Here is a 72,089-nt window from a genome sequence, read left to right as displayed (position 1 = left end):
GTGCAACTGATTTTTTCTCTTCTTTCAGCTACGCTTCGCTTGACTTTTTCTTTTCGCTTTTTCCGTTGTTTGACTTGTTGTTGATGTTTTCCACTTTTCTTCTTTTTTTCTGCGTATGGGGTTGATTTACTCTCTTTTAGCTCTTAACTTTAGCTTATGATTAAAATTTATTATTTGTAATTCACAGCACTTGATTATCACTTTCTTTTATTAACTTGTAATTTTTTAAATATTACTTTTTTACTCGCGTTAAATAATCTACTCTTCCATTTGTATTTTGTGGGTGTTGATGTTGCGGTTGTTGCTCCGAACGATTTTCAACTTTGTGTATTTGTCGGGCAAAATTTGAAAATCCTAACCATTACTTTACGAAGAGGATTGCGTTTCACTTGTTTCAGTTCTTTGCATAGAGCATAACTTGTATTTTTTTTTCTTCCGCTATGTAGCTCACACCGACTTTGACGACCATCGATTTTCTTCTCGCGGTTAGCCGTTTGCTGCTGTCGTTTTTCTGCTTATGATGGCGATTTTTCGAACTCAGCTGCGATTTTGTTTCCGGCACTTGTATCACACGAGAACGTTCGATGCTGCGGGTTTGCTTCTTCTTCTTCTTGATTTCACAGACAAAAACTTTGTAACTTTTGGTGACAATTTGTTAAGAGTCTACTAGTGGCATTAATTACTAAATAATGATAAAATTTACAAAATAACTCAACGTTGTGTGTACTTTGCTCATTTAAAGACGGCGACTCTCTTGTTCCTATTCGCGACTCTCTTGTTGATTTTCTGCTTTTTTTCTGACTCAATCTGCCAAGTTCAGATAAAACTCTGATTTCTCTCTGCGCTTTTTGCTTCTCTTCATGTACGATATTACTTGATCAATTGAAAGAACCTAACTAACCCGGCCGGCAGCCGTCCCTCTATTTATAACCACTCGCACCAGGCCGGGTTCGGCTTTCGGCTCCGTCGCTTCGGTACCTGCCTTCTAGCAGCACTTGAACCCAAAACTGAGTACGTGACTTTACAACAGTCCGCTTCGGCTCACCCGAAGTGCACGATTTCCTTCGGCTCCGTCGCCATTCAATCTCACTGCTCGCAACGTAGACCGCTTTCCTTGTTCTCTCATTCGGCTCTCCACTTCGGCACCGGTATTATGCCGGTTGCCGGTGCGTTCGGCTACCATCGATGCACACACACCCTTCGCAGTCGTTTCCAAACCCCATCCATCTCGCTTCCTCTCCGTTCGTTCGCCCTCTTCGCCCGCTCGTTCACAGCTGTGAACAAAGAAACCTCCTGAAACACACCATGAATACATAACAAAGAGGTTGTTTTTTTAGTTCGCTCGTCCCTCTCGTCCGCGCCTCATCGTTGCCTCATCCCACCCTTCGTCGCGCTCGCTCTCCTGTGTTGGTAATCGCAATCCCATCTCGGAGCGTATACATAGAGGGATCGAATTTACATACCCTCCAGCTGCGAGCCGGCTCTTGCTTTTGCTGGTATTGGTGCGCTCAACTCCAGTAGCAGAAGCTGCACCGCACTCGGCCAGGCCCTCGCTACAGAACCAATTTGGACCGTGCGGGACAAAGGCGAGGGTGGCGAAGGAGCAAATTACCCTTTCCCATGTCACACACAGCCCATCTGCAGCGTTCGCTTATGTGCTGCTATATTGGAAGCACTCACACAGGCACACCCGTTTCGAGGTTCGGAAACATTCGGGTTCCGTTCGGGGGTTCGGCCGCCAGCCGATGCACTCTCGTGATGGGTAGTAATCACATCTTCTTCTCGCTCGTGCTTCAGTGTCGATTCGTGCTTCTTTGTGTGAAAAACTGGTTGTGCAGCGCGTCGTCGGTTCCCTTTTTCCCGTTTCGCTTTTTTTCATCTGCTTTTCTTCTTCGGTTGTTTTTTCGCTTTCTTTGCCTTTTTCTTGCGCTGCATTCGGGGGTGCTCGCGGTGCGGTCGGTTCGGTGGCGGCGGAAGCGAGTGTGTGCGTATCGTGCGGGAGGGGTCGATCGTGCGGGGTTCGGGTTCGGGTTCCAGGGGGGGGGGGGGTCGCCGGGGGAGTGAGTGGAGAAAATATCAATATTATTTTTCTTCCCGTGTTCTTGCTTTTATTTTCCGGGGGAAAAGGGCTTTTTTGTGATCGTCGTCACGGTTTGGGGAGGCCACCGCGTTCGCCGGAAAACGATCTGTGCCACCCACCCACTTCACCCTGCTTCGTCGGTTCCCATTGCCGAGTGGCTTTCGGGTTCGAAATGTTCAGATTTTTGAAAATGGTTAAAATTTTAGAAACGAAAGAACTTTTAGAAACGGTCACTGAAAATTGTGAAATATGTTGGGACAGGCACAAAGTGAATTTATGGTGAAATAGCAAAGTGATCAAAGTGAGATACGTTTATTTCAAGAAGTCTTATTTTTAAATTCAATGTAGGGACAACTAAGGTAACTAGTATCTTTTGAAAAAAAAATGAAACCATTCAGAAATTTTACGGTCATAACAATCCAAGTCAAGACGAGAACAGATTTCAAATATTTTTTTTTTTTCAAGTCAAACGTTTTTCCACGTTTGAACAAGCTTCGGCTATCACTTGAAAATTCTGGGCGCAGGCTGATGAAATTCTTCTGGCAGTTGTCGACAGAATTGTTTAGCAAGAAAATCGTTCGTCTAATATTGAGAAATTATTTATCAGGCAAATAATGACTAACGTAGCAACGATGAGGCTCTAATCGTTGTTTCAAATCTGATGAAATTAGTTTGCTGATTTGCGAACTGTCGCTTTTGGAATCACCTAGTGTTAAAATTTTATTGTGTAGATTATTCCACTAAAAGACAAATGCCTTGGCCCATGCTCCAAATAGATAGTCTAACAAATCCATCATAACTCTTCGATTCTGAAAGTTTTTTATTAAGAGTTATATGGGGATTCTATATGACTACATTTCTCTTAGTTGAGAAATAGGGCTTGTTTAAAAATCGTTTTTCGAAAAAAAATGGTCAGTTTGTGTTTGTGTTATGACACTTTTTGTATGGGGAGATATTTTTTAAAAGAAAAAAATCGAAAAAAATATTGAAATTCTTATCAAAAAGTCCCAAACACAGTACTTATCGAATCTTCGCGAACGATCGCGAGCTTCTTTTCCGCACTTCATCGCGAAGATCTCCGGCGAAACACAAAAGCAAGAAGGAAGGAGAGAAAGAAAGAAACCAGTATTGCTATAGTAGGCTATAGTCAGTAAGTAAGTAGCAGAATGCGAAGATTGATAGGGAAACAAAGTGTCGGGTCGGTCGGTGAGTGTGTTCGTTCGTGTAGAAAATTTTGCCAACCGTTATCGCACGAGACATGTCCGCACGTGATTTCGCCGGTTTGATTCATGCAGTCGTCAGTGGCCGCGACCGGATCGATCGTTGCTAGAAATTCTGAGCAATAATTGCAATTTCGGCAGATTTTCCGCTTGGCAACAGATTCGTTTGTAATCGTTTGGGTGACTACCTAGTTATGATTCGAAAGGAATAGTGGAATGAGTAAGAATCGTGTCAATCTTGCGATACATGATGCAACCTAGAAAATTTCAGTTCAGTGCTTATCGCATGACAAAATTTTAAATATCTGATTATCGCAGGTGCAAATTTTGAAATTAACACGTTTAGTATGAATTTTAACGAGAATTTATTCGGGTTTCGTTTACAATCGTATCACCAGTTGTGATTCGACCAGAATTGCAAAATAAGTAATAATCGTGCCAATCATGTAGTGGAATCTAGAAAATTCACTTCTATTAGTTAAAATTTTAAATTTATGATTTTTGCGGTTATGAAATTTGAATTGAAAAGAAGACAGTTGTTACAAATTTCAGAGAGAAATGCATCCGGGTATAAGCACAACTTATCATCCAATGGAAAATTTTGGATTTAAACCCACTCATACAGAGAAGTGAAATGTTGCTTTTCCCTACAAGCCCTTAAATATTCCACTTGATCGATGATGAATTACCGAGTACGCCTTTTTTTCCTACCTCAACAAAACTTGGCAATGATGAGATGCCTCATTAATTGCCTTGCAAATGGAATTGTGTATTTTTTTATCTGCCTGATCGATCTAGGTACATATACCTTATTCAGCAAACACTGCAACACTACACTGAACGAAAACCCCCGTCCGAAATCGACTGACAAGCGATTCGATCGCGCCCCTTAACGACAATCGGTCGGAAACCGTATGGCCCACCGACCGAATGATGTCATCCTAAAATCGGATGACAGCCACATGAAAATCGAATGCTGACCATATGGTCGAGAAACCTGGTTTTTTAGCGATTGATATCAAAAAAATATCGTCATTCTTTCTAAACTGACATGCTAGCTAAGTAGTGATCAGGTTACCCTTACGGGAACCCTTTTCAAAAACGATGACATGTCCAAAATTAGAACATGCAGCAAAAAAATCCAACGTCGCGAGCATAGCGATCAAGGAACTTGTTACGCTATCGATGAATAAGTTTGACGCATCTGTGCTGCCCTTGCTTTCCAACTAACTTTCATTCAAACAGCGTGCGTCGGCTCATACGCCAATGAGATGATTGTCGTTCGCTTTCAGGGTGATTGCCGTACGACTGATTCGTCATTCCAAAACACGATTTTGCTAATTTGGACTGGTTGGTCTGACAAATCAGTCGATTTCGGGATGAGGCTTTCGTTCAGTGTACTGGTGCGTACGTGCGATAATTATAAATGGAAAATTACCAGTTCATTAATCATCTATTTATGCGAGATGTGATTGTTCGGAAGAAAATCGGTAACGATCGTTAAAAAGTGTATCTTGATTTTTAAAGTTTAGTGAGATGTAAGGACCACTTCGTTCATGGCACAAGTTTATTTAAAAAACTGTATGATTATAGAGTGGATCACTTAATCCAAAACTATTACGATGATAATTTGGGCTGACCAATTTCCATTTCTGTATGTTGGTAAACCAGGAGTTAAGTTTGTACAAAAAATGATTTTTCAGATAATCGAATATTCACAGATTGCTTATTTTAGTTATCAAGCATGCTCACTTTTAACAAGAAAAAAAATATAAAAAAAATCATTTTCGCGTATCTCCTTAGTTTAGACTTTTGAGTAGTATTAAAATGGGAGTATTGTGCTGAAGAGGAATACCGTTTCCCTACTTCCGCAAACATGAAAATGACCAAATCGAAGTATTTTAGACAACTGACTACCAAGTGTTAAAGTTATGTTACGTTTGAGCTAAAATTTCTGAAAATTATTTGCAAATGGGTACGGAACCAAGAATACAGTTAGGTTTTTTTTACGCGGGGTATACATACCGCGTAAAAAATTTCAGTTCAAAATTCGAAAAACCGCGTAAAAAAAGTCTCACCGCGTTGAAATCACTCGATTATAATTTACAGCGTAACAAAAAATAGCTTTTGGTCTGTCTCAAGAGCAAACTTATGTGTCTCCGACAGATTTTGGGACGCTGAAACCGAATCCGGGCTCAGATTTGCTCCAGCACATCACTTTTTTTGACTGCACGCCATTAAGCATAGAAATTGCTCGAAGTAACGGGATTCTGAAGAGATTCTTTCAGACAATTCACTTGGAAGAATGCGAAGATTTTCACTCAATTTTCTCATAAGAGGCATAGCCTTAAGTTACAGCAGATGCTTTACAATTAATTGTTCTAGAGAATTCATCGCAGTTTATAGAGCAGGGAATGCATATGAGATTCATCCATCCCATATTGTGTAATAAGGACTGTTCAATTTATAAAACGGACAACTTTACAAGGCTATAAAAAGAAGACGCTTAGTTCAAATTTAACCACCCTCGCTTCGTTGTTCAGTACATCATCTGTCATTATAATGATTATTTTTGAATCAAATAAAAATAGTTTTATTTTATAGAAAATCGGCCAGGTGTTATATAAGGTGAATTTTTCGATTGCTGAAAATTGAAAATATATATAAAATTACTGTTCACACATGGTATATCGTTTTTAATACCAGAAAAGTATGTGCCATGCTGCAGCAGCATGAGTAATAAACATTCTGGCAAAATTTAAGCTCAATCGGAAAATTAAGTGTTGAGATATTAAAGTCTCAAGTAAGATTCGATTTTTTCAATAAAATTCAATTGTAAAGCAAAAAGGGCATGAAAATGTTAAATAATCAATTTTTTTATGCATCCAGTCGAAAGAGAGAATAATGTGGTTTTAAATGCAGAAAACTGCTTCTTAATAGCATTGCTGGTTTGGTTATTGTGCGCTATTTCAGACACAGTAATAAAAACGGTTTCGTTCTTTGAAGGTTCTTACAAATAACAATGCAACCTAATGTAAATTTTGCAAAACAATAATGTTGGAAATGAAAACTTTACATCCGATTATTATTAATTAAGGTGTATAATAACATAGGACCAACTTTGCTGAAAAAAATAACAACAAGATTCACAAGAGTCAAAAATCTGCATCAATGGAGCAAAAAGTATGAAATTTTTTAATATGGCCATCTTTATGGATTAAATTTTTGATGAAAAATGCAATGATAAGTAAATTTTTCTTCTGTATCATTCAGAGAGCAATATTCTACTACTCTGGACAAATTTTTTGCCGAATCCGTGATGTTATTGCAGCATAGGGCTTAAATGAACATTTTTTCATAATTTCTATGAAAATAAGGCAACTCACTATATTAAGCCGGAGACTGCTTGGTGCATTATTACTGACCAACTATTAAGCTTTACCTTTAGTAGAATAGTATAAGATTCCAATACATTGAAAACTTCATGAAAATGTGCATATTAAGTATGTGGAAAGTTATGTCGAATTTTGAGAAATGGGTTTTATTGATGTTTTACGAAAACCGCTTCAGTTACACAATGAAGAACATTTTGCTCAATGTTATATTTTTCCTACATTTGAGAATAGCTATAGAAAGTTATGCAAAAAAACTGATAATGATTTTATTGAAAAATAAAAAAGATATCGCACAAGCAAGTTGTCCGTTTTATAAATTGAACAGTCCTTATTCTGTAATAATTTCCTGGATGTAATGATTTCCTAAAGGCATTCCTGGACAAGTTTACCTGAAATGTCTCGTGGACAATTTGGACATTTATACTGTGAATTCATCAAGAGATGAAAGTAGGAATCTAAGGGGTGTTTCTATATGGATCACCTTTTGAATTCTACTTCTTATTTCTTCCGTAAAAACTTTCAAAGATGCCAGCAAAAATTCCCTTGTAGCAATCCGCATGGAGATGCATCAATATAAATTTCCACATTGCAGAACAACCGACTCTTAATTATCATGTTACATTATTCCTCAACAAAACTTTGACATAAAAGCGATGGAATATGGTTTTGAATACATAAATAACATTCGAACTACTGATGCACCAATGCAATGATTCCTTCTAACATCCTGAGGCATAATTGATGAAACTTCTTTTCAAAAAAAATATACAATGCAAATGAGGAAAATGAGACTTGTGAAAATTTATCTTATGTTTTGTCCAATATCAATTGGATTAATTATTGGAATTTGTAAAGCCATACTCACTGCATTAGTGAAGCATTTCCCAGAAGTATTCCGTTATATACTTGTTTAGCTTGTTTTAAACATTTTTCTACAATCACTGTATTTCAGGGAGGATTTCTTAAGGTCACATGTTTACTCTAGAAATAATTTGACATCAACATTTGAAAAAAACGTTGTTACTTTTTAGCACATCACGTCATTTCAAAACCAAAGTTCGTATTTCAAATACTCCACTTCCAGCGAAGAAAGAAGTTCCCCTTTACCTAGAAGTAGTCGTAGATTCAGATGGATTGATTATAGAATTTATGTGAGTATTATCAAGTATATTAGTATATTAGTGGACGACCTCCTTGCCAAAAGAATTCGTACGGGATGTCAGATGTTTGGGAGAATATTTTCAGATTTTTTTGAGAGACTTTACCGCTATGCGGCATTCGTCTCTATTTTCAGAATTTCCTGAAATATTCATATGTGAACTTCCTCCTGATTTCATGGCGGATTGTCTAGATATATCTATATAAATAAAAATGGAATGGTGTTTGTATGTCACGAATAGGCTCGGGAACGGGTCAACAGATCGACATGATTCTTTCACTGTTGCACTCCGCCAGGCCTCCGACGTGTTCGTACGAAAAGATAATTAGAAAAAGTGACCGGGAAGGCAAGAAAAACGGGAAAATCTGAAATTCTATTTTGAGGGGCATTTCTTCATGGATCCGGATGTCAAAAAAACAGAGTAGGCAGGCTGGACGACGTTTGCCGGGACTGCTAGTTGAAAAAAAAAATGCATCCATGAGTTTATCATGGTCGCGGTCCTGATACAACTATTGAAGTACTCCGGAAGAAGCCGGAATTTCTTGCAAATCACGATTTATTGAGACATTTGGAAAGTCCTTGGCAAAAGTTCAGTTTTTCGTAGGAGAGTATTTTTTTAGAAACAATGAAAGGCAAGCAATTCTTGAGCGAACTTTTCTGAGTTACATCTATATGCTCGTCTCGGCTCTTTGTCACAATTTCCTTCAACTGTTTCTAACATATCTGGCCTAAAATTTGAAAAGGGCCTATCTGTTTTGCGTAAACAAACATGTTTCTACCTTCGTAGGGCCTGCATCTATACATCAACACCCTTAACATATAGCCCAAGCAGCATACATGTTGCAAAGGGGTATCAACAGCGCAAGTTTTTGGTTGTATAGGAGCTACATTCATGTAATTCGAACTCAAAGGCAAAATAACTTGAAAACGGCTCGTGTCCCACCAAAAACCTGCGCTGTCGACACATTTTTGCAACATGTGTGCGGTTTTCAGCTTGGGGTTTTCTCTTTCTGATAATGGTGAATGCAGATACGGAGCCAAAAACATGTTTGTTTACAAAAAGCAGATAGGCTTTTTTCAAATGTTATGTCTGATATGTTTCATTGAAAACAAGACAATTGATTTATGCACCAAGCGAAAAGAAAGAGAAGTTTTGACATCCAAGCGGTGTGCCGTCGATGAGATCCTCGTCGCTGATTGGTCGATGGATGTAAACGTCACACCGCTTGGATGTCAAAAGTTCTTTTTCTTTTCGCTTGGTACATCAATCAATTGTTCAATTGGCTTCTTTAACGGTGCTGAGATAATTTAATATTCTAAATCTGCATGTCAAAATGAGCCGAAATCCAAATTTTCATGAATTTTGGAGCCCGGGAACCTAATTTGAAGTTTGTATGGGAGCGATAAGGGCCCATATAGCCGAGGCGGTAAACGCACGGGTATTCAGCATGACCATGCTGAGGGTGACGGGTTCGATTCCTGGTCGGTCCAGGATCTTTTCGTAAAGGAAATTTCCTTGACTTCCTTGGGCATAGAGTATCTTCGTGCCTGCCACACGATATACGCATGCTAAATGGTCATTGGCAGAGGAAGCTCTCAGTTAATAACTGTGGAAGTGCTCATAGAACACTAAGCTGAGAAGCAGGCTTTGTCCCAATGAGGACGTTACGCCAAGAAGAGAGAGAGAGAGAGAGATGGGAGCGATTTCTCGCATCACCCCTCGTCGCAGTTTGTATTGGGCGGAGCTGTCAAGCAGTTGCCCAGCTGTCAAAAAGTGATTTCAATAAATATCTTTGAAATTAATTTAAGGTACCAAAATAAAGTTCTAAAAATCTGAAAAAAATCATAGTGGCTCAGAAAAAGGTGCTCTTTCGTATGAAATCGAAAAATCAATACATTTTTCAAAATTTAAAAACCCAATTGTGTTTTTGATCACCTAGCAAAAGTTATACGCATTTGTCGTTCGCTTATTTCAGAAGCTTGTAAGATAATGACCAGGAATTGAATTGATGGTGTCTCGACTAGTGCAGACTCCGGAAAGTGATTCATTTTGACTGGTTATGTATTAATCCAATGCAAAAATCAAAATCAAGCCAATGACGAGATTGAAGTTTCAAAAACGTCAGAGGAAGGTGATGCTAATCATTGCTAGAATGCGATGTGACTTGTTTTGAACCATTTTGTTCATTTTGACCAATGTTATGACAAAACTTAACCTTAAAATGCCAAACAAAAAATGAAGCAGAGATTATGCAAATTGCGGTTGAGTCCAGAAGTCGAAATATGCCACAGACAGCCTTAAAATTATAATAAATGGATATTTTAAAATGTTTAGGACGCCTCTCATGATGAATTAAATAAGTTTTGTGTAGATAGTATTGAGGAATCAGATCTAGCTTCATCTTATACAACTTATACAGAACACATTGTATGTCTGGATGCAAAATTTGACAGTCCGACGAGCAATAGATTCCTGCCACGGATCTAAATAATCAAAAATGCTTTAGCAGAGATCATTTGAGGCACACTTTGAACATTATGGTGCTGTTCAGATAACGACATACAAGGCATTGTCGTTCTCTGTGCCTCATTTTTTTTCTCATAGTTTTAGATTATTGTATTGGGCAAAATGGGTCAACATCGTGATTTATTTGGTCAGTGCAGGAACTTTTCGTAATGGAAATTTCCTTGACTTCCTTGGTCACAGAGTATGTTCGTGCCTGCCACATTGTATACACATGCAAAATGGTCATTGACAGAGGAAGCACTAAGTTAATACCTGTGGAAGTTTTCATAACACACAGCTGAGAAGCAGGCTTTCTCCCAAAAGGTACGTTGCGCCAAGAGGAAAAAGACAGATTCATATAAGATATTTCGAACAGTTCCTATATAAATTCGTCAATACATGTTGCTTGAGCTACGATTTCAAGCGTTCTCGACCAGGTGGACCAGAAGTGGAAAAAAAACAAGCACATCATTTGATTTGATTGATGAAGACTTTTGTGGAGCCCACAGAGGCACATTTGATTTAATTTGAATTTGCATTCCTACCGATTTCTCAAATTGAATTATAATTCTTTGTGGATTCTCAAGGAAGAAATCAAACAAAATTCAAAATCAAAATTAATGGAGAAATCTGCGATAGATACATTTTCGAGTGTTTCAAGCAATACAAAACCCCTAATAGAAGTAGTTTCTGAAATTATCACTTTGCAAACTTGCATAGCACATCGCGTTAACTCACTGTTTACCTGTGCACCGACCCTAGAACATGCAATTGCAGGGAATTAATGATCAAAATAAAAAAATATTTTTTTTTATTTAATTTAATTTTTTTATTTTTTTTTATTTTTTATTTATTTATTTATTTATTTATAAGTTCTCATCAACAGACAAGTATTGTCTCAATGATGGTATTAAAAAAACAAAGCTAAGCACTAATGTAGAAATACACAAACAAACATTAATTAAAATTAGGTTCTACGTTCTATGAAGAAACTTGAAAATCGTCGGCGTAAAGTCTGTCGATTAATGTGGTAGTCGAACAGAGAGGATACTTGGTTGAATAACCTATGCATACCCACAATCCCGTCGTTCGAGCTATAGTCCGATCGACGAAATGGTATTCTGAGCGTATTGTTGTTCCGTATTGTTAGCGCCCTAGGTTGAACGTAAAGATCGATCTGCTCAAGGATAGCGCTGCAGTCAATTCGGCCTTGCAACAAATCTGCCACGAACAGTGCTCTTGACGAATCTCTGCGAATTCGAAGCGGTTCCAGATTAATCAATCGGCAGCGATTTTTATTTCTGTGTATTTAAATAGAAATGAGTGAAAAAAAATCAAGAATTATACTTGATGTACAGGTAGATTTAGGGAAGGGTAGGTTAGGGAATCGCCACTGACTTGAGGAATATATTCGTATGAATGAAAGCGAGTTTACTACACTGCAACATTTGATTATTCTACTATCAAAGCATTCAGTATGAATAAAAGTAGTATTTTCTACTTGTTTTGAGCTACTAACTCAAAACTTTGTTATTGGTGGTCCAGTACTACAGAACACTGGAAAATATGATGGAATATTAACAATTTCGAATGAAAATGGCATGCACCGATTATCATGGCTATGTGGTCCCAAGAACTCTTTCAGGTTGTTAGGACCGGTTTTTTTTCTCGGAAGTGATAGAAACCTCTTGATAGCAGCTTTATAGTTCAACAGCTTCAAGACTGTAATTTTACTATGATTCATGGTTTCATAGTGACAATTATCTTATTTTAAAATTTAAGTTTCACGTTTTTTTCGGTGAAAAAACGACAAGCCCAGCCTCGTATTACAATAATGTTGACATTTTTACATAATTTAGGAAAATTTAAAAAAATGAAAGCATATCAACTGATGCACTCTAAGACGTTTCCAATGACTACTCAGCTGACAAAATACCCCTGTTCATCCCCTTATACATCAGTGACAAAGATACGTAATGAGAAGGCTGGAGTCACTAAATACTGGAGGTATTTCTAGCACAGGTAAAAGGAATTCGTTTGGATATTTGTTTCGGAATTTACTTGGAAAACTATTAAGAACTCATTCCAAAATTCCTCTGAAGACTTTCCACGATATCCGATCCAAAATTCTTCCATGAATTGCATCCCGGATTTATTCTTGGATTGCTATGGCTAATTCTTCTTTCAATTCTTTCTCAATTCCTCTCGAAATTCGTACTGCAATTTCTTTTAGAGTTCTTTCTTAAATTTATCATGGGTTTTTTATTCTGGAATTTTTCTGAAGCTTCTGAAGTTTTTGAAGTTTCTGAAGATTTTGTGGATTTGCGATGCAATCGATGTTCCTCCGGGAGTTGTACTAAAATTCCTCCTAGGAGGAGGAGTTTTTTACGCGGTCTATGCAGGAGTTCCCAATCTTATGCTTTCAGAGTTTCTCGCTTTTTTTTTGGAGATTCTTCCAGATATCATCCATTGATTGATTGATTTGTCTTTATTAAAGAGACTTTCAGCCCTTGGCTGGTTCGTCTCTAGATATCATCCAACGCTACTTCAAGAGTGTCTATTAGTGATTTTCTGTTAGAGCTATTTATATTTTCCTTAATATTTCCTCTTGGCATTAGTCCCTGACTTTTTATCGGAGAAGCCTCACTTTTTCTCAGGATTTTTTTTTCCGAAAAGCATTTCGAGAAGTTAATGATAGCTCTTCTCGAAAGTTCTTACAAGATTTGTTTTCCCTGCATTTTTTACAAAAAATCTCAGCAGGTATTCTGAGAAAAAGAAACTATTGGAAAACGTCGAGAGCAGCCATTAGAGAAATCTCAAAAAGAACACCCATCAACCGGGGTCAATTTCCGTTTGGGATTGTGGGAAGAACGCTGAAAGTAATCCCAGAAAAATCTCTAGAAAATCTCAGGAGGATCACTGCATGAAATCCTGGAAACAACTACAAGAAAAAGCTTGGAAAACTTCTTAATGAAATCGCGTGAAGAACTCCATGACAAATAATAGGTTCAGCAGAAATTCTAAAACAAAAACTCGTGGAAAAATGTCCAGGTTTAACCCAAGATTACTCTTAGACACGTATCGGGATCTACACAGGAAGAAATTCCGAGAGAAATCTCGCGAGAATCGTTAAGAAATACCTTTGCATTTACTTTGTTCTAGCTTGCATTCTCAATAAGTTGGCCAACGAATGTATTATCTTGGCTCCAACGTTTCGATCTCAATTTGAATCTTCTTCAGAGATCTTATTCTATTTGATATACAGACAGAGAAATGAACCAATAATTTACGATTTTGGTTTTACATATTACATGAACTTACAGAAATTTCACGAAATAAATTCCTGTAGTAATCCCGGAAGAAACTTTAGAAAAATGCTCACGAGAACTTCTTAATGAAATTAATGGGGGAATTTCGGAAGAAATTCAGCGAGGGGTTCTTATAGCAATATAGGGAAAACACTCGGAAAAAATCCCGGAAGGAACTCATGCAGAAAATTTCTAAACGACTCCTGAAGAAATCCTTGGAGGATCTAGACATATTAGGAATAACGCCTGTAGAAACTCTGTGGGAAATCCAAGGAGAAGTTCTGCGACAACATCTGAGAATGATCCTGAGGGAAACTCCTGGAGATATCCCGTGAAAATTCAGCTTTCTTTTTGGTAAAACTCAAGAGGAGCTCCAGGAAATTCCTCAAAAGAGACTCTGGAAGCAATACCGGGAAAATATTAAAAAAACTGTAGCACCACAGAACATTGAAAGAACATATTACCGCGGTATAAACGTGTTACTTGGAAGGATTGCCGGAAAGCCAGTTGCTAGAACCGCATTGTTCGCGATGATTTGTACATTGTAATTTCTCGTGTGCGTGGAGGAAGAAGAATTACTTTTTGAGGGATTGGATCGTATGAAGCCAGGCAGAGCACTGGGGATGCCGCAGAAATCTTCTCAATTATGTCCTCCGGTGGACACAAGGACGGATATATACTGGTGAGTTTGTTCCATTTCATTAAAATTATACGATATATTAAGCATCGTCATAACATTTTCCATAAATTCGATTTTTTTTTAAAGTGATTTTAAATAAACTTACGGTGATCTCTAGATGATGTGCCTTTTCTCTTCTCTCCGCTAACAAAAACTCCTTCCCATGACAGCCATGGAGATTTAGATGTGATATCAGTCTCTCCAGTAGCAACGCACGTGATGGTAAAATTCTATGGCTATGGATATGGCGGATACCAATATTGACTTACGGGAGCTTGGAATTGTCTCCCTAGGTTCAATGGTTGGTTCTTTGGGCAATTTTGCTTTGGTTAACCTTGGAGTATCAACTACGAGTTATATGATCATCTACGCTGTTCATCATTATAATTCACAAAAATGCTGAAGGTAGCAAATATTTGGGGTTTATAAAATCCATCGAGACAACATCAATGTCAATGTCAACGAAACACAATATAGACAGATTATTTTAGGCTGAGGGCAGTATCAAAGGACTAAAACTTTTTAAAAAGCTGATATTTATTAGAGACATTTCACGTTAGGAAAAACACTCCAAAATTATTCCAATCATATAACAGCTTCAACTAAAACCAAAAGTAATCCATTGGAATTTTCTGAAAAAAAATCATGAAAAAAATTTTAGAGGAGATTTATGGGAATTCCAAGAATAAATTTTAGAAGAATTACTGGTAGGATGCCTGGACAAAAATGTCTGAGGATGTCTCAGAAGGAATTTATCAAATAGTTATCTGAGGAATACCCCATGCAATTCCTTGAGATATCTGTGAAGGAATTTCTAAAAGAATTATATGCGAAACTTTTGAAGGGTTTCTTGAAATAATTCCAAGAAAAAACAATTCTGGAAATTATTCCAAAGAAATCCAAGGAGTTTCAGAGGAAGTTTCGGTAGAATTTGTTTGAGGAGTTTCTGGAGTAGTTTCCGAGGGAATCCTTGAAGTGATTTCTAACGAACACGCTGGAGAAGTTCTTGAAGAAATCCCTGTTGATATTTTTAAGCAAATCCTAATAGATCTCCTACGGATAACTCAGGAGAAATGCTCGAAAGTTTTTTTTTTCTTAAGATTTAAGAGACTAAGATATTAAAGGCCAGAAGGAATTATTCAAGGAATCACTGAGGAATGTTTCAAAGGAAAGGAATTTTTGAAGAAATCTCTAATGGAATACCTGGAAGAACCGGAGAACCCTAGGAGAGCTTTCCAAGTATAACTAGAGTTATTTCTTGAAAAGACTCTTGAGAAGTGCCAAGAATAAAAGCTCTAGAAAAACTCCTGACAGATCCTGGTATTATGTCTTAAAGAATTCATAAAGGAAGCTGCGAAAGAATTTGTGGTGAATTTTTGGAGAAAATTCTGTATGAACTTCTAAAAAAATATCCTGAAATGTTTCTTGAGGGATTTCTGAAAAAATGCCAAGGAATTATTCGTGGAAAAAAATTTAGAATTACAAATTTTAATAATTTTTATAGTGGAAATCTCGGGAGTTATTGTTGACGGTGCCCCAGCAAAATATAAGAGAATATAAGAAAATAATATACAAATTTCTGAATAAATCCTACAGGAAGTCTAAAGGCATACATAGAGGAGTTCTTGCAACAATGTATTAAGGAACACCTGTGGAATTCTCTAGACCGAAGACTTTGACCAAATTATCCACCCCCCCCCCCAAATCTACGAAGTTTGTGAACAGGCTTTTGCCATGATATCACTGAAAATAACATTCTTCTTAAACAAGTTTTTGTTGTTTTAATAGACGGTATCAAGTTGAGTGTTTTTTTTTTGATAAAGATAATTTTGATGTTCTATTGACGAAGTAAAGCGTCCTATTTATTATTGCTTCATCTAGTAGATTAAAAGTTTCATACTGTGGGATTCAAGTACAAGCCTAACCACCATGCCCAAGACTGGAAAAGAACCACTCAACGATCGTTCTTGATTGCCTTCGAAATTAAATCAATTTTCCCGACGACCCATCGACCTGACTGGAACCTTCGGGATAAAACAAAACACGAAGGTAATCATTTGCCCCCTAAAATATATACTTTGTGTTGACTTTTTTAAACACATCCACCTTATAATTCAGAGCGAGCCGTGTGTCCCGGAACAGAAACCGCAACCGTGTGCTTTTCATGACCAGTTTTCATAAGCCTCCTCGTCCACAATCGGTTGGTTGGTTGGTCGGTTGACTGGTATATGTAGGCTGCTAATACACGGGCTGCCGGGGATCGCATGGCAGTATAATAAATAATGGCAGTGCTCTTGCGGAAAGAACGGATGGAAAATTTCGTTAGCCGGGTTATGCATGGATCCACGCATACGATAATTGGCGACAACGGTCTTCTGCTCAGTTGGTTCGCTGGTAGTGCTGCTGCTGCTGCTGCTGATTTCGTCTCAATCACGAAGCAGTGGAAAATTCCCCGGTAGAAAATATGGCTGATTTGCCTTTTGGCCGGAAATAAGCTGATGATACTTTTTTTTTATTGATAATGATAACTGGTTTTTCGAGCGTCTTTTTTGACGATTATGAATGGAGCGTTTTCGTTCGATTTCGATCCAATTTATTGATGGAAAATAAAAAGGTGGCCTATTGAAGGTAATAGCCCTATCGGAAAAGGGGTGCCCCTGTGCTGTTATTTGATTATGGTGAGTTGATTGTCCGAAATTCATCGTTGGAGATATCGATCGTAAATTTGTTAAGTGAGGTCTCCGTGATGCAATGGCATAAAAGATGAAACAAGGTTGATAGGCTGTTTGAAATGTGGAACACGGAATTCGACAAACTGAATGGAAAATGGAAATTCAACCAACGAAACTTAAACGAACGCAAGCACCCACTGGAGGGTGGTAACTAACGGAAACTATCGTGGTACAACTGGTAGTGCACCCGACTGCGCTCGGGAGATTGTGGGTTCAAATCCCACCGGTAACCGTGCTATACAGATCACCCTCCACACAGCTTGTCGTTCGGTCTAACTTTCGCTGGATGTTTTCAAGTACCATGAATGAATGAATGAGTGCGACTCGGGAGACATAAACTAATTACACACCTATAATTAAGAACGATTGCTAGAAATATTTGAGTGTAACGTAAATAATCAACCTCTAATCAAACACCAAACAGTCTGCTAGCCATGTCTCTCAACAACTTTGACGAATCACTTCAGATAACGCACCACCACCACCACCGTGTGTTGATTTTTCTGGACGGTGCTCTTATCAGCCGCACCACAACTGTATGTGTACTCAATTTTGGCAAAGTGAAGGTCGTCCGGCTTATTACCGTGATTAATTCGAGTGTGTTTGCCAAAATTTCATTTCCGCAAACCAAGCGGCGATGGATGGCTGGCAGGATGGATGGAAAGCTACCTCGGCGATATGATAAGACCTTATGCGTTTCGGTGCGGTTGCGGAGACCGCATGGTTCAAAAACAGCTCGGCTCGCATCGCATCTTATCACTCTCCCAGCGAGGCTTTCGCGTTTCCAATATACATCAGGCCATGCCTTCGTACCAGAGTCGTCGAACGGAAATCGATTTAATTTTCTCCGCTGACGTTGTTCATCTGGTGTTGTTATCACTCGTTGTGCTCTTATCTTTTTGGGAGATAGCTACGGTGCTATGAGCAGTCTGCGTTTTGGGGTAGTCGTGCAATAATAATTACCGGTATATTGGGACAAACAGCGAAAAACAACACCGGAGTCAGCGGCCCGTTCGAAAATATGAAGGCAGTGAAGCAGTGAAGGTCGTGCATTGTCTTATCTTGAAAAGACATGGATCAAAAGCAAAGAAAAACATGTTTTGCGATGGTTGAAAAATTTCGCAATCCGAACTATTTATAGAACTCCTTGTTCAAATAATAATGAATAAAGTTGTTTTTGAAGCTTTATTTGTAACTAGATGTGAAAAGCAGGTGCATTTAAAGAAATTGATGGTAGGTTATGGAATCAAAGATGTAATCGTAGCATGCCTCCAATCATCATTTTATGACACTTTAAGCTTCAATTAAACTGTAATAAAACTACTGCTGTCGCCACACATACGCAACAGTGCGTAATCTCGAAAAATTAGTCATCATTATACAGAAAACCGTCATCCAGCTGATCTTCGTAAATTAGCAAATCGGCAAATCAGCGTTGCTTTTCGGAATTTTCCAATGTTCCGTAAGCGGAGTAAATCGGCCAGCGCACCGTACCGCTAGAGCGTTAGGCCGTTGTCACCAATTACCGTATGCGTTGTATAGTGGAGCCATGCGCCAGTAATCACGCCACCAGTAAAAGTTTCCATCATTCTTTTTGCACACACTACTGCTGCTGCTGCTATTATTTAGATTGGCATACGTCTCGTCATATGTCGATGCCGAACGTCGATGTTCGTATAGATTAGCCTTCAAACCAGTCGTCGAGTCTGTGGAAACTCCTATGGAATTGTTGTCTTTTTGCTAAAAGATGGCTGGATGTCAAAATGTTCCATTCCACAAATCTTTCTATGAAATAGTAACTAAGCAGAAGCTGGTGATACATTACAACATGAATGTAGAATTGTTTTAAACGATTCTGCTATGAGAAATATTTAATGCAGAACATTTAGCTAAACATTTTCGGGAGTAATAGTTTTCTATTCACTAACACTCTACTGCCGTGTGTAGCTTAGTTGATCCATGTTCTATGGGAATCTCTATGAACATGGGACAACTATGCTGCACACGGCTGTCTAGTTATATGTAACAATCTGGAAATCGTTATACGTTGCCATGTGAGAACTACTACGCTGCTATAACGCACCGAAGTTTAGATTATGTATTTAATACATCATAATTAAAATTTTCTTCAACTTATTTTACGCAGGAAATAATTCGGAATCCAAAACTGGCCAAATGTGCCATAACTTCGTGATATTATGAAAATATATCATGTAAATTTACTCATGAGATTTACTCCTTTTTTGCTGTGCCAGTTTAGATCAGATTTGTGTGAATCTTGTCCATTGTAGAGTAACTTTTTCTTCACGTGCGACATTTGATCACTTTTCAATTTGACAAATGTCGCATAAGCGGGGTACGAAATATTTTTTTTTCGAATAAGCAAGATAAGACTGTAAATAGTGTCATGAAATCATGACGAACTTTAAACTTATGAAACCAATGACAAGCTTGGTGGTCTAAAATGGCTACCGTTTCTGATTCGTAATTAATTATTCCCTGGCCCGTCAATTTCCTCCTACTAGGTATCTTTCTATATACATTCTCACTCTTTTCTACATACACAGCATATTATACATAAGCCATCGCTAGAACCAGAAACGGTTGAAAAACCGTTTCCCGTCCTTACAACTTTCATAGCACAGTGTGTTTATCTATCATATAACGCCTACGAGCTACGCAATCAAGCGAACTGTACCGCATTAACTTCATAAGCAATAATCACACGAGTCTATCGTTTTACGCCTCGCGTGGCATCCACGCACCAATGTGTGAACCCTCTGCCAACCATATCCCACAAGATTCCGACATCCGCATGAATTTGCGCAGACGCAGAGGTATATTCGGTTTGCTGTGGATACAAACGATTGTAATCGTCACTTCCTTTCCCTTCCCCACATTGACGAGCAACATGACGTGGCAGGCGCCATTATCGTCTAAAAATAGAAGATCACCAACGTTCATACACTGCAGATGCCTGCTCCCGGGTAGAGGTGAATGGCAAACCAAAAATAAAAGAATAACAAATTTTATTGTCATTACTTATTTTGTCATTCATGAGTTCTTCATGAAGACCTTTAAACAACATGTCAACAGCATAATATGATATCTTACCAAAATATGCAATTTGCTTGTCATTTATCAAATTTGGAAGAATAACTACTGAATGTCTTATTTTGCTATCATAACAAATTTTGCAATTGGTGAGATATTGTTGATCTCTTACGAGTTTGATGAACCATCGCAGTTTTGGCACTTATTAAGAACAACATAATTACAAAGTTTGAATTTTGGTTATTCTAATGGTAACTTTTGATATTTTTTTGTGACAGGCAAATAACTACTTTTGATATTGTTCTGTTTTCAATAACTCAATAATGGTATATTTTGCAATTCTCAACCTTAAATTTTTTTGTTCTTGGTTTGCCATTGTAATGTCAAAATTTGTCATTCTTTAGTTATTTCATAGAACAATGTCAGTTATTATTTTTGCCCTTTTGTCACTTATTTCAAACAAACCAATAGTAAATTTAACCATTCAGTAATTCTTTTTGAATGGTAAAACTTGCAATTGTTTTGTTATTCTTTTCTGCCCGGGCTAGTCTCCGGCAGAGATCTCATTGATTCTTTGTGTGAGTGTAGCTGGTCTGGCGATAAACCACAAGCTTCTTTCTTTCTTTCTTTTTTTTGTGGATCTACGTCCCCACTGGAACTTGGCCTGCCTCGTTTCAACTTAGTGTTCTTTGAGCACTTCCACAGTTATTAATTGAAGGGCTTTCTTTGCCTGCCATTGCATGAATTTGAATATTGTGAGGCAAGTATAATGATACACTATGCCCAGGGAGTCGAGAAAATGTTCCCGACCGGAACGGGCATCGAACCCGCCGTCTCCGGATTGGCGATTCATAGCCTTAGCCACTAGGATAACTGGAGAACCCAAAGAAACCACAAGCATTGCTCCCGAAACAATTATTTGACATTTATAACTCATAGAAAAAATGTGATTCTTTTTGAAGGTTGTAGTACACCTCAATCTCACGTCCACCCTTTCCTGTTCGAAAATAATTTTTACCTTAGAAGCAATAACAAATCCCTAATTTATACATATTACCACTATGCTTGCAAGGAGATTTACCATAAAAATATTAAATAGGATTAAAAAGAAGTTCAAGTGTAACTGGAATAAGGTGTCATGGAATAAAGAAAAAAGTTTTTGTCAAGTATCAATTTTACATTCAAAACAAACGCATTTACCTTCTGCTGCAGTAGCTACTCAACTTTGTTCGTTTTTTTACGCTATGGTTCTGCAAAGGTAACACTACATATTGTTGATCATTACTTTAGATTTACTCAATAGAGGCCCGCGCACAGAAAATCTGGGAAAGGAGGGGTTTTTCTTCTTTTCTGGAAAAGGCAGAGGGCGCCTAGTATATGGAACATCGAAAATGGGAGGGGTTTAATCCTTAAAACCCCTCCCTTGTGCACGGGCTTGACTCGATAAGTATATTAAGAAAATTAAACATCTCTCAAAATCAATTAGCATTTAAAAAAGCTGTCCCGGTATGATATCTGCAGTTTGCTTTCTCCCTGCTCTATTATAGCAGTTCCACAGCTAAACTGTGCTAAATTAGCAACCGAACTGGCTGCTGTTGCGTAAATAGCATTTCAGATGCGCGATTTGTTGTGATCTTCAAGCATCGTAAATGCTACTTCATTGCCATGGGACTGATGAGAAAAGAGTTTTATAATACACTTTTCATCTTTCTTATGTGTTTGTCTTAGCCAGAAGAAGAAATGCGTAAACACATTTTTGTTTATTTTGTATGTGAGATTTTCTACAACAATGTTTTGTTTACAACAAGTAAACAAAAACCGTAAAACATGAAAAAGTTTTATCTGTCGTATTGTTTTTCATTTTCAATTTGTATAGGTCGCCAAAGCTGATAATCAAAAGATAAAGAGAAGTTCTTCCAAATGGGGAAGAAAAAGTGTTGTTTCGTTAGAAATTACAAGAGTGTAACGAACGAATAAAACATTGGAATCTTGTAAATGCACAACGCTGCACGATGGGCGCCAATGTAACGAAAACATTGGAACCTTATAAATGTACATTTTATTTTCTGTATCGGGCCCCACGTCTGGGAACTTGGATACGAAAACAAAATGGAACATTACAAATGCACAAAACGCAAACATGCAACACACAACATTATTTGTGTCCAGTTATCGAAATAGGGGAAATTACCTATTCTCGGCCATTTTGTTCTCTTCGTCTTGGGGGAGTTTTTGAAACCAATTGAATTCAAAGCTGGTCTCAAATCCTTCCCAACCAATGTGAATTATATGGCCAAGTTTCAGGCAATTTGGCTGACAAAAACCCCCCATGACGAAGAGAACAAACCTGCCGATAATACCGAATGTCACCCTAGATAACGAAGTCCAATCCCAGGATGACGAGGTTTCATTATTGTTCTTGGTCCATCAGTCAATCCTGTGACCGTTTTTCTTCTGGCGGAGTTTCTTTTGTTTGCAGCGTTACTTGCTTACATAGCTTGGGTTTGGTCTAGGAAATTCTAATACTAAGGGCGCATCTTGATTTGGGCAACAACACAAGACCGTCTACAATTTGATGTCCGTGTTAGGAGACGGCTTGCGTTTTTTTTACTGGATCGCTCCTGAAATGTTTGAAGCGCTACAAATGCACATTAAATTTAGGGACAGTTTCACAAGCCAGAGTATAGCATACAATACAAAAAATACGACTAAATGCAAACGTAATAAGGGTTCTGGAGAGCCAAAGTTTGGCATTTTCTATGGAGATTTCATTTTCTTGTCCTCCGTCCCGAAAGGGTTAAATAGAACAAAAAAAAATCATCGCACCATGGTTTATAAAAGAAAACATGAATAGGATTGTCCAAGGTTGCGACCATTCATTTGCAAAGATTTACATTCATTTGCTATTATCTCAGTTCAGAAGCATGCTATCGAAAGACAATGTATGAATGAATTCAACCTTGTAGTTTTATCTGAAAGTTTGCCGAATAACATTGGGGTCGCAAACGTATACCAAAGTCGCGAGCGAGCTGTGAAGGCAACTCCCCACGCGGTGAATGTAAATTTCATTCACGCTGTGGAAAGTTGCCTTCACAGCTCGCTCACGACTTTGGAATGCGTGTGCGACCCCAATGTTATTCGGCAAACTTTCAGATAAAACTACAAGGTTAAATTCATCCATACATTGTTTTTCGATAGCATGCTTCTGAGCTGAGATAAATGCAAATGAATGTAGATCTTTGCAAATGAATGGTCTCACCCTTGGGATTGTCATTACGCCATTAGCAATTATGAATCATGAAAAGGGTTAACAGTATTTATAGAAATCGTCATGAACGTCATGATACCATGACTCGTAGTTGTGCTATCATGAACCGGTATATTTGATGATTATCCATTTACGATGCCTCAAATTACTACTTAGGCTACCCCGGGTAGCCTAAGGAAACTACGTTGACTGATTTCCAGGCAAAAGTTCGTGGGGTAGTCAGGCTTTTGTCGAAGGATAACAACTATCCTGTTATATTCCGAAGGTCTCGAATTTAGGTTACCTTGCTATAATAAATCATCAGGTATATCATTCCCTTTCAGTATAACTCTGCACACCAGGGATGCCATATATACAGATTTATCTGTATTATACAGATTTTTTAACATCTGTACAGATTGTGTTTATATGGAATACAGATTTTTAATTTGTATAGGATACAGATTTTTCACCTAAATTTTGTATGGGATACAGATTTTTGAAAGAGTGATACAGAAAATCATCTGGCATCGCTGCTGCACACGCTCAATCCTGAATTGCCTGTTCGGTACTTTTTTGACGAAAATAGAACAGCAGAACTATTTTGGTAGTTTCGATAATAGATTTTACTGAGAGTCAGTACACCAAATGTCAAAAATGTGAGCAAAAAATTAACAAACTGTTTTTGCTGTGTTCAGTTGGCACAAATTTCCCAAATGGAGGAGAACGTGCCTCTGGAGCCGACCTACTGATACCTGATACCTGTGTTCAGTTGTTCTGTTTTCGTCAAAAATTTACCGTACTCGGTTTTCGAAATTAATGGTGTAGCCAAAGGTAATCCTTGCGCTGATGGTGGGTACACAATCAACATCATCAATTTAAAAAGGTGTAAAATTTAAGGGTGCGCAATATGGGAATGGTAAGGTAAGAAGTTCTTCTAGAAATTGATAAAAATTCAGGACATTCTCCAATATTTTTCACGTATCGTATTAAAAAAGAACATCTGAGAACTTGAAAATCAAGATATATTCTTAACTAGCTGACCCAACGTGGCTAGCCATGTTAGCTAGGGAAAGATTGTTTTTGAAGTTCCAGTTACTTTTCTTCACTGTAACACTTTTTCATATAAACGTTTGTCTGTTCATAAAATACTACCGAATCTACCGGTCGTATGCATTTATATAGTAGAAAGGAGAGTTTCCGAGATTCTAGAATGTTCAGCTATTTCTGTAAAATTATCGAAAACATTCCAGAATCTTTCTCCAAAATGCTTCTCTCTTGAACGTTTACTAATCTCCAGGAAGTTCGCGAAATATAATGAATTTTGATGTTCTAGAACTTTTCAGAAGGTTCATTTTATATTATTTCTTGAACGCTCACCAACTGCCCGAACATTCTCGGCTTTAAAAAAAAATACGTATTCTTATGTATTCTTATTTTTTATGCTGTTTTTAATGTTTCAGTAGCTTCTTGAAAATTCCAGGTATTTAAAGCAGTTTGATGTTCCAGAATACTCTAGAGGATTTTTCTGTTTTTTTTTTGGAACGTTTAGCAGCTTCCAGAAATATCTAAAAAAAATATGAATTTTGTTTCAGAACATTCTTGAAGGTTATTTTCTTTTTTTCTTGAGCGTTTACAAACTTCCAGACACTTTTCGTAAATTTAAAAAGTTTGCAAAAGGTTGCCAGTCTTGTTCTTATGACGTCCAGTAATATCTCGAAAGGTCTTAGAATCTTGAGAATTTTAATGATTTTTATGTAATTTGATGTTCCAGAACATCCAAAAGACCCTTTATTCTTTCTTGAACTTTTCTTAAAAGTTTAACAATTTAGAAGTGGTAATCAGAAGAGGAAGTTCTCAGTTAATAACTGTGGTAGAGCTCATAGCTGAGAAGCAGGCTTTTTACCAGTTGATATGTTACTCCAAGGAAAAGAAAAAGAAGATGTTCCATAATGTTGCAGAAGATTCTTCTCCTTCTTTCGAATCGTTCAGAAACTTCAAGGGGATTCTCGAAACTTTAAGAAGTTCAATACTCCAGAACATTCTAGAACGTTCTTCTTCTTTTTTTCTGGAACCTCCAGCAACTTCCAGAAAGTTCTTGGAATCTTTATTGATGTTCCAGAACGTTCCAAAAGGTTCTTCTTATTTCTGGAAACTCAAAACAAATCCAGAAAGTTCTCGTATTTTTTATAAGTTTAATACAACTTTGGTGAAACATTTCAACGAAGCATTTCAAAGCGTTAGGAACAGCAGACAACGCTGGGCTTCTATATCTATGGATGAAATATAGTCACAATAATCGTAAGCAATTGCATAAAAAACACTAATTTACAACATATTTGAACTTTATAAGTAACTCATTATGTATTGAGTTTGAAAACGCGAAGGAAAAAAAATGCAGTTGAACGTTTTTTGACCTTCCATCCAAGGCTGACGATTTGAAATCGATTTTATTTTTCATTTTAAGGCAAAGTTGCTCCCTTCATACATCTCATTCTTCGTAATCAATGGTCTGATGCAATTTTTACTATAGCTTGTCAACATCTTATGTGGCTAGTGTGCGTTGAGAAAGAATGTTTAAATTTTCCTTTTTATATAAACATCTCCATTATTTTTCCAATTTTTCCCCTAAAATCTAAGGATATTGTCCCAAATATTCACCATGTCTTGTCTTCCACTTATCTAACGCAAACATTGTGTTCAGACGTTTAAAACATTTAATTTTCTCACAAAAATCAATGCACGGTCTAGAAATCAGAGCGTAATTATACATCAACAACTTTTTTTTTGTTATTAAGGTGAAACTGGAACCATTTCCTCACTTTTTGGTTTTTGATTTTTTATTAAATAACGAAGCAATATTTTCAAAATCGGTTTTCGTGCACATGTAGAGTATGGATCAAGGTATCTTCTGATTTTTTTTTTGTAGTGGAAAATGTTTTTCGTTTTTGCAGAAACCATTTTTGAACAAAATTTCACAAAAAAAATGGTTTCTGCAAAAATGGAAAACATTTTCCACCTCAAAAAAATTCAGAAGATACCTTGATCCATATTCTACATGTGCACGAAAACCGATTTTGAAAATATTGCTTCGTTATTTAAAAAATCAAAAACCGAAAAAATGAGAAAATGCTTCCAGTTTCGCCTTAATCACTTAACCTAATTTACAGCTCTATTGTCCACTGGGGCACTACGTGAGCAATTCCAATTGACAGCTGCACTTACATTTTGTACAGCGCCTAGATTCTGTTCTACTTTATCGAACTGGTTGCCTTTCTGCTGCATTCGCTTTTTCTACTTTATACCTAGTAGAATGATGAGCACAAGGATGATGATGGATGGCCGTTGTTCCTTTCCAGTCCGATTGGGGGTCCATTATGAGTAGCAGTTCGCCGATGTCCAGGTATCCGGGTCCGTTTGAGCCATGGGGCTCAGAAGAGGGTCAGTGTCAGTTGCTCTCGGGGGAAAAGCAACTGACGAAAAATTGCAAGTGCCGGGGCTGGGAATCAAACCCATGACCATCCGCATATGAAGCGAACGTGTGACCAACTACGCCACGGGCCCCGGCGGCAGCGATGGGTTGTCGCTGTTATTTGTGTGCCTGTCTGTCAGCGACAATAGCAAACTCCGGCGAATGGTTGAAAGCTGTTTTATTTTTTTGGTAATTGATTAAAAAAGAACGAATTGCCAATTTTCGCGCTGCTGTGAAGCACATTTTTCGTTTGGTCTCCGGGTTAGTGCACCATCGCATATCGCTTGCCAAATCAATGACGAAAGAAGCTCCAGCAACACTCATATGCACCGGTGAGTGCCAATGCCTCATGCTAAAGTTTTCGCGACCAACCCGAGTGGTGAATATTCATCACTCATCGGGACTTGCTGTAGCGAGGAATATCAATTCGTCTCTTCTTTGCTTGTTGAGAAACGAACGAACCAAACGCACACACCACCAGCAACATGTTAGAGTGGAAAAGCATGTGTTGCTTCGTAGCGATACACCAGAATATTCAACGCCGTCATTTACAGTGAACAGGCGCAGCTTAGCAGTATTGTGGCATGAGACAAGTAATATTCAACTTCTTTGTGTGATCTCTTTCGGTCGTCGTTTGTATCACTTGCTGCTGTTTTGTTCAGTGAGGAATCAATGCTCACAGGATGACGTAAAATTTTTGCCTCGTGAGGCATGTATGCTCATGAACAAGCGCTGGATGCGGATGAGAACGAATGATTCATTTGTTTTCATTCGCATTACAAGCGATCGTTTGGCTATACGATTCGTTCCTCTTCTTCGTTACCGACAGAGACCGTGTGGGGATGGCAGCAGCTTATGTAACATCGCCAGGATGAAAAGATATTATAGTACAAGATAGAGATTGTCGCTAGTGGTCCCATTGTTCTGACACCGGAGCATCTCAGGTACATACCTGTCAAAACCACGGGGGTGCTACGGTGATCTGATTTTGTTGTCGCTTATCATGCGCAGTGCTCACTAATACCAACATTCACTCAATACAGCAGCGGGAGAAAATAAGGCAAAACGCACTTTGGGGAACAAAGTTTGCGAAAATATGTGTTGTATGTATTTTCATGAGCAATCCCCATTCTCTGTAGGAACTTTACCTAAACATCGACACTCTGAAATTGAAAATTATTAGGGGTACTCACTAAACAGATTATATTGCTGCGTAAGCCATGATTTTCTGCTTATTTGAAATGTTTCATGATTTTACGAATGAAATAATCAAAGATTGCCTTGGTGGTCGCGACGTTTAATCAGTTTAAACAGTTTACGCTGTTAAGTGAATCCCCCTATTAATTAATGCCGCTTTTTCATGATCAACACTTTTAAGAAATCATAAGTGATTTAAGCGTTTTGCACCAATATCCCTCGTAAAAAGGTAAACATTCAAATTTCACGACAGTGTTGGTGAATATTTTGGCTGGAGCATAAATTTATGCTCCACGTAAGGAGGCACAATCCAACCTGTCAAACTCCATAGTGAAAAAATAGGTTGCCGTCCCCTTGGTCAAAACAGAATGTGGATGTCTTGAAATCACTACACCGATTATGCTGATAATCGACGATAATCAGTGCGATTTGCATTGGGATCCCTAGTTCCTCTCATTTGCCTTTCAATGTTTCTACTTCAACATTTGATTATACCCTGAATCACTTTTTCTCACATGCGGAGTACTCGCTTCTTAAAACAAAGTTCGATTTTTTTTTGTTAGACGGCGTTGAAGAACCTGACAAAAATTTCAATGATTAATGTTCGGCTCATATTACTTAACCCTTTATAAGGCAGTGGCAACTATATTGCCACTTACTGTTTGTATTTTTTCTGTTTTATAACAATTTATTTCGAACTTTCTTTTTGGTTAACGCAAAATTGGGATTACTAACAACGCCTGGTATTTTTTTGGTATTAAACAAAGCTTTAACAACAATTTGGGAGCCATTTGTAGCTTTATAAATGGCTAAATTTGACCGCGTGAAGAAAACTAGCTCAAACTTATTGTAAAATTATATTGTAAAACTAGCTCAAACTTATTGTAAAATTATTAAAATATTTAAATATTTTAAGAAATAATTAAATTATAGGTTGACATGAGCTGAACTACAACTTTGGGTTAAACCCTAGGTTAAACCCCAATCCACTCTAAAATCTCTTTTCCGGGTTTTTGTCGAAGTCAAAAGAAGAAAAGTACCCTAAACGGGCAGCGGCAAGAATATTGCCACCAGCGCTGGTGGCCTAAACAAGCAGTGGCAACTATATTGCCACCTCAAAAGCTCGTTTTTGGGGTAAACGGGCAGTGGCAACTATATTGCCACCTAGATTTTTGAGAGTTTCTTTCAAACAAAAATTGTTTTGTACATGTAATCATGTATATAATCATTTCCATAATAGTATGCGTTGACAACTCTTCTATTTTTCTCGGCCTTATAAAGGGTTAAATCTTTGATTTCAGTAACAAAAATTTTCAAGATTTCGTCATTCAGTATGGAGGCTGACATATTATATTTCAGACACTTTCATATGTTAGCCTTTCATCGCCAGCAGCTGATGCTGTAAACAAGCCATTTGGTAGACATGGCCCGGAGATGTTGCGGACAGCGACAATCTTCATCTTGTACTATAATATCTTTTCCAGGATGCAATTCGCGAGTGATAAAAGCAGGGATGCCAGTTGATTTTTTGAAAAATCATATGGAAACCCTCTAAAAATCGAGTAATCTCATTCGTGTATTAGTCGACCCACGCTTTGCGAACGAATATTGGTTGCAAAGCGAAGCAAATACCCTCCTAACATATGCTTTATCTTTGTGGATTCACCAGAAATGTCATATATAGCGCATTTAGTTCACCACTGGACTATCGCACTAGTTTTCACGAGTGCGAAAACGCAAATAAGAGTGCGCGATTGCATCCAATCAACTTGGTGTCTTCAGAGCACTTATTCAGCATACATCGAAGAAATAGTGCGCCGAAGACATTAATTTGATTTGATGCAATCGCGCAGTTTTATTTACGTTTTCGCACTTATGAAGACTCAGTGCGCAGTCCAGTGGTGAACTAAATGCGGTATATACAGATTTATCTGTATTATACAGAATTTTGAGCATCCGTACAGATTTCGTTTTATATTAAATACAGATTTTTGAGCTGGAGAGGCTATTTTATTTTTGTATTTTTTTCGCCCAAATTTTGTATGGGATACACATTTTTGAAAATTGTGATACAGATTTTTCAAAAAATCATCTGGCATCCCTGGGATTCACGTTTCCACTGGAAATAGGCATGTCTCTTTTCAACAAAGTGTTCTTTGAACATTTCGTAGAACAGTTATTATTTGACGGGCTTTCTTTGCCTGCCGTTGCATGTTTTCTTGAACATGTGGGATTTCTAAAATTGCTAGAAAACAAGGTCGGTCATACAGGTTCATATGGTTTCCGAGAGAATGTCATACTGAGACGTGATCGTGTCGCTTAGCAGTCGATTTCGAGCTGGCTTGTTCGTTAAGTTCAGACATTTCCAGTTTGTGAGTATTGATGATTTTCTAGTTTTAGGCAAAAATGGCGCCTGCTACGTCAGATTGCAGATCAGTGTGGGAAAGTGACTAGTAATGATGATTGCAATGGATTTGATATAACACTGATGGGAAATGTAAAGAAACACCTTTTGGATTATTCAATCCGATTCTAGTTCAAGCGATTGCTATACACATATGAACTTAAATAAGATGTACGCAAGTTTTATGTAGCTTTAAAATTGGCCAATCTAGAATAATTTCTCTGAATTAGCTTAGAGTGTTAAAAAAAAAGTTTCAGCTTCAGTTTCTCACCAATGCCTCCCAGAAACATCGTTCTATTGAAGCCGTACGATATCGCCCAGTGAACAATTTGCGTATAATGATAACAAAAACTGCCTATGTCCAGTTCAGTCAATCGGCATCCAGCAGTTATTGTGCTTTGTGATTTAAAGTTGCCTAGTTCCCTTGTTACAGTTGCCAGTGAACGTTCGCGAAGCGAACAAAGTATAACCCCCGAAGATGCAACCATCCATCAATGTCACATTTGGAATTGATTGCAGCAACAGCAGTCGAAACAGCTATAAAGCGAAAGGAGCCAGCCGCGAATTCTAATTTTCGCTCAGCTGGAGCTAGGGGGTTGTACAATTTGCTAGCCTATCCCGATTCTTGGATTGAATTTAGGCCTTAAAGCATATTATTTTTCCTCCTGAAACACTGCTGGACATTAAAGGCGAATTCCATCAGACCTGGCACATCTTCTCGCATTGGGAAAAAGGAAAACGTTCATTTGCAAACGGAACGAACGAATTTTTTCCAGTGCGAGAAACGAAATGAAATTCTGGGAGAATATTGCCGAGAAAAACAGTGAAAATGTGGGTGTAGGGAAGTGTTGTCCAGATTGAACCAGGATTTCCAAATAGCAACAGGCGTTCTAAACAACCATGCGTCCCCATGAGTATTCTGTATCTACCTAGACACATTGCTTGTTATTGATTTTTGTTCTTAATAGATCCCCATGAAAGAAAACGGTGACTCTCAGTTGTAATGAAGTCTCCATCAGAGCATTTCCAAACATTCTCCCCTATGCAAAGGGCATGTAAGGATTTTCATGTTCCCCCTAGCCCTGGAAGCTAGGCGGTGGCGTGGGATGAAAATCGATTCTCGCTTTTCCTCCTTCTGCTGGTGCTGGACGCAAAAGAAGGAAATGGTTTGCCAAATTCGAAGATGCGTTGCTCGCCGGCGCCAGAGGGCGGAGAGGAACGGCAAGCTGCCGTAAATCCACTCCGAATTGGAGGGTGTCCTGTGCTGTGTGACTGACTGGCTGGCATGGCAGCCCGAATGAGTGAGTAGGGTAGGGTACACATGAAGTTAGAGTGAAGATGGGGAATCTTTCCGGGGAAAGTCTTAGGAAAACATTTATCCTGAAATGTGATGGCTTTGAACTTGATATTTGCAGAGCCATGTTTGCGCTGAAGGGCACTTGGGGATGTGTGAAAGATGGTTGAAGTGGGCCGTAATTTCGTATAGAAATTGGGAAAACTCTAAGAACTGGGTTGGGATGATGTCAGCTTTGCTTTGTATGTGTTTGAAGGAGAAGCAAAGAATTCCAACGCTTCGCAGGTTATTGGTTTTCTCGAGCACTAATGAGCAGATTATTTTTTGATACACTTGTTGTAAACCAAATCTTGAACGGGATGTTGTATTAAGAGCCCCATATTTCCTCCCATCGCATTAATACTTTTTGTTTCATTTGTGCTCAACATGTTTCTGAAAACCCACACGATGTGTCGAACAAGCCTCGGATGTTACATATTTTTCTGCTATGATATTTCACAAATAAAAACCTGCCTAAATTGCTGTCAGCAATTCAAAGTAAACCTCCGCCCTTCCTCCGGAAGTTAATTTAGTCGATCGGATTGTAACTTTTTTCAACGTTTTGCCAATGATACCCGCCAATATCATGGCTAGTAGGAGAACTTGGGGTTGCAGAGCTACTGTGACGCCCCAGTTAGTCTCAATCGTTCAAATTACCCCATTTCACCTCTACCCATAGTAGTCCCATCAGACATGCACATGAGCCCTTCGCTTTTCCGTTTCAGCTCTTGTTTTTGTCGTTGCTGTTGTTTTTTTTTTTTCATTCCAACTTTCGGTAGCTTCTGGAAATGGAAATGAAAATGTGTTTCCTCATCCTCAACCTGTCAACCATCGTGGGCAACTTGTTATTTTGGTCGTCATCGTCTGGACTGCCTACCTTTGTCGGAGCAAAGCACCTCTAAGCCGAAGAAACGTTATACCCGAAAAACAGTTTGTGCAGCAAACAGAAAACCTGAAACCCAAATCGGACGAACTGTATACCTATACTCGATCCGAAGCGAAAAACCGAGCGTACGGTGTTGGTGGTTGGTGGTGTGTTCCAGCCAGCAATATACTTGCGCAAAACAAGCTCCCCGTAGAGGCGAAAAAAAAAACTGAAACTCACTTCAGTAACGACGATGAGGTAGCCAAAAATTTCTTTGGTCTGTTTTTGAGCACTTTTTCATCGTGGGTACTGGGTGGGTCCCCTCGCGATTTCTTCCAGCTATAGGCAATACACGTTGGATGTGCTCTGGTGGCTGTCTCCTTGAAACGATTTCGCCTTCCGTTCCTGAGCTAGGCGGTGATAACTAGGGAAAAAAACAGAGCTTAGACGCAACCACCCACTGTCACAAATCATTTTCAATTTTCACACTCTGCGATTCGGCACGGTGAGTGTAACTGGGGTGCCGAGTGGTTATAATGCGGTTTGATACACATGCTCAAAAAAGTTTGATTGTGTCTCAATTGGATGGAACTAAATTGGTAAGGAGATGGTAGTTATCTTTAAGTTTTGCAAAGCTTCTTGCCGTAGAAAATTTTGAATTAAGTAGTTACAAAACACTGTAAGAAATATGAAGAAATTTTGTTTTTGATACCGTATCAACTTCCTCTCCGAAGCTCCTTAATGGCAATTGCAGATATGAGGCTTTTTTTTTTAACTTTTTGTTTTGAGTTTTAGCTAGAGCTAATTCTTCACTAACGCTCAATTTGCTCTAAAAATGAACATGCAATATTTTTGCTCAATAACTGTGCAGGCAAGGTCCTTGCATTCAATTAGTAGGGGAAAGGAATGTTACGATGCGATGATTGTTACTACTAGAGTCCAACAGTACCTGTACATCTCCACCAAGTCTGTGCACATTTAAAGTGTCAAGGGAGGAATTCGTCCTAAGTAAATGAAAAATTTCTTTGTCTTTGAGGTTCTTGTAAGTGTTCTCAGAAGGGTCATTGAAAAAATTTACTGAAGAACTCTTGGATTAAATTTCGCAGATTAGATACAATCTTTAGAAGCATTTCTGCAAGAATTATCGAGAGAATTCCTTCCTTCATTTTAGTCCTGGGCTCCCACGGTGGTGCAGAGGGCCGAATTGAAAGATTTCCATCCTGGGCGATTTCCAGCCATCGTCTTGGCCTGAGGCCAGGTGAAATTTCTGTCGACTTGCTTGATTTCGTTGCTAAGGTGGCGCCACCATGAGCCTCTGAGTCTGCCTCTGCTGTAGCAATGGGCAAATCTGGCTGAAACATCGATTTTTGTAAATTGATTCGAATCGGATTAGCAGAATCGATTTACCGATTTAATCGAATGCTTTGAGTCTATGTTTTCACATCGATTCGATATTATAATATATTACAAAACTTTGAAATGATTCGTTTACTGCATGTAGTTCAAGTTCATGGTATGTTTTATTTGTCTCAATAAATTCAATATCAAAATTTGAGATTGTACATCGAACATTTCGCGAATCTGATTCGAAAATGAAAAATAAACGTTGAGACAGTGCACTCTGTAAAACAAATGAAAATTAATATTTTTGAATCGAAGGAAAAATCTTGGGATCCTGAGATAAGTATACCAATATAGTACCAATATAATACTGAGATAAATTCCCACAGACTGCTGAGAGAAACTCCCCTAGGATTTCTGAAGATACTCCTCCAGAATTCTGAATTCTAGAATTATCAGAGAGATTTTGTTCAGAATGCTGAAAATGATAACACTAGAATCCTGAGCGAAAAGAAAGTAAGACTCTTCCGGTATCTTGGTAGGAATTCTCTCTGATTTTCCTGAGAGGGATTACTCCATATCTACGAGACGGATTGTCTCAGAGCGCCGAGAGGGATTCTTTCAGAATCATGTAATAGATTATCTCAGAATCCTGAGAAATGCTTGCCCTTGGGATTCTCTCAAAATGTTCCAGAATTCTAAGAGGGATTATTCTAGAATCCTGAGAGAAAATCCAAGGGCGGTTCTTCCACATTCTTGAAATAAATTCACCTAGAATACTGAGAAAGATTCTTACAAAAAAGAGATTTTCGAACTTTTAAGCTGAATTACCCAAGAAACTTAAAAGCATTTACCCAGAATCCTGAAAAGGGTAGCTTAGAATCCTAAGGAGGAATACTCCAAAATCCTGAGAAAGGTTTCCTCAAAATACTTGGCGGGATTGCAAAAGAAATCTGACATATACTCTCACAGAATTCTGGGAGATAGGATTCACCCAGAATCCTGAGAAGAATTCCTCCAGAATCCTTCAAGTAAGTATTTTCCCAGAATTTCCCAAAAATCCTGGGTGGATTCCTTTAGAATGCTAACAATAACTCTGCCAGAATCCCAAAAGGTATTCCCCAGAATTATACGAGTGATTCCCCCAGAATCCTCAGAGGCATCATAAGAGGGATTCTTCCAGATTCTTGAGAGAAATATATTTTGAAACTTAAGAGGGATTTCTTCGAAAATCTGATAAGGATTCTCCATCGAAGGGGTAACGAAAACTTCTAGAATGGACTTCTGCAGCACCCTGAGAAGGTTTCTCTGGAATTCTGAGAAGTTTTCCTAAATAAAACAGAAAAATTACCTCGGATTCCTGAAAGACACTCCCCCAGAATCTTTGAAAGGACTCCCGTTAACTCCTGTTCAGAACTCTGAGAGTGATTCCTCCAGAATCTCAAGAGAATCTTCCCATAATCATGTCAAGGATTTTCCCTGATTACTGAGAGATTCCTGGGAGAAACTGCTCCAGAATACAGAAAACAGAATGCTGAGAAGGATTTCTTCCGAACCCTAAGATGAATCACAAAATCTTTATGAGGTATTCTCCATAACCCAAATTTATCTAGACAATTCTGCCCAGAATCTCGTGAGAGATTCTTCAATAATTAATAACACAGCGCAACATTTTTTTGTCTCAAGAGCAAACTTATGTGTCTCCGAAGGATTTTGGGCCGCTGAATCCGAATCCGGGCTCAAATTTGCTCTAACACGTCGCAATTTTGAGCTATACCTCAATTTATAGGGCAAAATATGCGATTTTGGGCTTTTTTGACTGCAAGCCATTAAGCTTGGAAATATTATTTTTAAGCAATCAAAAGGTTAATTGGTCAATTAACATCTAAATTAACGACTCATGCAAAATATTTCGTTTTACCTAATCAAATTTGATAGATTTAAGCATTTTATGTTAGTATGAAAACTTGCATGCAACTTTTGGAGGGTGACTTGTATGGGAAATATCGTACCTATCATAAATCGCTTAAAACTATCAAATTCGATGTGGTAAAACGAAATATTTTGCATGAGTCGTTGATTTAGATGTTAATTGACCAATTAACCTTTTGATTGCTTAAAAAAAATATTTCCAAGCTTAATGGCTTGCAGTCAAAAAAGCCCAAAATCGCACATTTTGCCCTATAAATTGAGGTATAGCTCAAAATTGTGACGTGTTAGAGCAAATCTGAGCCCGGATTCGGATTCAACGGCCCAAAATCCTTCGGAGACACATAAGTTTGCTCTTGAGACAGACAAAAAGTTAATTTTTGTTACGCTGTGTAATGGAAGAGATTGACCTAGAATCTTGAAAAATACAGCCCCCCAAGCATTTCTCTAGAATTATGAGACAAATTCCCCAGAATCTTGACAGAAATTTCCCCAAAATCCTGACGGGGTTATCCCCAGAAATCCGAATTTTCAGAGAATATTGGGGAGTGTATCCGTAGAGGACTTAGCGATATTCCCTAAGAATCTTAAAAGGATCTTACTCAGAATCCTGAGAAGGATGCCATTAGAATACTGTACGGGATCCCCCCAGAATTCTGAAAGAAATTTAGCCACAAGTCTGAGAATGTTGAGTATGATTATCCAAGAAGTCTGAGAGAAGTTCTTAAGAATTTGGAGGAGGTATAGACTGGGAGGAAATGTTGAACTGTTAGTGTTGTGGCTTTCTCAGTCTAAGAGCATTGAAACGGCTAGTTTGGCATAGCCCGACGTTTCGGTCCCGTGTATTGGACCTTTTTCAAGGGATAACTAAAAACGATATGCAACATTAGAACATAGACACATTACAAGTATACATTTAAGCCGAAACTGGAAGCATTTCCTCACTTTTTGGTTTTTGATTTTTTTATGAAATAACGAAGCAATGTTTTAAAAATCGGTTTTCGTACACATGTAGAGTATGGATCAAGGTATCTTCTGTTTTTTTTTGTGGTGGAAAATGTTTTTTGTTTTTGCAGAAACCGTTTTGAACAAAATTACACAAAAAATGGTTTCTGCAAAAATGGAAAACATTTTCCACCACAAAAAAAAAATCAGAAGATACCTTGATCCATACTTTACATGCGTACGAGAACCGATTTTGAAAATATTGCTTCGTTATTTAATAAAAAATCTAAAACCAAAAAAAGTGAGGAAATCCTTCTAGTTTCGCCTTAACATACGCAGTCCAAGTGGGATCCTGAGTGAGAGTCTTCCAGAATCCTTAGAGGAATCAAACCAGATCATCCAGAAGTTTCCTAGAATCCTGAAATGGATTTCACCCTTGGTAGGGAGCTCTGGTAGGGAATACCCCAAAATCGTGAAATGAATTCCCTTAGAATCCAGGGATTTCCTGGAATTCTGATAGGTATTCCCATATAATAATGCTGAGAAAAATTCCTCCAGAATTTTTAAAGGGACTCTTCAATAATGCTGAGGATTCCTCTAAAATTCTGAAAGAGATTCCTTCAAAATGCTGCAAATGATCATCCTGACCGACCGTATGCCAGAAAAAAGAGAAAGACTAGGAATTCTCCCTACATTCTGTTTAAAATTCCTCTACCGGTTAGGGTGGTGCTTCGAATCCAGTTTGACTTTCTATTCTTCAGAGTTGTAACTTGTTCTGTAGCTTAGTTGGTTAAAGCGCCGGACTAGCGATAACGGACTCGTGGGTTCGAATCCCACCAAAACAAGTGGTAATTTTTTCACAAATTTATCTCTCAATTTGCCAGTTAAACGTATTTTGCCAAAAAATACTTCAAGTTTTTACGTCTATTTCAGACATATTGGCCAACTGATCATTGTCAAAGGTAATATTGTCTGAATAACCAAATAAAATTACAAAAATTACAAACTGTAAAAATCAAAACTTGTTCAGGCTTGTTTTCAGAGTTATTTTCAGAGAGTGCTCAAGCAATGAGATGGTAGTTTATGTAGTATTTTTTTCAAATTTCTAAACCCACATAACGTGAACTGTTTTCAATAATCGTGCCAAAATATTTTTTTAAATTAAACTAGGGTATTTTCTTGGTATTACCACAGACAAACAGACGTAAAACTTGCAAAATTTCCATCGACCACGCTTTTAACGATCATTTTAAATTTTCATAGTTGTGACTTTCACAACCAGAGCCGCGCGCATCGTTTTTCTATGCGTTTGACGTTTCACACTAGCACATTCTGTTGACGATATTGCACAACACAGTGATTCGTGCAACTTTTCCACCAGGTGATGGTGGTGTGAACTGGGCGATGGATTTCCATGGAAATCGTTCAAGGTGTTACGTCTGTTTGTCTGTGGTATTACCTTTGTTGTTTATACTGAAGAAATCGTAACCCCTAATGTTTATTATTTCAAAGAAACATTGAAAAATTAAAAGATTTAAGTTTATTTTTGTGCTGAGTGTACCAGTTCGCCATAGTGGTTCTCTATTTTTTTCTGTATTAACGAGCTTTTTAGCCTAGTCTAGATCATCTCGGGACCCACGCTTTATTTCCCTTCCGAAGTAAGAACCAACATTGTGTGAGTTTGTCGGGAGTGGGATTCGATCCCAGGTCCTCGGCGTGATAGTCGAGTGGGTTTCCTATTTGGCCATAGTGGTTATTTGAGATAATTCCAAATTTTGCATCATTTCAATAGTTTTAAGGACAAGATGTATTTAAATTCTTGCTGCTTAAACTTTCATAGAAGATTCAATCTTGAAACCTTTCTAAATTTCCACTATGGTCAAATAAGGAACCATAATGGCCATAACTTGTACACTAACTCTAGTTGTATTTAAAGATTCTCTTTTTTACCTTTGAATGATAAATCATGACAAATTAATGCATGACACAAAAGTTTCCGATATAATTTGAGCAGAAATACTCTAAGAATTTGAGAATTTTCAGGACTCATCTATTTGATAATTTTTACAAAAGTTTCGAAACAAATCATTGAAACATGTTGAATCATGAAAAAAGACAGCTGATTGATAAAAGATTTTGGTATAAATATTCATCATTCAGTGCTGTTTAATTGACCAAAATAGTAAAAATCTGTAAAAATTCTGTAAAACTTCAAATACCACCACATCCTCCTCTCCTCTTCTTGGCGTAACGTCCTCACTGGGACAAAGCCTGCTTCTCAGCTTAGTGTTCTATGAGCACTTCCACAATTATTAACTGAGAGCTTCCTCTGCCAATGACCATTTTGCATGCGTATATCGTGTGGCAGGCACGAAGATACTCTATGCCCAAGGAAGTCAAGGAAATTTCCTTTACGAAAAGATCCTGGACCGACCGGGAATCGAACCCGTCACCCTCAGCATGGTCATGCTGAATACCCGTGCGTTTACCGCCTCGGCTATATGGGCCCAAATACCACCACATATTACCTAGAAATTAATGAACGACTTTTTGATGATTTCCGGAGTTTTTCAAGATACTTTTCTTAAGCGATTGAATAATTTCGGGCAAAATTTTTAGTAAAATATCTGGATGCCTTCCTTGTGTTTCATATAGAAATAAGTCCCGAATATTTTGCAATATTCAAAAATGTCTAAAAACTTTTTTTTTGTAGTTTTTCACTTGCTATCATTGTTTAGTATTTCATGAAAGAGTTTCTTGAAGTTCTTAAATATGAATTTGAAGGGGATGGAGTCCGGCCAAAGTTTACGTTCCATACAAAATTTCAAATTTTTGTATGGACCAAAAGTCTGCGGAGGGGGGAGGGTGAGGAATATGTATAACTAAGCAACATTTGCTGTTCGTAGAACATGTCAACCTCTGCATCTCCACAAAGAGCTCAGAATAGAGAGCTTTCAAGTTCACACAAACCAAATGACATTTGAAAGCATTATAGACTCATCCACGACTCACTGTGCTCCGGCTGCTTCGCCCGATTCCAAAACCCCCCTCTCGGTGAAATTGAGTGTGAAAATATGGCTCTGATTCACACTCTGACACCCTGTCCCATATTACACAGCAATTTTTGTCGATTCCAAATGTTGTTTTGCACTATTCTGCGCCTTGAATGGCACCCAGCAAACCCTACACACCATCCGATCGAAGTTGTTTTTGTTTCGACTCATTCCGTGGAATGAGGCACACGATTACCGATTATAATCGCGTTGCTTTCAATTCTAGCACCCCCTCGGTCCAACCGACCCTTCGGAGAGCCCCGCCGCGCCGCCGTTGTTTTGCCCTTCGTAGTCGGGCTGTTTTCTACACGGTTCGACTCAAGGCATCGAAAAACAAAATCATTACTGGTGGTGTGTGGAGGAAGAAAGTGCTCCATCACCGACGACGACGACGAAGTCGTCGACGAGCCCACCATCGACACCACCAACACACATCATACCCCTCTAGTCAGTTGTCTGATGTACATTAGTAGGTATGACCGACCGAACCAAACAGCAGCAGCGAAGAAGCAGTGTAAAAAAGAACAAACCGGACCAGATCCTCCTGGCCCGGACAGACTGGACTGGATGACACATCGTACACCGAAAACCAGTTCTCGCTGCCCATCGCCGTCATCCTCGCGTCATCATCGCCCATCGTCCAGCAGGAAAAGGTTTTTGCGACAATTGAATCAAACAACGTTTACTTCCATGAGCAATGAAAAATCCATCGTACGGCAATCCGCCCAAGGTTACGAAAAGAGTCGTAATCTTAACTGCAATCCATTCAGTTGACTTTAATCTATCAAGCGTTTCATCAATAAGTCCAACCAGTTTCGTCAGAAAACCATGTTCTATCATTATTAACCGAAATCAGTAATCAGATGTTAATTCTGCAAGATGTACTCGTTTTTATGTCAATGACAATTGCATAAAATTTCCGCATAGTGTTCTGATCCATGCTTTTTTATGACAAAGAAATAAAAAGTTCAGTTTGCTACTTTATTAAGACTGACCAGTTGTGGGTCTGCTAGCTTAGATATTGAAGATGTAACACAGTCTTTATTAGCAGTCCAGTCCGAGGTCCAGTCGGATCAGTGCAGTCCGAGGTCCAGTGGATCGGCACATTGATGCCTCAATCATTGAATCCTCAATCAGAAATCAGAATGAACGAAATGTTCAGCCTGTGTTAAAAGATTCATAACAGTTGTACACTGAACACTGAAAACGCAACCTATGAACTTGGTGTATTCTAAGAGCTCATTCCACAGTCTACCGTCTGCTGTTTTGGTGCTCGTGCGAGAAACCAATACAACATATTATGAACAAAGTTGAAACTTTGATTCGACAGAAAGCAACACAAAAAAAAACAAGAAATATAAGCTCATCGGCTTATCGCTCTCATCGTCGTCGTCGTCGTAGTTGGTCGGCCGGTTGTTCCGTTCGAATGGTTGCTGGACTGGAATAGGCCCGTCCGTCCATTCGGACGGGCCTTAAACGCTTCTCCATCATCCGTGTAATATATTGCAGCGCAACGCTGCTGTTGTGAGTTGTATTATTATTATTATTATTATTATTATTGGCCCGGAGGCTGCGATTTCGGGCTGAAGGAAGTCACTCGATTTGTTTTTCATTTTTATTTTTGCTATATACGCCTTATTCTGACCAGATTTCGTGCGTTTTTAATCGAATTTTAAATATAGATTGGCAGAAATGCTCCAACCGGTTCGGAGGGCGATTGGCCGTAAATCAATGAATTTGGTAGCGATTTTTTGCGTACCGGTTTCCGTCGATAAGGAAATGGAAAAGTATTACAACAGGCAATGAATAAAATACATATCGGCTTCAAGGGTAACGATGAAGGGGTTTTGATTATTCAGTAATTATCCGGGATAAGATTAATTAAGCTACACTTGATTCAAACTCGCGTATCATGCCTCGAGCATGTGTGCTTGTTAAGAATGAATTGAATACTCTTAACCGATGTATGTTTTGTAAACCGCAAAAAATATGCGTATATTGTTTGGTTTGAAAAGTGGGGTGCTACCGGGCAGATCTGAAATTTCGCTGCCAACGATATTTATAACGCCCGGTAGTAGCAGCTACCTGGAACCTGATGACAGATAGGTACCCCTATCTGGAAGAATGTTTCATGACCTTTTGAACTCGAAGTGTCGAGATAGCGTTAGATATGAAAACGGATTTTGGGAGAGCATTGGAAAAGAACTGGGAAAAGACGGTGAAGTCGTGGATGAGAAAGTTCTCTTCAGCTCTTCAACTAAATGTAAAAGTTCTGGCTGAAGACAATTAGATGTACACATACGTCCTTATATTTTCAAAATAGAAAAGTTTTGCAAAATAAAGTCAGGCCGGGGGCCCGTAGCGTAGTGGCTACACGTTCACTTTATAAGTGGATGGTCATGGGTTCGATCCCAGCCCCGGTACTTGTAATTTTTCGCCAGTTGCTCTTCCCCCGAGAGCAGCTGACACCTGACCCTTTTCTGAGCAATATGCTCTAACGGACCCGGAAACTTTGATGTCTGCTAACGGCAACTCATAATGGACCCCCAATCGAGCTGGAGAAGGAGCAAGAGCCACACATCCACATCTTCGTGCTCATCATTCTACCCATGGACGAGGTAGAAAAGTGACAACAGCGCAATGGCAACCGGTTCGATATAGTAGATTTAGAATAGAATACATTTAGGCGCTGTATAAGGTGTAAGTGCAGCCGCCAATTGGAATCACTCACGTAGTGCTCTAGTGGACGAAATAGCTGTAAATTAGGTTAAGTGGTTGAAGAATAAAAAATAGGGTTTGGGACCATTTGTGCAGGGGAACCTATTTTGGGCACATGCTGCTATATCTCACTCAATTTTTAACCGATTATTATTCCTTCGCAATTACCGAAGGCACTATTTTTTGGCTTCCAAAATTTTCGTTTCTTGTATCGAGCAAGGACTTTGGCCAGATCTTTCCCTCCAAGTAGTTAATGGACAGACCCAAAGAAATATTCAAAGATATTACGGCAAATATTACTAATGAAATTTGCAATGAAATTGAGAAGAATTATTACGAAACAAACTGCCAAAAATTCGGAAGAAATTCTCAACGGAAGTTGTCGAACAATTTTTGAAAGCAATTCATTCAAAGCTTCTTTGGAAACTCACGTTGAGTATTTCTTCAGACTGTTTATATAGAAATTGAAAAATAAATCAATTTGAATTTCCGAACAAATTTGGGAATAACTATCGATTGAATTTACAAAGAAATTGCCGGAGGGCATCTCAAAAATGCCGAAAGCATATCCAAAGAAATTTCCTGAGTAATTTATTACTATTAAATCTTTATTATGGGAAAATTCAGCCCGAGGCTGGTTCATCCCTGATTCCTGAGAAGAATGATTTCCAAACAAATTGCCGAAGGAACTACCAGAAGCATTTTTAATGAAGTTTCCAAATAATGTTTCTAATAAATTCCTGAAAATATTGCCACAGAATTTTGCGTTGCAAATGCATAACCAAGGAAATTCCCAATAGAATTTCCAATGATTGATCAGTCCAAAAGAATTTCAGAACTCAAGACGAAATGGTCGAAATAGTTAATAGGCCGACTTCCAACGAAATTTTCGAAGAATTTTCGAAACAGAAATTTCGATTACAAAAACTGCTCCGAAAACAGTGCTGATTGAATTCCCAAAGGAATTACCGAATAAATGTCTAAGGGATCCGGAGTCCCCAGAAATGTGGAACGAATTCTCACATGAATTACTGAAACAGATATCAAACTATCGAATCGATTGAAAATGGTCTAGAGAATCGTGACAGTGCATGTATTAGTTATCGCTCTTATTTGCCGGGAGAAGATCACTGCGTCCAAATTTTAGGAGTATTGTGATACACCCTTTTGCTGTGAAGTACGCAAGTCACCTCACTAACATAGTAGAGTAGAGTAGAGTAGAGTAGAGTAGAGTAGAGTAGAGTAGAGTAGAGTAGAGTAGAGTAGAGTAGAGTAGAGTAGAGTAGAGTAGAGTAGAGTAGAGTAGAGTAGAGTAGAGTAGAGTAGAGTAGAGTAGAGTAGAGTAGAGTAGAGTAGAGTAGAGTAGAGTAGAGTAGAGTAGAGTAGAGTAGAGTAGAGTAGAGTAGAGTAGAGTAGAGTAGAGTAGAGTAGAGTAGAGTAGAGTAGAGTAGAGTAGAGTAGAGTAGAGTAGAGTAGAGTAGAGTAGAGTAGAGTAGAGTAGAGTAGAGTAGAGTAGAGTAGAGTAGAGTAGAGTAGAGTAGAGTAGAGTAGAGTAGAGTAGAGTAGAGTAGAGTAGAGTAGAGTAGAGTAGAGTAGAGTAGAGTAGAGTAGAGTAGAGTAGAGTAGAGTAGAGTAGAGTAGAGTAGAGTAGAGTAGAGTAGAGTAGAGTAGAGTAGAGTAGAGTAGAGTAGAGTAGAGTAGAGTAGAGTAGAGTAGAGTAGAGTAGAGTAGAGTAGAGTAGAGTAGAGTAGAGTAGAGTAGAGTAGAGTAGAGTAGAGAAGAGTAGAGTAGAGTAGAGTAGAGTAGAGTAGAGTAGAGTAGAGTAGAGTAGAGTAGAGTAGAGTCTCCCGGGTCTAGAAATCCCAGAAAACGATAGACATAATTATTAAATCTTCTCTTGTCATCGGTAATAACACTGGAAACTGCTTTGGATTTTTAAGAAATTGATTCGGCTTTTACTTTGGAAATTCGGCAGTTTTTTTTATAATTTTTCAAGAGTGTATTCGCAAATTTTCCAAACAGTTTTTCTGTAAATCATTCTGCAATTCCTTGAAAACTACATCAGAAACTCCGTCCATGATTTGATGATAGACTATTCCCGTGAAAGTTTGTAGCTTCTGCTAATTTGTTGACCAAACCAATATGTTCACTCTAACTATAGAGACTTCACTCTAACTATAGAAAAATAACAAAAAACTTGCGAAATAATACTTCAGTCCTCTCGTCTTTTCACGTTCGTATGATTTGTTTTGAACTGATTCAGACTGATTTGGGCTCGACCACAAGAGAGGGGACGAAACAAAAGTGATTCGAATTATTTGTTGCGTTTTTTAGATTATTTTTTATGTTGAGGACCAACCCAACCAGATCAGTTAATGCTGGAGTGCCAGATTTTTAGAGATCAACATGGGCATACTGATTTGCTTACTGGTACGACAAGTAGCTGGATGTTATTTCAGCATGCCTTTCAACATTTCTCAAGGAGTTCCTTTAAGTGATATCTTCAGTAGTTTCGCGGAATTTCTCTGAAAAATGCCTCCAGTAGTGGATCCTTTCATGATTTCCTGGAGGAATCCTGGAAGAATTTGTGAACGAATGAGTGTAATCAGTTTTGTACCCTTTAATTCCGCTTTAAATAGGGCGGAATTAAAAGGTATAAAACTGATTACACTTATTCATAGAGGGTATTCTGCTTAGAGGATTCAAAAAGTCGGTACAAAAATTTGTGAAGTTATTTTCGGAAGTATCCGACAAACTACTTAAGAGATTCCAGAAAAAGTCTCATCAAGTGGATCAAAAATATCCTATTGAAAGGAAATCCCTTCAGTTATTCTAGAAAGATGCAGTTAGGTATTACCTATGGAAGAAAGATGCAAGATTTCCTTTGCAGCTGTCTTTTTTCCTGAAACATCTTCCTTTGTAAACTATTTCGGCAAATCTTTTGGAAAACGCTTTGGGAAATTCCGTTGACAATTTGTATCGGAATATCTTTGGCAATTCTTTTTATAACTAGGTATTTTAGTCGTCTTGTTTCTTAAACATTTTTGTTATTATTCAGGAAATTTACTCGGTGATTCCGTTTCTAAAATACCTTAGCGTAATCTCTCACAGTTTTTTTTAGAACTTCCTCAGAAATTTCAAAAGAAACTGGCGGAACAATTTACATGCGAGTTGCAGAACAAATTATAGAACAATTACCTAAGGAATTCTAAAAAAAACAAATTCTGATAAAATTGCCAAAGGAAAACGCAAAGAAATTTTCGTAGTATATGCAACGGAATTTACAAAAAATAATAATAATAAAGAAAAAATCATGAAAAAAGTAAAAAAAAAACTTAAGAAATTCCCAGCGGAAATTGCCGAAGAATTTCAATAGAATTACCGAATAAATTCCAAAAGAACCTCCGAAAGAATTCACAACTGATTTTCCAAAGGGAATCTTTGAAAAATATCGAAAGAAAATCCAGAGAAATTACCAATGGAATTTCCTGAGAAATTGAAGAATTCTCTCTGAAAATTTTTAAAGAAATTGCCGAAGTAAATTACTCTAAAAGGAATATCCAGATGAAATTTCGAATCAGTTCCCGAATATTTTCCAGGAGAAATTTGTGTTACAAATACATTGCCAAAGGAGTTTCAAATATTATTTCATAAGTACAATTGCTTAATGAATTTCAGAAGGAATTCAAGAGAGAACTGTGAAAATAGTAACCGAATCTATTCTCATTGGGATTACTTATCAAGTTTTCAAAAAAAAGGCGCTGTACACAAATTACGTACTGCTTTAGGAGGACGGAGTAAGTATGGCCAAGCGATCTAGCCAATAAATATATTTTTTGAATTTACATACAAAAAATAATAAAAACGTTACGGAGTGGGGAGAGGGGTTTTAAAAAGTCGATTTAAGTTTTTCGGAATTTCTCTGAAAAATGCCTCCAGTAGTGTATCACTGCATCAGTTGCTTGGGAGAATCCCAGGAAGAATTTGTGAAGGAATTTTCCAGAGGCAGGATTTCTTTTGTAGCTGGATTTTCAGCATTTCGGCAAATCATAATCAAACATAATTATTTTTATAACTATCTTAGTCGTCTTGTTTTAGGTTTTCCGTTATTGTTCGGGAAATTTACTCGGCAATTCTGTTGAGAAATCCTATCGGTAGTTCTTTTTGCATTCGGCGAAACCTTTAGTAGTTCCTTCTGCTGTTCTTTTGCAAATTCTTTCTATACTAACCTAGCCATATCCTTCAGCAGCTCTTTTGGAATTTCCTGAGAAATTTCGAAAGGAACTGCCGAGATAATTACCAGAGGAATTGCCGATCATCGAGAACATTAGAACAATTACCGAAGGAATTCTCAAAAAATAAATGCTAAATTCTAATATAACTGCCAAAGGAAAATGTAAGGAATTTTCGAAGCAATTGCCAAAGGCATTTGCAATGAAGCGTTTAAAAGAAAAAAATCCAGAAGACACTGCCAAAAAAAACTTGAGAAATTCTCAACGGAAATTGGTGAAGAATTCCAATAGAATTGCCGAATAAATTCCACGAGGTAGTATCGAAAGAATTCACAAATTACTTGTTAAAGTGAATCTTAGATAAATACCGAAAGAAAATCTGGAGATATTACCAATGAAATCCCCTAAGGGGTCGTCCATAAATGACGTAGCATTATTTTGATGATTTTTGACACCCCCTCCCCCCTAAAATGCTGCGTCATTTATGGACGACAGCTAAATAGCTAACCGATTTACCATTTTTTTAAATAGATAGAATCTCGAAGTACTGAACAGTTTTTCATGACTTCTCTGAGCATAATGTCGTCGTTGTCGGTTTCTTTTTGTATGTAACCGTCGTCATTCCCCAGTCGGAGCATTTCACTAAAGTTCGTTTTGGTAATGCCAATCAATAGCAATAGCAAAAAGTCACTTCTGTGTTCTTCGATCAGAAGCACTAAATCACTGGACACAACTAAGGATATTTATCGGTGAGTTCCTTCCATATTAAACAAATAATAATTTTGTATGATATATGAAACTAAACCATACTTTTCGTGAAATAAACCCAATAAATAGTGAAAGGATCATCACGTCAAGTGTCGGCACACGTTCTTGAGTCAGACATAGCTGACGCCGTTATGAACTTAATCAAGTTTGGAGTTCTCGAAGATGCATATTGAGAACGGTAAGCTACTCCCAAGCTCCGTTTGTTACATAATTGTGCAATTTCGATTGTTCTGGTCAATCACGGGGTAGCAATTGCGAATTGTACGGTCGTTTGACAAAGAAAGCATACAGTTGACAACTGTGGAAGAACTCAATGAGCACCAAGAAGCCGAAGACACAAAAACAATATCAGCAAAATTTGACTGAAAACAGACAGCATCTCCGCTCGAACCTGCGTCAGTGATTTGAATGGAGTTTGCCAAAGCTACTTGAGAGCTAAGTTGTCGTGCCGCCGCCCGCCGCGCTGGTTGACGTGAACTCTCCAGTCAGTGCAGTGTGCTTCAAGTACATGTTTGTTTATTTGTACGTTTGTTTGTTGGTCTTTTCGCTTCTACGAACCGTCCGAGCTGTGGTAACATTAGACCCGTTTCATACATGCAGGCACCCATCTAACTTCACCGAGATGAAAAAAAAATCCACCACAACCAACATAATTACATCGGTACGGATTGATGCTCCGGCATGGCATGGCAACCGCCCAACCAACCAACCAACCAATGAGTTTTATGTTCGATTGTTTCTGATAGAGCCGGCATTGATTCGGAGACCTCTTGCGCCCCATTCCGAATCTCCTTCGCCTTGCTTTATTGAGTGTGGAAATTTTTCTCGTTCTTACAATTGCTCAATAGAATCCAGGGGTAAAAAGGCACATATGTACAGTGTACGTACACCTAGCTATCCAACTCGAGGTACCAAGAGAAGAGGTACAGCATAGAAACAGCATCTCGAAAAAACTACTCCATTCGCTACTCCATTCCGAGTGTGTTCGTTCTCGGACTTTGGCATTCGCCTTGGGTCCTCATCAGAATCGTAGAACTGCGAACGAACGAGCGAGCGAGCTACAAACCGAGATTGTTTAATTTAATTTTCCTTCTTCTAAACGTTTGTATATACATTTTCTGAATCTTGGCTCGATCGAAGCGGTTCGGAGCTGTGGCTGGCTGGTGGTGCTTTTCTTCGATTTCATCTCTTCTTGACTATCTCGAGTAGGGAGGAATAACAAAATTTTAACTTGATATACTGTACAGTTTATTCTTGATTAACATTTTTATTGGTTGTAATACATATGTACATGTATTGGCAGCCTATTTATTGCACCCCTAAACAAACAGAAACGCTCCATAGAAAATCAAAAAGCGCTTCATAAAGAATGAACATATGTTCCATGAAAATGTGCAATGTTACCCATAAATAATTGAAAACGTTCCATACTTTATAAAAAATGTACCGGTAAAACATAAAATTTTCTCATTAAAAATGAAATTTTGTACCGATAAATAATACTGAAATGCTCCAAACTAAAACACAAATGTTCCATAATAAAATACAATTGTTCCATAGAAAATTAAAATTGTATCCATAGTAAATTGGATATTGCTCCATAGAAAAATAAAATTGCACCATGAAAAAATTAAATTGCACCATAGAAAATAGACAAATGCTCCATAAGTATTATCAAATTGCACCAGTCCTCCTTGGGGATATCCTTCAAAACTTCTGGACAATTCAACATGCGTGCTGCAGTGGATCAAATCTGCACCTGGAACCTGGACTACGTTCGTGGCGAATAGGGTCGCCAAAATCCAAGCCATAACGGAAGGTCGCAGCTGGGCTCACGTGTCTGGTAAAACTAATCCGGCGGATCTCATTTCTCGAGGAATCCTTCCAAACGAAATCTTAGAAAACGATCTTTGGTGGAGTGGACCCAACTGGCTAAAAACACCCAAGCATCAATGGAAAACAAGCCCAATCCCGGATCAAACCCCTCTGGAAATGCGGAAAACGTTCGCTACATGCATTGCTAAGGAGAATTCGTTCGTTTCGGATTTCATAGAAAGGTTTTCAGAGTACAACAAACTGATTAGATGTACTGCTTACTGGCTACGACTAATTGCGAAACTGAATCACGATAATACATGCAAGGAAGGCTTTCTTACCACTGGAGAGCTGCAACAGGCAGAGGCATTGCTCATTAGGAAGGTTCAGGACGAATACTTCTCCAAGGAAATCAAGGCGTTGCATGAAGGTTGTGCAGTAGGTCGGAATTCGCCGTTGCGCTGGTTCTATCCCCGAATCACTGAAGACGGCGTCCTGCGTATTGGCGGGCGACTGAAGTACTCCAACAGCTCGGAGTCAGCGAAGCACCCGATGATCTTACCGGCGAAACACCATCTCACCGAGCTGATCTGCCGTGTGCAGCATAGTTGTCCCATGTTAATAGGGATTCCCATAGAACATGGGACAACTATGCTGCACACGGCAGTGATCTTCCAATTTTATCATCTAAAGATGCTTCATGCCGGGCACAGCTCCTTCTCGCTACCGTACGACAACGTGTTTGGCCTCTCGGTGGTAGGAACGTTGCCAGGAAGATTGTTCATCGTTGTCAACGTTGCTTTCGGGCAAAACCTTCTCGCATCGAACAACAAATGGGCGAGCTTCCTTCTTCCAGAGTAACCGTTGCAAGACCATTCTCCAGGACTGGGGTCGATTACTTCGGTCCTGTTTACATCAAGGCTGGAAGACGTCGAGCAGCGATCAAGTCCTATGTTGTAGTCTTTGTATGTATGGCCACGAAGGCCGTCCATTTGGAGCATGTCTCTGATTTGTCGACCGAATGTTTCCTACAAGCACTGCGACGTTTCTTCGCACGACGTGGAAGATGTACCGATATTTACTCGGACAATGGTACTAATTTCGTGGGAGCTAAAAATAGAATGATCGAATTATACGATTTGCTACGAAATCAAGCCCACCGTGAAGCCGTTACCAATGAATGCTGTGGAGAAGGCGTACAGTGGCACTTCATACCACCCGGAGCGCCCCACTTTGGCGGCTTATTGGAGGCGGCTGTTCGATCGACCAAATATCACCTTCTTCGTGTTCTTGGCGAAAATGCGGTGTCTGCTGAAGATTTCCGCACCTTGCTGGTCCAGGTCGAAGGATGCCTGAATTCTCGACCACTAACGCCCATCACCGATGACCCAACAGATCTTGAACCGTTGACACCAGCTCATTTCCTCACTGGTGGACCACTTCAGGCATTACCGGATCCAGATCTTGCTTCAATCCAGCTCAACCGTCTTAATCGTTGGCAGCTAGTTCAACGTCAGCTGCGAGATTTCTGGAGACGATGGAGGACGGAATATTTGTCGCAGTTGCAGGCACGAAACAAGAATTGGAAGCCTGCTATTGACATCGCTGTAGGTAGTCTTTGTGTCATCGTTGACAGCCTACAATCACCAATGAAATGGAAGATGAGGCGAATAATCCAGCTTCATCCAGGAGCCGATGGTGTGACTAGGGTAGTAACACTGAAGACCGCCACTGGAACCATGAAACGGGCAGTCACCAAAATTTGTCTATTACCAAATCAGGATTGAAAACTACAATGAAGCGTTGCAGTAAGGATTTCATCTGAGGGTATCCAGTGCGTCGAAAAGGGGTATGTTTGTATCTTTTCAGAAGTTCCCGAGTCACTTCAGGGTGGGCGAGGATGTTGACGAACAAGATAGCTACCCTACACATTACTCAGCCAAGCACGATAATCTGTCGGACAAGGCGAGTCACTCGATTAGTCACTCAACGGTTGGAACGATCTCACCAATTTGGATGACCAGTCGACCGATGATGACCAGGAGATGCTGGGAAGAGATCGAGAGAGTTTAGTTGTCCACTACCACTACTCGCGACCGGTCACCGGAGGGCGAACCTCCGTTCGTTTTTATGTGTCCAATTTACGTAGTTTTAGAAGTTAAGAATAAATGTTTGTCGTGAAGAATAAATTGTAATGTTGCATAGATTAAGAGAATAAACTGTGTTATGTGTGTAAATGGTGTATACTAATTGTGACCAAGAAGAAATGCTGAACTACCGAGCTCAGGGACCTCAACTTTCCTGCGACTTCTCCAAGTTAACTCGCTAGACGAAGGTCATCTGAAGGACGATAGCCAGCGGATGGACAGCGAAGTTTTAGAAGGTATCCCAACACAAAATATGAATTGCTCCATGAAAAATTGAAAATTCTCCATACATAGCATATCGTGGAAATTTGAATTCGGCAGTGCTGAATTGCTTTACATAGCACCACTTTAGTGGTGCAGATGTTTAAAGTTATGGCGAATATTAAGTTTTTTATGGAGCAAATCACATTTTATATGGTGCGGTTGATAATACTTATGGAGCATTTATCTATTTCCTATGGTGCAATTTAAATGTTTTATGGTGCATTTTAATTTTTTTATGGAGCAATATTCAATTTACTATGGGTACAATTTTAATTTTCTATGGAGCATTTGCATTTTATTATGGAGCATGTATTTTAGTATGGAGCATTTCAGTATTATTTATTAGTACAAAATTGCACTTTTATGAGAAAATTTTATGTTTTACTGGTACATTTTCTATAAAGTATGGAACGTTTTCAATTATTTATGGGTAACATTGCACATTTTCATGGAACATATGTTTATTCTTTATGGAGTGCTTTTTGATTTTCTATGGAGCATTTGCAATTTATTATAGTCACAATAACCTTTTGCCTACATGTATTTGCTCTGCATCACAATTAGGATAACACATAATAATCAAAAGTAGCAAGAAATGGATCCGAAAGTGTATACGAAAATACCTACAAAAGAAATTACTTTTGGAGCTTCTTCGGGAGTTCCTACAGGACTTCCTCCGAAAAATACACCGGGACTTCATTCGGAAATTCTTCCAGCAGTTTCTGCGGATATTCGATAATGAGTTAGAAAACTTCTTCAGGCGATTTGGAGACGAACCAGCCAAGGGCTGAAAGTCTCTCAAATAAAGATAAATCAAATCAAATTCTTCAGGCGATCCTTCATAAATATCTTCCGGAGTTCCTCAGGAAAATTGTTCTAGCGCAAAAAAAAAAATATTTGGAAGAATTTCAGAAAGATTCCCTGAGAAAATTTACAATGGAATTCTTGGTGCAATTTCATAAGTAATATCTAGAGGAAGCCCAGGAGAAATTATTTAAAAATCCTTTGTAAAAATTTCTGAACAAGCTTCCAGTGAAATTTCTGAATATTGAAAAGTTTTATGAAGGTATCTGAACAAATATTCAAGGTATTTCTAATCTAGAGAATCCAATGAGTGTTTTTGGAGGAACCTCTAGATAAATTTTTGAAGAGATCTGAGAAATTCGTATGAGTTTCTGGAGCAATCAGCGCAAAACCATCACGCAAAGAATTCCAGCATGGAAGATCCTGTGAAATGAATCTTTGGAGAATTTTCTAAGGAAATCCATGTAAACATTTCGGGAGCAATCCATGGAAGACTTCCCTAAGGAATTCTATGATATTTTTTTGGAATAAACTCTAGTGTCCGAAGAAATCTCAAGAATATCTTATGCAATAATCTCTGGCCGAATTTCCCAAGGGATCCCTGGATGATTGTTTCAAGGAATCTGTGGTAGGTTGTTCAAATGAATCGCAGGTAGGATTTCCGAAAAAAAAAATCTACGATGCAATCATTGATGCATTCCATGGAAGGTTTTCTGAAATTAGTGAAACATTTGACGAATTTCTGAAGAATTTTTTGGAGGAATTTTCTTTAAGACTCCCTTTAAAAAAATCGCCTTGAACCTCTAGTAGAGCTTCTGAAGGAATCTCTAGAAGAATTGCAAAAAAAATCATTCGAGACAATTTCCGAATGAATCTCAGAAAGATTTTTAGAAAAAAACCCTGGTGGAAATTTGGAAGAAATAATTGGAAACTTTCTGATAGAAATTCAAAATTTCAGAAGAAATTCCTGAAGGAATTTTTATGGAAAATTCTGAAGATACCTCGAGAAAAATCCGTGGAGACTGCGCTGAAGCACTTTTTGGAAGAATTTCGTAAAAACCTAGGAAAATATCTAGACGAATCTCTGGAGAACTTCTATAGGAATCCCTGGAGAAATTTCTTTGAAAAAACTCATTGAGAAATCCATGCAAAATCTTCTCAAACATTTATTTGTGGAATTTCTTAGAGATCCCTGGACAATTTTCTATTGTAGTATGTAAAATCAAGAATTGCGAATGAATTCTTGGAATATTTTTGGAAAGAATCCATAAATAAATTGATGTAGGAATTCCTGATGGAATCACTTCAAATTTTCTTGAGAAAAAACCCTGGATCTTCAGGAGTATTTCCTGAAGAAATCTTTGTAAAAAAAATCCTGAGAAATATCTGTAGGAATTTCCGGATGAATGTTTAAAAGAATCACTGAAGGAATTTCGGCCTGGTAGAGTTTTTGAAGCAATCCTTGCTATATATTTCGGAGAAACACTCCATGGGTTTCGTTAAATGACTACCAATGGCATTTATGTGAGAACTTCTGATGGAATTTCTGAAGCAATCGCTGAAGAAAATTTCTAAATAAATCCTTGGAAGATGCTTTGAAACCCTGGCATGATTTCTGGACGAATACTTAAACAACTTTCCAAAAGAATTTCTGTAGAAATGCAAAATGAAAAATTTTAAGAGAAACTCCAAAAAAAAATCTGAAATATGTCTAAAGTTAACCTTGAATACATTTCTTTGAACAAATCCGGAGAAAATCCTGAAATAATCGCTGGATGCATTTTTTTACACACATACTTAAGGCGAAACTGGAAGCATTTCCTGATTTTTTTAGTTTTTAATTTTTTATAAAATAACGAAGCAATATTTTCGAATCGGTTTTCGTGCACATGTAGAATATGGATCAAGGTATCTACTGATTTTTTTCCAGGTAGAAAATGTTTTTCGCTTTTGCAGAAACCATTTTTTGTAAAATTTTGTTTAAAAATGGTTTCTGAAAAAACGAAAAACATTTTCCATCTGGAAAAAAATCAGGAGATACCTTGATCCATACTCTACATGTACACGAAAACCGATTTTGAAAATATTGCTTCGTTATTTTATGAAAAATCAAAAACCAAAAAGTGAGGAAATTGATCCAGTTTCGCCTTAAATAGTTAAAAAAAAATCATGGAGGAATTGCTAAATCAATGCATAGAAAATTTCCTTTTTGTATTTTCGGGGAAACTTTTGGAAATACTTATAGAGAATTTTCCGGAAAAAATACTTTGAAAAAATTCTGAGGAATTTCTTGAAGAATTTTAGAAGAAATCTAGAGGAATTTTTGAAAGGGTCTTTGGACGAATTTCTAAAAACAACAATCATAAACGATTTCTGAGGAAATTCATGCAAGATTGATTATCTGGAATAAGTTCTGGAAAGTTTTCGTTAGGAATCTTTAGTTGAATATTTGATATAATTTTAGTAGTTAAAAACTCCTCTGAAGAAAATTTCCGTATGAACTTTTGCGTGTTACTATTACTGTTATATTCAGGAGGGCCTTATAAAACCGAAGAAATGATTCGTATTTTAGATAAATAAAAATATGAGCAAATGAGAATACTTTCTTTTTAAAATATCTCCGAGAATTCTTTTATTTTTATTTTTTTGAAAATTCTTTGGAGAATTCCTTGAAGTTGGAACGGACATTCATCCTGGAATTTATCTCGATAACACTTCTTCGGGTGTTCTTCTGGCCATTAGTGGTGGGATTACCACCACTAAATTCATTTCAGGAGATTTTGTGAATATGTCTCTTGGATTTCTTTGGAAGCATCTCCAGGAGTTCATTTGGAAATTCCTCCTGAGAAAATTTCAAATATGTCCCCAGCATTTCCTTTAGTGAATTTTGGAAATGTCTGGAACAGTTTTTTTTCGGAAGCTCCTTAAGAAACAATCTCGGAAGTTTATCCAGAAGCTTCGTATAAAAATTCCCCAGAAACTTCTTCGGGAATCTTTCCAAAAGGTAACATAGAAATTCTTTAATAAGTGACTACGAAAATTCCTCGAGAAGGAACTCTGGAATTCCTACGAAAATTCTTCTGGTATGTAGGAACTCCCCCAAAAAATCTTATGAGGAATCCTTAAGGAATTCTTTCGATAACAGTGGCATTAGTCAAAAAAATGTTCGAAAATTCTTTTAGAAGTACCTTTGGAAGTTTTTAAGAATTTTCTTCGGAAATTGCTCCAGAAAATGTTTTAGAAATTCCTCTAGGAAGCAGTTTGGATATTTCTCTAGGAGTTTATAGGTCCTTTAGTATTTTTTTTCTACATGGAAATTATTCGGAAATCTTTCAGAAGACTCTTTTGGCCGATCGATTGATGAGTTTTTTTTGGGAATTTCAAGACTACCTAGTTGTTTTTATCTGAGATCCTTCGAAAAATGTTTGTCTAATCTTGCAAAGGATTTTATTGGGAAATTATTCATTCAGAAAATCCTTTAGGAGTACCTTGAAAAATTTCCCCTGAAGTTATTTCGGAAATATGGCTGTTTGTGGAAAGTTCACCCAAGATCTCTTCCTGATATTTCTCAATGACGTATTTTGGAATACAACAGGAACTAGAGGAATCGTTGAAACTCCACAACGCAAATGCCTCCTAAAATCGGTCTGGGAAATCCTTGTGGAGATCTTTTGGTAGCGTCAGTCAAGAAATTCTCGGGAATTCTTCCAGGAGTACATGTTGGAGTTATTCAAGAATTTTGTTCGTAAATTTCAGAAATTTTCTTTGGAAATCCCCCGGAAGTTATTTGGATATTTCTCAAGGCGTTTATTTGTTCACCTTTTTCCTAAGAGTTCCTTTATGTATTCCTGAAGGAATTCCTTCGGACTATTCTCCAGAAAACGATCAGGAAATTCTTCCAAGAAATTATTTGGAAATCTTTCAGGAAAATCTTGTTGCATATCGACCTGCAGAGTTTATTGGGGGATTTCAAGATTGTCTACCTGTTTTTATGTTGGAGCTTTTTTGAATGACCTCTTAAAAGCGTTTCCGAATTCATTCCTGGAGTAACTTCCGAAGATTCTAAAAAACCTCTTAAGAATTTAAAAAAATTGGGGGTTTTGGAAATTTTACAATTTTTTTTTCTTAAAATTCTCAACAATTTGCTTCTGGGGTTCCACTAAAAGTTAATTCGGGAATTTTTCGAAGAGTTCCATCAAAGATTTCTGCAGCAGTTCCTTCGAAAAATGATTTAAGAGTCCCTCTAAATGAATATGTGGAGGAACTCCTGAAGGAACTTTTGGATTAACTGCTGAACGAAGTTCGAGAGTCATTTCCGTAGGATCTGCTGAAGGAATTTTGAAATAAATTCTTGGATGAATCCCAGAAAAAAAAACTTCGAAGCCATTTTCGAATCAACTCCTAGAGGAAACTCCGGAAGAACTTCTGGAGAAATTCTCGCATGAACATTTGGAGGAACTACCAAAGATACAGATGAAGGTTTTTTCGTAGGAGCTGTTAGAGAAATTACTGAAATAACGACTATAGAAATTTACAAATCTACTCCTGCAGAAAACTCCACTGCAGATTTTTCAGAGGTACTACCAAAAAAACTCTTAAGAAAATCAAAAGAGTGACTGGAGAATTTTTCAATGAAACTCTTTGAGAAGCTTACAAATAAACTTCTGAAGGAGTTTCTGAACTGGAATGGAGAAATTTCCGACGGAAATCCTATAGTTATTCCTGAAGAAACTTTTTCAGAAAGTGCCAGAGAAATGTCTGGGAAATTTTTCAAATAACTCCTATTATTCAGAATTCACTCAAAGTGTTTATTGAGAAATAGTCCCTGATTTTGCGCAAGAGTTCTTCCGGGGATTTTGGAAATTCCAGTATTTTTTCCCTTGAAAATTCACAACGAATAGCTTTTGGAGTTCAACTTGAAATTTCTAAAGAAGTTAAATGGAGAATTTCTCAAAAATTTTCTTCAAAAAAAATTGAAGCAGTCCTTTTGAAAATTTGAAACTAACTCCCTGGAGGAAATTTCGATGAAAGTCTTAGACGAATTCTTTAATGTACTTTTTTTAAACATCTGGAAGAATTTTCCAAGCATTTTCCGAAGCATATTGTAGATAAATTTCAGAAAGAAATTTCGGAAGTACTGCAGCCATTTTTAAAAAACTCCTAAACACCTAACTTCTTGTCCGAATTTTCGTTCTAAAAACGTGCTAAGCTAATAATTATGATGGTAATGATTCGATTTCACGATGTCTTACGGATAATCCTCAATAATTTTAAGAAATATTTCCAGCATTTCGTTCGGAAAGTTTTTAAATATTTTCATTATAGTTTCTTCAAAACCTGCTTTTTACGAAAATTATTTCGACTATTTCTAAATAAGATTCCATCGATAAGTGCGTCTGAGGGTTCCTGCAAACTCTAAACTTCTTTTCTTAGATCCAGGATGTTCACAATGAAATGTTCCTGAGGGAGTTTTTTCGTGATTTTTTTTTCAAGACGAAAATTCCTCTGGCATTTTTTTCAATAAACAATTCATGAAGTGCAGTTTTTATAAAAAAAAAACTTCTGAATGAAATCTGGGTTGACGCCTGAAAAAATTCTTGCATGAATCTCTAACGAAGTTCCAGGAGATATGTATTTTTGACAGAGCCGCAGGAGCAATTTCTAAAAAAAAAGATCTTGAAGTAATTTCTAGGAATTTCTTAAGTGATTCTTGTAGGAACCTTTTCAGAAGAATTTTCAAAGGAGCCATTGCAGAATTAAAAGAAAGGGAGATACCTGAAAAAAAAACACAATATTTTGAAGAAGTCAATAAAAATTTGTTTTGGAACAAAACCGAGCAGGAATTTCTTAAATATTCTTGAAGAAGCTTCTGTAAAAATATCTGAGCTGAAAGCCTTGTAAATAAAGATAATAATAATAATAAATCTGGAAAAAATAACCGGAACCGCTGTAGATATGTCAGGAAACACTTTTAAATAAATCTCTAGGGATACGTCTATAGATATTCCTATAAAAATGTTGAAGGAAAGCCAGAAGATATTGGTGGTGACATTCCAAGAAAATTTAATATGAATATTGAGTAATTATTAGGAAAATTCTTGCAGAAATACTTTGATGAAACTCTTGAAGGATTACCTAAAAGCTATTCCCGGAACAATCAGTGCATTTACGTAGTCCTGAACGAATCTCTGCAAAACACTCCTAGATAAGCTTCTGTGAAGGTCCCTCAAAGACACTCTTGAGAAGTTTATAAATGAATTTCAGTAGAAATTCGTAGAAAATAGTTCTAAATATATATCTTAGAGAAAATGTTAGAGAAATTTCTGGGTAAATATCAGGAAAAAATCCAAATGGAATCTTTTCATGACAACCTTGACGAATTCATGGAAAATATTTGGACACATTCCTGCAGGAATTTCTATAAGAATCTCAGAGCATTTCCTGAACAAATCTCCGATGGACTTCTTGAAAAAATAAAGAAAAATGCCAGTACGAATTTCTGACAAAGTCTCGGGTATTTTCTTTGAAATAATTTACAAAGGAATCACAAGAAAATTTCCGAAGAATTTTGAAAACGATTCCCTAGAAAAATTTCATGCGTTATCCTAAAAGATTTTTTAAGGAAATTTCTTGAAAAATTCTTGGGGGAATACTTAAAGAAAGTACTGGAGTAGTTTCTGAATGAAACCTTGGAAGGTTTGATACCGAATTCCTGGAGTATTTTGGTGATGGCATACATGGAGCAATTCTGAAAGAAGTCCATAGAAGATGTTTTTTTTTTTTTAATTTCTTTGTATTTGTGAATTTTAACTTAATGCTAATTCTTCACACCCATAGAAGATGTTTCAAAAGAGCTCTTGGACATTTTTTTTGAGAAATTTCAAAACGAATTTCCGAGAGAATCTCCAGAAAGATTTTCCAAAGCACCCCTCCAAAAATTACTTTAGGAAATTTTTGGAAAATTGTAAGGTGAAAAGGATTTTCACTTCGAAATGTTTTTGAAATACCCCTGGATTTTTTTCGGGAATTCCTGCACGAGTTTCTTCGTATTTTTTTTTCTGGATGAAAACTCTGGCATTTTCATTGATAAAAAAATCTTTAGAACTTTCCTTGACATTGCCTTCACGAGTTCCTATAAATATTTTTCCAAACGTTCCTTCGGACATTGCTCTATGAGAATCAACGAGTACATAATTTAGTTTGGGATTCTTATATAAATTCTCCGAGAGTTAATCAGAAAACACTTGGAGTTTAGGAATTTCTTAGAAAGCAGCTGCAAACTTTTCTATGGGAATCCTTCTTAGGTCTTTGGAAAATTCTTCAGTGCTTCCTTCGGCATTGGCTTTCATAATTCCTTCAGGAACTGTTTCGAGAATTTATTCCAGAGTTCCTTTGAAAATTCCACCCGGAGAAAATTCATATATTCATTTTTATGGATTCATCTAGAATTACGTTCTTCGATTTCTCTCTACTAGTGCTTGAAGTATTTTTTTCCAAGAATGCTAATGTAAGTTCCTCCTGAAGTTTCTACGATCATTTCTCCAAGAGTTTCTTTTTGAATTCTTCTTCAAGTGCGTTTGTAAATTCTTTTAGGGGTTTCATCAGGGGTTCCTCCAAGCTTTTCGGACAGTTAATCTAAAATAAAATCTTAATACGTTCCTCTGCTCGGGATATCACTTTCCCTGGATATTGAACACCGAGTAAGGAACAACCGGCGCACAGACAGGCGGGGTGCTCTATGTGCCTCATTCCCATCATAATCACCATCGCCATCATAATCTCGTTTTTCAATAGATTCCCGGTATGCGGTGTGCTACGTGGAAAACAACACGAGATGCGATCGGAAATGTGTTGGATTTACCAGTTGGAAGCAAGGCACAAGATCAGGCGAACAATCAATGGAATGGATCGTACGAGCACCACCGACCGGCCGGTGGGGAAACAGCTGTGTGAGCGTGCTGGTCAACTGTTCGACAGAGCTGCTAATTGGAACAGTACGCCAAATCATCAATGTGAGGAATTGCTGTGATGATTGATTTGATAAATAAACTTACCAATGAAGATGACTTACCGGGGAAGAAGCACATGAAATTCCTGGAGCCGAGTGGATGGGGTTTCTTCCATCGCATCAGCCGGACGCCTATATATCATCGTACATTGGAACTTATCTTGGAATCCCGAAAAAAGCATCCCCCAGAGTGCTAGACGAGTGTATGCCGCATCGTCGTCGGTCGTCTGGAAGTCATCCACTTACTTTATTTCATATGGATTCCACAGCCGGAGCCAAGCCATCATCCCAAAATAACGCGAGAGAGAGAAGCTGATAATGATGATGGAATGAAGCTCTTCGATTTTCGGTTTTTCGTCTTCCCCGACCTTGGGCAGGCGACGCAAGTCCTACACTCAACACACTCCCTCGCCCTCATGGGATGGGCTACATAGGAAAGCTGGCAAGACTCGATTCGACATTCGAGCATACGCACCGAGCAGTATGAGGGTTTAATTAGTTAGGTTCTTTCAGCGAGCGACTTCGTCGTGGTTGGTATCTCACACTCCGCCACCATTCATTCCCGGCAGCTTAGGAGGGATGAATCGCCCCCATTCCGCCCCCCATTCCGCCCCCCATCCGCTCCAGCCGAATAAGCAACGCCGTTAATTCAATTCAGTCAAATTGCACACAGGAAATCAACAGCACCAGCCAGCACCAAGCTCGCCGAAGAAGACTCCCAATTCGCTGATGTTTGATTGCCGCACACAGTTCGACATGTTAGACGGGCGCAGCGCAGACAGAACGAAGACGACGACGCCGCGGCGGGTGACGTGAGCGATCTGGAGATTGGAGAAAGAAATTAATTTTCTGTTTATTCCATCCATGTGATTTTATGGCACCGCTGAGCTGTCTTCTTATTGGTATGTTTTTGTATCTCTTGTGGCACGTATATTTGACGTGGAACGCACTCCCATCACCGCTGATGGTGGAGAAGTGCGTTGTTGGGAACGCATGTTGGTTGGCAGGGTGATGTACTAGCTGTAAGTTAAAAATCACATAAAAACTGACTTGGATATTCGGTGGTTTCCAATTCGCCAAAAGAATAATCGCCACTGAATCCGATCCTGAGTCAATCGCTTCTAGTCCTTCTTAGTTACACAGATCGAAAAAAGAATGTAAAATTGTGTGACTTACGATACACATGATTGGAGAGTGGGATATCACAGAAGTTCACATGACATATCAAGTAAATGTCATAAAATATCAAGTAAAATTATATGATATGTCATGTAATTCAGCATGACTCTGTGTGTTTACATGACATGCAAAGCAAATTTACATGATATATCATGTAAACCATCATAACAGTAAGTTTACATGAATAAAATGAAGTGTGTGTAATTTTGATGGAAATTTATCTGAATAGGACATTTCTCAGGAAGTTTTTCGAAAATTTCCTCGGGTTTTTCTTTGAGAATCTTTTCGAGAATTCCTTTGCAATTTGATCCGGCAGCACATTTTTCAAATTTATTCAGTTATTATATTATTATGTTCTTTGAGCTGGCCCAATTGAGAAATTGTGTATTTCCAAAGGATTTTTTCTAGAATTCTTAAAGGAATAACGAAAGATATTCGCAAAGAAATTGCCCAAAGAATTCCCGAAAAGAAGAAAGAATTGTGAAAAGAATTCCCAAAACAATTATCTGTGGAATTTCCGAATTAATGGCATAATAGATTTCCAGAAGAATTGCCGAAACTGCTTCCTATGGAATTTTCAAGAAGGGGTGAAAGAAGTTACTCGTGGCGTACTATTAATGATTATGTCTTGTCTTGTGATGTTGAACAAATAAATGTATATGCATGTGAAAAAAGTTATTGGAGAATTTTTCAAACAAATTGCCTAAGGTTTTTTTTAAAGAAATTGCTTAACCGATGTATTATACCAAGAAATCGTCATATAAATTATCGATGAAATAGCCAGAGAAATCCCGTAAAGAAATTTCCGAATAAATTTCCAAAAGAAAATGCTGACAAAAATTTGAACAATAAATATAAATATAATAAAATTATAATAAAGTACAAAATAAATTACCACAAAATTTCGGAAGAAATTTGCAATGGAATTGGTCCAGAAATTCCAGAGGAATGAACGTTGAGATTTACGAACAAATTCACAAATAAATTGCTAAGCACACTCTAACGGAAACACCAAACAAAATTCTTAAAAAAAGACCGAAGAAATAGTCGAAGAAATTGCCAAATCATTACCAAAAGAAAGTACCACACCAATTCCAAAAAAAATAACGATCAAGGAGTTTCGAAAAAGAAAATCCAAAATGTACAAAAAGGTTTTTTTTCCAGAGAATCTCCCAGTAATTTCTGTTGAAACATTTCCAGAATGTAAGTCTTGTCATTTCAAGGTAATTTTCAAGAAAATGCATATGGTTCTCCAGCTTTTTCATTGAAAGGTTCCTTCATACATTCAAAAATTTTAAAAAAAATCTCAAGTGGTTCTTAGAAGAATTGCTCAACCATTTCTATTTCGTTTTTGAAGGTATAATAACTGCGGTAGTAATTTGGGGACTTTTGTGTACTTATCTCTTTCATTTTTTTTTATAAAAATTGCTTCAGCTCATTCAGAGATAATATAAAAAACCCAGATTAATCCACCTAGTGGTGATAGTGCCTTTCTCGTCGAATATGTACTCAAGAGCCATAAGCCGAAGTGTTCCTGAAGTCTGAGAATACTCTAGAACGGAACAGATCAAATTATCTTATTTTGTCACAGTGCTCGTTGACTTATCAATGGGGAAGTAGAGTTGATAAATAATTGATGTATTTGATGAAAAAATACCCAAACAATTGAGCAAATTCGCTAAACTCATCGGATTTGGTAGGAACATTTCTGAAAGACTCTAATTTCACTTTAAAATTTAAAACTTTATTGGTTAATGGGGATTTGGGGCATAATGGACACCCTAATCCCGACACCCAGCCAACCACAAATCGTAAATCATTGTGTGGAAAAAATCGTATATTTTCATACATTGAATCAGAATTGTATAATAATATGTATATTTGTTGACAATGATTGCGTATAATCGCATTTCATGCCAAATTAAATTTCAATTGCGATTTTGTTTCATACAGTCGTTTCCGATCATAAAAGCTGCGAGATACTATCGGTAGTATCGCACAGAATCGGATAGAATCGTGAAAAAAACATGCATTCTTAGTGTCAAGCTGCAAGTTCGCTAGCATAGTATATATGATTTCTTTGAATCGTGAAATCGTCGCTGCACATCGTATATGAATCTGCTAAATCGAGCTTGCTACCTAAAGGTATGATGAAAATCGGTGAAATCGTATACAACTATAACAATGTTGTATATTGATCGTTTGCGTCACACTTGCGTCGTATACGAAGTGAATGAAATCATAGAAATCGTATATTCATTTTTACAGTCGCATATGATTGTTACTGCACTTTTAACAGTCGAATCTTAATCTCGGAAATCGTAAATGGTTTTGTTTACATAATTGTATGATGGAGAAAAGAAAAAAAGGGTATTCATCACAAATTTGTATTTTTGTTGTTGTTGACACATTCCAACCATGGTAGCAATAATGTCAACCAAATATATAGGTTTTCATACTAGCAGGTGACTTACAATAAGTGATGTATAGATTCCAACAACGATGTGAATTCCGGGCCTCTTGCACGGCACCACTTTTGGTGCCACTCAATGCACAACAACAACGCTCCCACCACGAGTATCGCACCGTATTATGCTAATTTTTATTCGTTTCATGCCATTCACTTTTAACTCTCTATTTTCAACTTGGCAATATAGCCAATAGAGATAACACACAGTTCTCAATCAAAGGACCTAAGTTGGAATCCCACTGAACACCAATTGTTTTTTTATTTGAAAATCTTGAGTCGTATATTGGTACTCTCAATCGTAATAAGATCATGCATAATCGTTTATTTAGACGGATAAAATCGGCGAAATCGTAGAAATTTTTCGATCGTAAATTATGTTGGATGGAGTCGCAGTAATCGTATATATGTTTCGATATGGCCTCCACTTTAGTATGTATATGCCTGTTTCGTGCATTGAATACGATTTCTTTGGTGCTATATATGTGTGACTATTTCAGTTGCAATTTCGATATAGCAACCAAATTGCTGGCTGGGCACCCCGATCTCCCTTATTTATTTGTGCCTTTCCTCAAAATAATGAATTCCGAATAAAATTTCCAATAGGGACCCTTGACTTAAGAGAAAATCGAAATTTTTGTCAGCCTTATTCAGAAAAGCAACAATTATATCAAAGCCTTAATCGAATTTGGAAACTTACTGATGGCTCATATTCCGAAGTTATGTATCATGTTAAATGTATAAGCAGAGCTGAAAAATATCAAACCTCTCAGTTGACTGCTTGGCCACGACCACCTTCACTAGCACTGGATGCCGATCATTATCAAGATATTTCGACAAATTTATTTCTGCACATTTTAGCCTTTATTTTATGATCATTGGTTATGAGATTTATGTAAAATTTGACAAAAAAAGAGCGAGCTAGTAAAATTTCTCATAAAAAAAAAACTATTCAAATTCCAACCGTGTGACAGAGCGCGAGGGCTCAACCAGTTGCATCAAAATTGTGTGTAGTAATTTCAACCGCAAAAGGGGATTGATGCTATAAAATTAAAATTTCCCCATACAACGTTGATTCTTCCTACTGTATAATTACGTCTCAGGAATATGAAATGGTGTGATTTGACAAGATCGCTTTAATTTTTATTAAGATTTTGTTCTTTTGCGCATATTTATCGCTTGCATTGATTTTGTTCACCCTCGTAATTTCAGCGATGCATCCATTTCTGATTCTGCAACACTGCTGGTAATCTTAGGTGTGGTCAGAGACTATTTTCTTGCTGCCCGTTTATCTGGTAATCCAACATATTTGATGTTGCATATGCATGGGTTTGGTTCACTTTTTTAACTGGCCACTTCCGGCGGGACACCTGGAACCGGTTCCGGAACACAACCGGTTCAGGTATGTTATTTGTGGATGGGGCTGTCCATAAACCACGTGGTCATTTTTTTGGGACTTTTCAACCCCCCCCCCCCCCGCGTGGTCATTAGTCCATACAAAAAATTGTATTTGTCCATACAAAATGGTCATAGGCCGAACCCCCCCCCCCCCCCCTAATGACCACGTGGTTTATGGACAGCCCCATTGATTGGTAACACTAGTTTACAAAATAAAACGAAAGTTTTTGAAGTACAATTTAGCACTGATTTCGAAAACGCGCTTTAAAAAAATTTAAGTAGAGCAGTTTTTGAGTTTTAGCTCAATATCAAGTTTTACAACTTTTAAAAATATGGAATTTACTAAAATTCAAATATCTTGCGTTTTGGTCAACCAATTACAAATCTTTTTCCATAAATTAAAAGCTGATTACAATACCATTCGATCAACTGAATGCAGGTTTCGCGTCAGATTGATGAAATTCAAGATATTGGCGAGTTTTAGGGACGGTCTCCTTAAATTTTAGCCAAATTTCCAAAAATATATGAAGAAATGTATTTTTTTCAATAAGAAAAAAACAATATAAAAAATCTTTCTCAACGTTTATTTGACATATCATATGTAGGTGAATTACAGTAAAAAAATCAGCTCAATCAGAGCATTAAATACGGAGAATGAGATGTGTGAAGTGAGTGACGTTGCTTGAAAATAGAACATAAATCGATTTCAAATCATCAACCTTGTATGGAAAGTCGAAAAAATTTCCGCTCTACTGTAATTTTTTTCCTTCGCGTTTTCGAACTCAGGGCATGATTCTACACCAAAAATGATCATCAGCTTACCGAGTTCAAAAATGCTGTAAACTAGTGTAATTATCGGTGACAAATATCGGAAACAGCATGTTAAGCGTTACGCGTTTCGACTTACTATTCTTCGGTCATCGTCAGACGCATTCAGTTGGATTCACCCCTTCAACTTCGTCAGTTTAATATATAAGCGGTTCAGATATGGTCTGAAACTATTTTCCTGCTTACCGTTCATCTGGTTATCGATAAAGCTGCTATGTGGTGGGTCACATGCATAGGTTTGGTTCAGTTTTTTAATTGGTCACTTCCGAAGGGATACCTGTAACCGGTTCCGGAACACAACCGGTTCAAATAAGGTACCGTAAAATGGGGTAACTTTGATAGTTTTTCAGCGAATTTTCTCAATATTTTTACATGTAACAGTATTTCCCCGAGTTTTATATTTTTAAAACAAGTACTGGGGTATCAGTTATCAATTGTAATTAAAAGATTCCATAATCTGAAATATTTTTGATAACTTTTAGTTTTTCATATAACCGAAAACCAGATTTTTATTTTGGGGTAACTTTGATAATGCCATAAAAATACATCATATCTCAAAAAATAATCACACATTGAAATCTTAGGAGTATGAACATGATGAGAGAAAGCTTGTGGAATATATTAGATAGAATTTTTATATCAAAACATTGATTTTTTACTAAATTCTACATATGAAATTGAGTTTGTGGAGTATTGAATGCAAAACACAATGCATTTAGCTATCAAAAACCGGTTCCGGAACACTACCGGTACAAAATGGTCTGAAACTGTTTTCCTGCTTACCATTCAACTGGTTATCGAAAAAGCCGCTCTTTGATGTGTCACATGCATGGGTTATGCTCACTTTTATATTTGGCCACTTCCGGCAGGACACCCGGAACCGGTTCCGGAACACTACCGGTTCAGATGTGGTCTGAGACTATTTTCCCACTTCCCGTTCATCAGATAATCGAAAATGCCGTGGTTTGATGGGTCGCATGCATGGGTTTGTGCAATTTCATATCTGGCCCCTTCCTGGGGTACCGATCCGGAATACCTAAATGGCCATAACTCCGGAACGGCTGGACCGATCCGAACCATTTTCAATAGGAAACAATGGGACCAGATTCCGCGTCGAATGAACCGTCGGTCGTTAAAATCGGTTGATGTTTACTATCTAAAAGTTAGGTGACCTTTTTTGTACACACACACACACACATACGCACACACATACATACACACACACACATACACACACAGACATCATCTCAACTCGTCGAGCTGAGTCGATTGGTATATAACACTTGACCCTTCCGGAGGCTCTATCAAATTTTCGTTTTTGGAGTGAACATATAGCCTTTCGGTACACCTTGGTGTACGAGAAAGGCAAAAAATCAAGTATCCCTCCACGTTTTGCCTTTCTCGTACACCAAGTGTACCGAAAGGCTATATGTTCACTCCATAAACGAAAATTTGATAGAGCCCCCGGAGGGGTCAAGTGTTATATACCAATCGACTCAGCTCGACGAGTTGAGATGATGTCTGTGTGTATGTATGTGTGTGTGTGTGTATGTATGTGTGTGTGTGTGTGTATGTGTACAAAAAAGGTCACCTCATTTTTAGATAGTAAACATCAACCGATTTTAACGACCGACGGTTCATTCGACGCGGAATCTGGTCCCATTATTTCCTATTGAAAATGGTTCGGATCGGTCCAGCCGTTCCGGAGTTATGGCCATTTAGGTGTTCCGGATCAGTACCCCAGGAAGGGGCCAGATATGAAAACGCAACAAACCCATGCATGTGACCCATCAAACCACGGCATTTTCGATTATCTGATGAACGGGAAGTAGGAAAATAATCTCAGACTATTTCTGAACCGGTAGTGTTCCGGAACCGGTTCCGGGTGTCCTGCCGGAAGTGGCCAAATGTAAAAGTGAGCATAACCCATGCATGCGACACATCAAAGAGCGGCTTTTTCGATAACCAGTTGAATGGTGAGCAGGAAAGTAGTTTCAGACCATATTTGAACCGGTAGTGTTCCGGAACCGGTTCCGGGTGTCCTGCCGGAAGTGGCCAATAAAAAAAATTGAACCAAACCCATGCATGCGCCGCATCAAAGAGCTGCTTTTTCGATAACCAGATGAACGGTAAGCAGGAAAATAGTTTCATACTGTATCTGAACCGGTTGTGTTCCGAAACCAGTTCCAGGTATCCCGCCGGAAGTGGCCAATTAAAATAGTGAACCAAACCCATGCATGCGACACATCAAAGAGTGGCTTTTTCTATAACCAGATTAATGGTTAGCAGGAAAATAGTTTCATACCGTATTTGAACCGGTTGTGTTCCGGAACCGGTTCCAGGTGTCCCGCCGGAAGTGGCCAGTTAAAAAAGTGCCATGCAAACCCATGCACATGAAACATCAAATCATCAAAAATGTTGGATAGCCAGATAAACGGGCAGCAAGAAAATAGTATTTGACCACACCCAAGATTACCAGCAGTGTTGTAGAATCAGGATTGGATGCATCGCTGAAATTACGAAGGTGAACAAAATCAATGCAAGAGATAAATATACGTAAAAAAAACAAAATCTTAATAAAAATTAAATCGATTTTGTCAAATCACACCATTTTAGATTCCTGAGACGTAATTATACAGTAGGATGAATCAACGTTGTATGGGGAAATTTTAATTTTATAGCATCAATCCCCTTGAACTTTTTTTTGTCAAATTTTACATAAATCTTATAATCAATGATAATAACATAAATGCTAAAGTGTGCAGAAAAAAAATTGCCGAAACATCTTGATAATGATCGGCATCCAGTGCTAGTGAAGTTTGTCAAGCAGTCAACTGAGAGGTTTGATATTTTTCAGCTCTGCTTATACGTTTTACGGTGTCAAAATTCCGATTATTATCGAACATTCATGTACCTCGGATTTTTCTTCGAAAATGGTTAGTATTTGGGCTATATATTCATAATCGGAAAACTAGAAAATATTTCATCGACGAAAATTTTTCCATACATTTTGTATGGGACGTTTTTTGGGCCAAAATAGTAATTATTGATTTTTAGCTGAGACGAGACTCGCGAAGACGGTCTTCTTTTTCTCCACTTTATTATTTTTTTCTTCTTCCTATCTGTGTTGACATTATGTTTTGGGCTGGTGGTTCAAACACGTACGTGACCGCATCAGCTCACATGCAGTGTGACTGAATCCCATTCACGCACAAAATCATGTTGAGGTGTAATTTTGCATCGCCAACAATCGCCAAGCAATGTAATCATTGGAATATTTTGTTTTCAATTTATTTTTGACAGTACAGGAGAAGAAAATGCTGCTCGGAGTGAATTTTGGCTTCAGAATTTATCTCGGATAGCAATACTTTCCTCGTTTTAGGTAACGTAATCAAACGGGCTACAACTGACAGCTCAGTTGGGCTGCACTTGACGTTGCTTTTTTTCCTCTTCGCGAGTCTCGTCTCAGATTTTTAGTATGGAAAATAGCTAAAAACTCATCTAACTCAAATTTTCCCCGATAGAATATTTTTAAATTTTGCATTTATAAATTATAGCCGAAATTCTATGAAGAAAAATCCGAGGTACACGAAAGTTCGATAATAATCAAAATTTTGACACCGTGCGTTTAACATAATTCGTAACTTCGGAATATGAGCCATCAATAAGTTTCCACATTCGATTATGGCTTTGATGTAATAATGTTGCTTTTATAATGTTGCTTTTCTGAATAAGGCTGACACAAATTTCGATTTTCTCTTAAATCATTAGGGGTCCCCCTTGGAAATCTTATTCGGAATTCATCATTTTGAGGAAGGGCACAAATAAATAGAGGAGATCGGGGCATAATGGACACCCGGTGATATGGTGAAATTCTTATAATTTCAACACAGCAGCAAATAAGGTATTACGAGTGTTTGAGTGTGTCCACCATAAAAACAAGTGAATTGCCACCTTATCTTCATGTATACGTAGATTTAGAAATGGATAAAGTATTTTATTTGTGATTAGAATTTACTCAAAATAGAAATTTTAATGTTGTAGTCGATTTGGGGAGAAATGAACACTGGCAATTACGAATGGGTGTACGCGCATTGCATACTGTTAGGCGCAATTGGATTATTTTAGCCTTAAGTTTATTTAATTTTCTTTGATGTTATGTAAACTCGTCTAAGATGGAGTATTTAATCTGTGGTATCGATCTCCGTGGGCAAATTACTTAACTGATCGATGTTATCAAAGAAATGGCATAAAATATGCAGGGGAGTCCATCATGCCCCGATGGGTGTCCATTTTGCCCCGTACCTTCTCTGCCAGCCCTAAAAACACACGATTTACCATTCATTATTTCTTCACAATAAATACATTCTACCTGCTATAAATGATGAAATACGCAGGAAACCAACTAAAGTCGTAAGCCAACTGATAATATGTTAAGGTTTCCTCTGTTATACAGGCCTCGTACTCATTTGCTTAGGGTGTCCATTATGCCCCTAATCCCCATTAACCAATGAATTTTTAAATTTTAAAGTGAAATTAGAGTCCTCTAGAAAATTCATTACCAAATCCGATGAGTTAAGCGGATTTGCTTATTGTTTGTGTATTTTTTCATCAAATACATTAATTATTTATCAACTCTACTCCCCCATTAATAAGTCAACGAGCATTGTGACAAAAGAAGACACTGAAAATTGTTCCGTTCTAGAGTATTCTCAGAATTCAGGAACACTTTGGTTTATGGCTCTTGAGTACATATTCGACGAGAAAGGCACTATCACCACTAGGTGGATTAATCTGGGTTTTTTATAGAATTTCAACTGGGATTCTTCAAAAGTATGACTACGAGTTTTTTAAGGGATTCTATCAAGGATTTTTTCAAGTTTCCAGCAGAAAACACTTCTCAAAAAAAAACATCCTGAAGATCTGAAATGATTCTTGCATGAATCTTTAAGAAAATCCTACGAGTTACATGTGTTTCTGACAGAACAGCATGATCAAATTCTTACCAAAAAATCGTAGAAATTTCTGCAAGAATTCCTCGAGGAAGAATTCATAGTAACCTCTACAGAATTTTAAGCCTGAAGAAGTTGCTTAAATTCTGTAGAAGTCTCTGGAGATATTTTGAAAGGAATTTAAGCAGGAATTTCTGAAAAATATCCGAAGAAATTACTGGAAAAAATATCCAGCAGAACCAGTATAGAATTTTCGGGAAGTACTATCGGATAAATCTCTAGAGACATATCTGAAGAAACATATCTGGACAAACTCTTGAATCCCAGCAGGAAATGGATGCGCAATTCCTACAAAGTTTTATATAAATGTTGAGGTATTATTGGAAAAAAATCCTGGAGAAATCCTTTGATTAAATTAATAAAGGATTTCCAAATAGGGATTCCCGGTGCAGTCTTTGTACGTATTCCTAAAGAGATTCTTGCAGAAATACCTGAATTAAACTCAGTAAAGATCCCTCCAAACCATTCTTAAAATGTTTCTAAAAATCCTGTAGAATTTTATAGAAAATATTCCTAACAGAATTCGTGGG

General features: G+C 37.8%; 1 protein-coding gene across 1 annotated transcript in view; it reads right to left on the bottom strand.

Moving 5' to 3' along the window:
• Nucleotides 1-907, bottom strand: part of LOC109425587 (protein scylla) — a 9,339-nt gene extending 8,432 nt beyond the window's left edge. Inside the window, exon 1 of the mRNA XM_029875471.2 lies at nucleotides 1-907. This exon is cut by the window's left edge and continues 162 nt beyond it. The gene's annotated coding sequence lies outside the window, so the exon portion shown is untranslated.
• Nucleotides 908-72,089: the final 71,182 nt, after the last annotated feature.

This window comes from Aedes albopictus, chromosome 3, assembly GCF_035046485.1.
Source record: "Aedes albopictus strain Foshan chromosome 3, AalbF5, whole genome shotgun sequence".
Taxonomy (NCBI): Eukaryota; Metazoa; Arthropoda; class Insecta; order Diptera; family Culicidae; genus Aedes; species Aedes albopictus.
This window is presented reverse-complemented; position numbering and strand designations above follow the sequence as displayed.